We start from the raw sequence: 72,089 nt of genomic DNA, 5'->3' as shown, positions 1-72,089 counted from the left end.
GTACTGTGGCTCATTTTTTGTCAGGCATGTGCTGGTCATACTTGCTGGACGGACTGTGTAAATCAGGGGTCTGCATCCTGTGGCTGATAAGGTGACTTTGAATGGCATGGCCAAAGTCAGCCCTAGGCACAGTCAAGAAGTAGGCGAAGTTTCTCTTTGCCTCCCCAGCTGTTCTGTCAGTGCTTCTTTCTTCTCTCCCAGTACCTTTCACTGAACGCTGTTTCCACCCACCCGCGCCTACTGTCTTTCTTGCTCAACTGTGTATCTACTATGTAACGTGCTAATGATGGTATAAGGTATAATCCATCTCACAAATATTTGCATTTCAAAAAGGAACTCTTTAAGATGGAAAAGCCTTCAAGATCCACAGGAGTGAAGCTATAATGGTGAAGCTATAATTGGTCATTAGCTCCAACAGAGGAAGAGAGAGAGGTAGTAGAGTTGATGTCCTGGCCTCGGGGAGAGACGCACCTCCTCCTAAGGCCAACCTTGGACCTAACCCCTAACCCCTCTCCCAAAAGTCTGTTATTTTTGCCATCGAAGTCCCACCCCACTATGGAGCTTTTTGCCCCCTACTCCCATCCTTATGTCATTAACCCACCCCTTCAGGCATAACGAGTTCATAAAATAATTCCTTTAGTAAACAATAAATTATTCCAGTGGGAATGGGAGGGAAGACCGTGGACCAACCAAGCAATCAGGCAGGCATATCCAATCCCTGATCCCACAAGAGACCCTTCTTACCACCCTCTCAGAGGTGACCAAATGTGTGCATTCTCCTCTGTCCCTTAGCCAAACCTTGTTAAAAAGAACTCTCTTTAAAAGAGATTTTATTTATCAAGGTACCGCATTTAACTATAGACAACTTTTCCTCCAGAGAGCACAGATGTTTAAAGGAGCACAGCTGTTTAATGATGTGGCATACTCAGGTTTGAACTTAGATGGCTAATAAAATACCTTTTATTTTTTTAAAACGAGAACCAAAAATGCATAAAACCAAAATTACCTCAAATATTATAAAACCCTTCATTTTGAATTTAAGATAATTTGTTTTACAAAATGGAAGGTGATAATACTCTTTGGCGGGCTTGGAAATTGGGAAGATTATTGGATTACCCCTGAAACGTCTCTGGAAGCTTCTGTTAACCTAACTTTTTTTTTTTAAGTCGGACAACGGTATATAACTTTTAACTCTCGATAGGAACTAATTCTGAAGCATCAAATGCTTCTGAAACAGAATCTGACCACAGAGACGAACTCAGTGATTGGTCATTAGCTCCAACAGAGGAAGAGAGGGAGAACTTTCTGCGCAGAGGAGACGGGCGGCGGCGCGGAGGCGGAGGAAGAGGACAGGGAGGACGAGGACGTGGAGGAGGCTTCAAAGGTACGGAGGGTTTCCTTTGCTAAAAAATAAAGGCGGATTGTCACAATTGTTCGAAGTTCTGTGAAACATCTTGATGTTTTAATGGCATGTTGCCAAGACCCCATTTCTTCTATTTTGTACTGGTCACCGTAGGAAAGGCTCAGCCTTTCCTTCACATAGTAATTAGTGGAATGTTAAGACAGCCTTCCTTACGGTTCATGTGCAGTATGTGAATAAACATTGATAACTAGTTCAGCTTCTTTGGGGATTCTAAACATCCGATCGTTAGCTCAGATTGACGTGTGACACAGTTGATGCAGAATTGTGATGCCTTTGAAATATTTAATTTCTCGCTAAAAGACTAGATTATTACTCCTTTATGTACCTGGAATCACTAGGTTGTTGATTATATTTTAGATTCTGTGGTTGGTCTAAATAAACAGAGGATATGGGAATAAATAGTTTCCAATAAGCATGTTAGAGTCAGTAACCGTTGACCCTTTTTAAATGTCCTATAGGAAACGATGATCACTCCCGAACAGATAATCGCCCGCGTAATCCGAGAGAGGCTAAAGGAAGAACAGCAGATGGATCCCTCCAGGTAAACTCATGTACCTCTTGTCATCTAAATTCTTTGGGTTATGGTAGTTTGAGATTTGTGAGTTTATTTTACTTCATTTTTAAACATGGTCAAAGATTGCGAGTTTGACATGTGAAATAATTTCCTTTCAACGTTACAGTTGCGGGCAGTCTTAGTCCTTTGTGCAGGTATGCAGAGGTTTCTCTAGAGAGTATTCAATCTAAGTATTTGTGAAGACTTTGAGAGCTACAGTATGGCTTCAATATCTCATTGGTGGTCCCTCTGAATCCCCCAAGAAAAGAATATCTGGGAATGCACTGAGGGAGATCTGCATAAGCCCTGTGGGTCCTTCCTCCCCTGAGTTGCAGGGATAGGTGTCCTTTTTAAGTGGGAAGTAAGGAAAAGGCGGCTTATCTCATGGGTAATAATCTGATACACAAGGCTGATGATACTCAGCCACATCCTGCTGAATCTGTCAGCTGCTTGTTTACAGCCAGCCTCCAATCTGAGATTTCCATCTCAGTCATCTCCTTGGCTGGACTCATTGTTAAATAATTTTAAAATTAGCTTTGAGCTTGTGCAGACACCCTTGCTAAGTGTTTTGTGTGTGTTTTATCTAATTTAATCTTACAGCAGCCCCCTGAGGTAAGTACTTTTATTATTCTGTTTTATAGGTAAGTAAACTGAAATTTAGAAAGATGTGGTCCTTTGCCTGATATTCGAACCCCGATGTCTCATTTCTAGAACCCATCTTCTCCTCTTCTATTGATTCTTAATTCTTAATCCAGCTATTTAGGGTTCCTCCTTGACTGTAGATTAGTTTGGGACCAGCACCCAAGATTAGTGACAGATAACTTTTTAAGAGCAGAAACTCCCACACAGAATTTTATTTAGAATTCATAGCTGTTATAAGTAGGCGTTAACTACTGGTGGGTTCTTCAGGACCAGCATAGACAGGACCTTAGACCTAGATAAAGAGATGGATTAAATATGTACTTACATGTGCCTTACAAAGACGTAAGGCATTTGTATGTACCCGCTTCTCGTAATTCCCTACTTAAACTGACAGTTCGACGAACTTGACAATTTGATCCCATCGGTTAAAAGGATGCATATTTATAATTATATTTATAATTAAAACAGACTACTGGAAGAAAGGTTGTGTGTTCTGTGTAAGTATGAGATTAGATCTAAATCAGAGCATGGAACCGTCGACAACAAAGCATTTAAAATACACACCTAGACCCAACACTTAAACACACTTTGAAATTATAGTGAACCATTTTGGGATATATTTGTAATTGGAGCAGATCAATATTTGTTGTTGTTTTAGGCCCATTGGTCAATATTATCTTTCATATGTACAGCATCTAGAATTCTGTTATCAGTGTTTAAGTGTTCAGTGTTGGCACTGAAAATACTATATAAATCTCAGAATATCGTTTTTTAGATTGCATTCATCTTTACACTCGTCCTGCGGTTCCAGTTCCTCCATACATTAGTGTCTTCAGATTTCCCTGTACCATTCTTGTTATTCAGACAGAGTTCAAGTTCTTTGATCATCTGACTGGCCTTACTGAAATACAAGCTACTAGAAACCAATGCTCATATTCTTTTACTATAAGACAGTGGGAGCCCTCAGTATATAGAAATGTAGTCATACCCATGATATAAAGGTATAAACTGAAGGCTAGTTAATAAGGGAATTAGTTGAGTTACTATCCTGGTAAAATAAAGTCATAATAGGAAGACATTAATTTGTCACTCTTCTCCTGGGTTTCATAATCTTTGGAGAGTAACTCATTCTTTTCAACTCTAGTATTATAGCCAGGTATATCTTATAATCAGTAACAGTAATTCATTTTAACTATTTGTTTCTCACTGTTTTATTCTGCTTAGAAGAAGACACAGTAGACTTGTGAGTTTTAACTAACTTTGGATGCAGTGAGATCACCAGTGTGTTCCGGTTAAAGAAGAAGATTGTTTTAAAATCATAATCCAAATAAAGATCCTACCTGACCTAATTTCTTGCACTTCTATTTTCACTTGCATTTCCCCTTTTAACGTGTGGAATTTACACTTCAGGCTTAAATTTCTTGTCAGGCCAATTACAGATTACAATAGGATATGGTCTTTGTATATAACAACTATGACTTGTTTTAGATCAGAGTTGACTGCAATAATGAAAGGAGTGTCCACACTAAAACATTACAGAATACCTCCAGTGAAGGTAATCGGCTGCGCACGGGTAAAGACCGCAACCAGAAGAAGGAAAAGCCAGACAGCGTGGATGGCCCGCAACCGCTTGTGAACGGAGTACCCTAAACTGCATAATCCTGAAGTTATATTTCCTATACCATTTCCGTAATTCTTATTCCATATTAGAATACTTTGTTAGGCCAAAGACAAATAGTAGGCAAGATGGCACAGGGCATGAAATGAACACAAATTCTGTTTAAGAATTTTTTGTTGTTGTTATTGGCCATAAGCAACAATTTTCAGATTTGCACAAAAAGATATCTTGAAATTTTTGAAACACCGCTTTTAAGTATACTTAGCACTTAAGGACAGGATTTGAGTTTGGTTTATTTTTTAAAGTACTGAAAAGTGACATTCTTTGTTAATTTGGATCATTTTCCTGCATTGGGTGATAACTCACTGGTACATTTCAGTTTTTTCTGAATAAATAGCATTTATGGTAATCATACTAGACTTCTGTTTTCAATCTAATTGAAATACTATGTCATTTCATGTCCTGTGTGAGTTTATGTTTTGGTCCACTTTTCCAGTATTTTAGTGGACCCTGAGATGTGTGTGACGTGACGTTTGTCATTTTCATTAGCAAAAAAAAAAAGTTGTATGATCTGTGCCTTTTTTATATCTTGGCAGGTAGGATTATTATATTTGGATGCAGAGTTCAGGGAAGATGAGTGGGAAACACTAAATGTTAAAGATGTAGCAAACCCTGTCAAACATTAGTACTTTATAGAAGAATATGCATGCTTTCCATATTTTTTTCCTTGCATAAACATCAGGTTAGGCAGTATAAAGAATAGGACTTGTTTTTGTTTATGTTTTGTTGCACTGAAGTTTGACAAATAGTGTTATTGAGAGGGATGTGTAATTTTTCTGTATAGACAGGAGAAGAAATAACTATCTTTTCATTTGAGAGAGGCTAAGATGTTTTCAGCTAGGAACAAATCTTTTTGGTCGAAAGTTAGTAGGATATGCCTGCTCTTTGGCCTGATGACCAGTTTTAACTTAGAGCCTTTTTAATTTTGTCCTCCCCTCGTTTTGTGAACTTTTTCATATTTTAATTTTAGGCTTATTTCGGAGAGATAGGAAGGTCATTTCCATATGTGCATAATCCTGCGAAGTACAGGTATTTTGTCTAAGAAATATTGGAAGCAGGTCAGATGTTTTGTAAACTTGGAAATATTAGATCTAATGTATAAGCAGAATTGGAAAGCATACTAAAATTGATTAACAAATAGAACTTTTTTTTCTTTGATTTGACATGTCGGGTTTTGGTTTTGTTTGAGTTTTTTTTTTTTTTAATGAAATTTACTAAAGAAAAATATGTGAAGGACCTTCACTCTGAGATGTTATATTTTTCATAAAAAATAACTCCAGGTCGGGGTACCACTGAATCTGTACAGAGCCGTACAAACCGAAGTTCTGCCTCTGATATACTTTGTGAGTTTGTTTCTTTGAATTTTCATTTTACGGTTACTTTTCCTTGCATACAAACAAGCATATAAAAATGGCAACCAACTGCACATGATCTCAAGAATCTTTAAAAAAAAAAAAAGTCTTTTAAAAGTATTGCCAAACATTAATGTTGATTTCTAGTTATTTATTCTGGGAATGTATAGTATTTGAAAACAGAAATTGGTACCTTGCACACATCATCTGTAAGCTGTTTGGTTTAAAATACTGTAGATAATTAACCAAGGTAGAATGACCTTGTAATGTAACTGCTCTTGGGCAATATTCTCTGTACATATTAGCGACAACAGATTGGATTTTATGTTGACATTTGTTTGGTTATAGTGCAATATATTTTGTATGCAAGCAGTTTCAATAAAGTTTGATCTTTCTCTGCTAAATTGATGTTGATGCAATCCTTACAAATGATTGCTTTTAAAATTTTAAGATAGGAAAAGAAATCTATAGAAAAGTGTTGTTACAAAATGTAACTGTTACCATTGGTAATTTCATGTCATAGGAAGTTAGCTGTTATCTACCAACTTTCAAGAACTTGATCTTGTTTAATAAGGTGAAAAAAATCAACAAAATGGTACAAAAGCACATTGTGCCATTACAATATGCACTAAGTCTCTTTTTTACAAAGGCTGAATTCAGCAAGGCGCTAACTTGCTTAAATGTGAACTACTAACTTCTAAAACTGTAATTTGATTCACATGTTTTCAAATGGAGTTGGAGTTGACTCATATTACAATATTTGTGTGCTAAACGTGTATGTTTTTCAGTTCAAAGTCATGATGTTTTTAAAATCTTATTAAAGTTTCAAAAATCTGAAGATTGTTTATCTAGATGTAAATTTTTATTAAAAAGTTGCACTTATGAAAAAGCAAAAAATTAGTCTGACAGATGTTTGCTCCTGGTCTTAAATTTCTAAATGTAATGAAAAAATTAACAATATCTAGGGGGAAAGTTATTTATCATGCAAAGCATACATGCCTTGCAAATAATCTTTTATGCACCCTTAAAAGGCAAAAACATTGATATATGAAAATATAATTTTGCATATTCCCAGTTATAAGATTTCAACACAATTACATAGAATACCACTAAACCATATAAAATGCATATTTTTGTCTCTGCACACACAAACAACCCCTGCCGTTTGGAAAACATTAAATGTGTCTATGCGGTTAAAATATAATATTTCAGTAATAAAATAAATGACAGCTTTGTAGGTGGCATGTGCCTGAATTGGCTGCTGTGGTCACTTCGAGAAACTGGCACAGCCTGGAAAAAAGGGGTAGAAATGGATAGGTGGCAGAGTCAGTGTTCTACCTGGCATTAGAGTCCAGAATGATCCAGTGATGCATGATAGTTTCATCTACATTGAATTTTTTTTTTCCTAGAAAAATTTGTCTTTGTTTTCCATTTGTCTAGTTTTTCATTCTGGTATTTTTCTGGTTCTTTTGCTCCCTGTTCTACTTTGGTTTTGGTTCTGATAAGTTATCCTTACTCCAGAGTTGTATACACATTAATAAGGTATTCATGATTTATATGGAGAAAACTACAGAGTAAGTGTTAACGAACCACCCACTTGAGCCACAGTCCTCAAGTAACTTGGTTGGGTGTTCCTGGTGTCACAGTAGTTTTCAGTGCTACACGTGAACAGCCTGTTGGCAGCAGCAGCTTTGAGGTTCAACTTGCCTCACCCAGAGGCATTTCTCTCATCTGGTCATGATCTTAAGAGTTCCTGGTGGCTAGGAATCTAGTGCCTTTTTAGAGTCAATATACTGATTTGATCCCTATTAGCCAGTTTGTTTCATGGCCATAAACAGCGTCTTTCCTCATAATTCTCTGATCCCTCTGTCATAACCTGTTATTCTGAAATAGCCATTATCAGATGCTAGACTTGATTGCTCAAAAGGCTTAACAGGTATCAGCATTTAAATCTTGAGCATCTTTTCCTCTGTATGTTTGTTTAGGAGTGTTTAAATATTTTATTTGGGACTCTTTTAAAAATGTCTTTCCATTCCTGTCAGAACTTTGCATGAAGAAATGGAGAAATTCTTTTTTTTTAATTGTATTAATTTCAAGTATTAATTGTATTAATTTAATTGTATTAATTTCAGTACATTGGTTAGACATATAGTTCACAAAATGATCCCCCTAATTGCTCTTTCTCTCCTCTGGCTCTCTACCTAACCAGTACATTAATGCTAACTGCATTCCCTATGCCATGCTCCCCATCCCTGTGCCCATCTATCAACTACTAATTTGGACTTCTTTAACCCTTCTCGCCTTCCTCCAACCCACCCCGCTCTGGCCATCACCAGATTGTCCTCTATATTTGTGAGTCTGTTTTTGAAAGGAGCTTTATGTTAGTGGGAGAGGCATTTTTAAAAAGTCTTTGCAAGCCACAACTCCTAAATGCTTAAAGACCTCAAAATGGATTGCTTCAAGGTCTTCCCACTGACTTTGGCATGCTATACACTTGGTTACAGGGGTAGGTTGAAAATTGGAAGGAAAATTGTCAACAGAGGATGGTTACACAGAATCCTGGGAATTAGAAGTTATTATCATTATTCAGTATCATACAGAACTCGGATGACTCATGCTGAGAGGAAAAAAATAATTCCGGTGTTATTTCTTCAAATGTAAAGGCTTTTTTGGTTAATACTAAGGCATCTTTGTCAGATTTCCCTGGAGATCTAAACTTGTAAGATACTACATGAACAGAGTACTAGTTCTCAAGAAATACATATCATTAAAAGTTGTAAGTGTAGCATAGATACTACATAATAGGGACATGGAGAGTTACACTGTGATAACTGGATAAGTCATTTCACCTCTCCAGGTTTCAATTTCTTTGTTGGTTAAATAAATGGTTGATAAATTATTCTAACTCCAGAGTTGTATACGCATTAATAAGGTATTCATGTTTTATATGGAGAGAGCTACAGAGTAAGTGTTAACGAACCACCCACTTGATTTCATCTGGTTCTCATTAAATATTCACTGAACATTCACTGAATAGCAGGCATTTCACAAGCTTCTTAGGGATACAAAGATCCTATTTCAGGCCTTCAAGAAGTTCAGTGATGAGTGGGAGAGTGATCAATCAACAGGCAGTTCCAGTATATGGTACAGTACCTGCTAAGATGCTCAAGGTGAGGTGGGAGCGCATAGTAGAAGCACACCCAAGGCAGGGGTGCCGTGGAGTCAGTAAAGGGCTTCTTGGGTGAAGTGAAATTTTACCTATGAGGGACGACAGATTGGAGGAGTTGGCCAGGAGAAAAAGTGCTGGGGACATTGATCCAAGCATGAAAAAGTGTATTCAGGAAGTTTCCAAGAGTTCAGCCTAAGATACAGAATTTGGGGCAGGGAGTGAGAGGTGAGCTGGAGATATGCCAAGGAGGACCTACGGTGCCACATTAGAAAGTAGACTAAGGAGCCTGTGAAGGGTTTGAAGTATGGAGGGACAAGATGGGAACACCCATGTGTCTGGGAGCCCCTGTCAAGTTGCCTGGTGACCAGCTACCAGGAGGGATTGGGCCCAAATCCAACTTCTTCTGGCCTACAGTCCAAATCCAGCTTTCCACAAGGTCGCAGGTGCGAGCAGCCTGTGTTCCCAGACAGCTCCTCTGACAGATGGCACTTAAGCCCTGATTTGGTCCTCTGCACGCAAGGCTGTCATCAGGGTTGCCCTATGGACAGGTAGACTCCCAGAGAAGAAATATCTCTCCTCTGGGATACAGCCCAAAGGTACAGCCAGCAGTGCCCCGGCCTTTGCATGTCTCTGCATGAGAACAGTGGGTGTCCATGTGCCTCTTCTTTCTGACTCACCTTGCTAGTAATTTTCCCTCAATACCTTTTCCTTTTACATGATGGTGTGCTGTTTACCTTCACCCACTGCTTCACAGATGGTGCCCAACATGAGGCAAACTCCACTTATTCCACCTCTGGCCTTTTGGAAACTCCAAAAGGGACTAAGCCATACCAAGGATAGATGACATCCCTCCTAGAGTGGTGGTGGGAAACCTAACCGAGCTGAAATCTGATGCCCATATCATTGCGGTGCTTATTTATGGTGTAAGGCAGGTTGAGACAATTTGATCGCTTGATACTCTTACAAGGCAGCCAATCGTGAACCTTAAGGAAGAAATTGAAAGAAAATAGCCCTTGGTCCCAAGTGCCATTGGAACAGTAGATGCAACCTAACCTCCTAGATTTAGAATCTGTCATGTTTAGTGAACCATCCAGGGGCTTGTGGGGGGAGGGGAGTAGATTTACAACCCTAGAGTCTTCAATACACTAACATGGAATTGGACTCCCAGCAATAGTCACAGGATTCCCTTGAGGCTTGCTTAAACTGCTTATGGAAACTACACCCATGAGAGAAGTGGCACTGAATGGCCGGCATTTGGGGTTTACCACCAGTTTCCCTTTTGCTGAGTGAATTGACTTGTCCAACCATTGGGGAGAAAGCAAATATGCCTGCCCTGTGCTTAAATTGGATGCTCTTGGAAATTGGATTCACATAGCCACAAAGGAGGCTTCTTTAAGACACTAAATGTAACCGGGAATATTCCTCCTGAGGTCACAGCGGCTTTGAGACACTTTGGTATTAAGCATGGTTGGATGAAAATCCCAGGCATCAGGGATGACTCGTGACCATGAACCTAATTCAGAGAATGCTGGAGAAAATGATAGCATCTTACGCAAAGACATTCCTAACTTTGCTCCTTCTGCCAGGGGGTAAGGGATGGGGTAATCATTTAGGGCTGATTTAGGCCCCACCCAAAAGAGGCAGATGAGATAATGGGCCCTATAAGGTGCCCCAGGTCCAGCAGAAGCGAAAAGGCAGGAGAAGAGCACCACTCCAGGCTTCTTTCTGAGGCGCCCTCAGGCAGCACATTTTGTCTCTGGGTCTTGAGCAAAGGGATTGCTAGGTAAGGACATAGGGTTACCATATGACCCAGCAATCTCTCTCCTGGGTACCCCAAAAATTTGAAAGCATTTATTCATGAAGATATATGCACCCCGATGTTCATAGCATTATTCACAGTGGCCAGGACATGGAAGCAACTGAAGTGCCTTCGATAGATGACTGACTGGATAGAGAAGATGTGGTACATATATACAGTGGAATGTTACTCATCTGTAAGAGATGAACTACTGCCATTTGCGACAACATGGATGGATCTTGAAATTATCATGCTAAGTGAAATAAGTCAGAAAAAGTCGAAAAACATGTGGGATATAAATCTAAAAGCAACAAACTAACATGACAGAGACTCATGGACATGGACAATGGATTAGTGGTGATCAGCAGGAAGGGGAAGAGGGGAGGTAGGTAGAGATAAAAGGGATCAAATATTTGGAGATGGAAGGAAATTTAACTTTGGATGGTGAACATATAATGCAATATACAGATGACATTATTGAATTATACACTTGAAACCTATATAATTTCATTAACCACTGTCACCCCAATACATTTTTTAAAAATAGCAGAAAATAAAAAATGACCGATTTTAGAGTGGGCATTAAGGCAACCCTCTACGGAGAGCTGATGGAAGGAGGTCTTGGGTGGAAGGATTCCCCTTGTAGATGGAGGCCTTTAGTTTTCCCCACTGCCTGGCCAGCAAATCTCCAAAGCTTCCTGTGTCCTTGGAGAAAGGCCCAGAGGAGGAAGCTAAGCAGTTAGCCGCATCTTACTGATGCTGAAACGAGACACTCAGACACTCCCCATCCCCACATGCCACCCAAGAGACTGATTTTCTAGTCTGACTGCTAGAGGGCCCTTCAATCCAGATTTGAGTCCATTCAAAAGCAAGCTTGGCCCCAGGGGCCAGTTCTCTGTCTTCTTTCCAGCAGATTGCTGACTTTCTGCCCTAGTTCATGTAGCCTAGAACATAGGTTCGGGAAGGATGTAGCAAACCTGGACCTACCAGTCACTGGAGCCTGAAGAATTCTTCTCAGACCTGAGATATTCACAGTAAATTCATTTTCCTGGCAGGATTTGGGACTGGTTTAACTTACAGCCAAGAGACTTGGCACAATTACTGCAGATGCCATCAGCTCCTTTGATGAGACTGTGCTCATAGTTCCTTTGTCAGACTGCATAATTGGTAAAGACATGCTGTCACGCCTGGTGAGTGCAGAGCCTCTTGTATTTCCGAGCCTTCCAGGATTGTACAGTTGAAACTGTATCACAGACCAGTAGGTGAGAAAGAAAACATACAAGGCTTATTCCACTGCCAGGAGGGAGTGGTAAGCCATGCCATCTTCCAGTTCCCAGCCCTGTTTAGCCAGTGAGGAAATCCAGTGTCCATGACCCCTGATCACAGATTATTGTGACTTTAATAGTGACCACCATGGCACTCAAAGCACCTGATATGCCAACAGGTGACTAAACTGATTGCAGCCATTATTGGCACTCGGTGGCCCCAGAATTGCACTGTCCAGTTAGTTCTTCAGCCACTAGCCACATGTGGGTGATGAGTGCTTGAAACATGGCTGGTCCGAATTGAGACACGCTATAAGTAGAATATACAACAGATTCTGAAGACTTAGTTTGAAAAAAATGAATGAAAAATACCTTACTAATTATTTTTTAATATTTAAATGCTGAAATGTTAATATTTCATATCTATTTGATTAACTAAACTAACTAAAATTAGTTATACCTGTCTTTTTTACCGTTTTTTTAAATAGCAACTACTAAAAAATTTAAAATTGCACACGAAGCTTTCTCTCAGACAGAATTACTCTAGATGTTGCTAATGTTTACCTTTCCAGATTTCTCTAGAGAGAAAAAAAAATTATTTTGTTTTCATCTGGCAGAGCATGAAGTTTGCATTGATTGTCCTGCCTCAGGCATTTTGGACTTCCCCAGCAATACTTAATAACTGCACTGTAATGGGTAGGGCAAACCCATTGTTATATTGATGACATTTTCAAAGCAGCCCTCCCTGAGGGAAGTGTTATCACCGTAATACATGCTCTCTAAGCACAGCTGTCCATAGATGACAGGGCCTTGAATGAGGATAGAGGCCAGGGCCAAGCCACTCAAGTGCACATCTTGGAGGCTATTTGAGCAGCATCCCAAAGAGATATTCCACAGCCTAATAAGGAAAAACTGCTGGTCTTGCAGACACAAACTATACAAAAGAGCCCTTAACACATGTTATGCTTCTTGGGTATTAGAGACATGTTATTTAAGAATCTGTACTAAGTCACCAGACTGGTAACCAGATTTGATTGGGGACTCCTGCGGTAAGAAGCCACAGAGGCAATATAGGCAGCAGTAAAACAATACCTGCCCTTTCCTCCTCAGCTCGTTCTGATCCGTCTCATATCGGATACCTCTGGCGATAAGATTCTGCCAATATTAGGGGTGGGTCATCTCTCCACTACTGAATGGTACATGCTTTTTGAATGACAATTATTGGTGATGGTGGAGACAGATTGTCTCACTGAATGAAAAAATATAGCTCCGAAATCCAGTATTTCCATCCTGCAGTGGGTTGTCCCTAAACCATATTCCATCAGATGCGTGTATCAGTAATGGTCCAGTCGGGAAAACAGAAATCACACTAGTGATTTTAACTGAGAATTTAATACAGGGATAGATTAAACAAATACTAAAAGACTGAAAGGTCCGCAGGAAGCATCTACTATCCTGAGGTCCGGGTGAAGGAAGGGATGGGGCTGGGGTGATAAAAACCTAAAAGCTCAAGGGAGAGGCCCACAGAATAAAAACCCAGACCTCAAGGAAAGGAGAACTTTTGGTCATTACCAGTACCTTAGTAATTCACAGGCAGATCTTTATGGGGCTGGGACTTAGACCACTGAGGAGGGGTGCCAGCCAACGGGCTGATGCCGATGTCTCAGAGGAGACATTATGATGCTGGTTGGGAGCGGGAAGGGCAGAAATTTGGAAATTTGATTCAGCTGTTATTACTGAAGCAAACCACCATTCCTGCCAGAGTAAAGAACCATGGTCTTCCAGTCTCCTTCTAGAGCCTCTTATTGGCAGAACCTGATAGGCAGCACTGACAAAGGAGAAATGTAGAGTCCCAGCCCCACCCTCACAGAGCAGAGTATAGAAGAATGGTGTGAAACTGAGAGATACTAGCTTAAAAACTGACAAAGTGCAGCAAGCCAAAAGACTGAAATGGAAATGGAACATCCAATTGGGGATCAAGCCAACTGCAAGAATAGAGGGCTACCCACCCAGTAGGTACTGAGATGGCCCCATTGTCTGCTTTGCCTGAGCTACTGGCTCAATGGGGGCCTCAAGTTTGAGATTCAGTACCAAACAAGGAAGCCTGTTTCACTGATGGGTGAGCAAGTTCAGTGGAATACTAAGCCATCTGTTATAATAATGGTAAGTGCTGACAACCAGTGGCATTGGCTGCTTTGCACAATGAGTGGAACTTTAAGTGGTGTTTTTGGTAATAAAGCATTCTGCTCCTCAATGCATGAAATATAACTTTACATACACTCATGGGCTGCTGCTACTGGCCCCGCCCTTTAGTTAGGTTGTTAGGCCATCCAGGATGAGACTATTAAAGTCATACCCTGCGGAACAAATGTAACTCATCCACAAGCTCTATTAATATTAGTCACATAGGTATCTCCTAGAAATGACCACATCCTGAGAAAATCAAAACATCAGCAATGAAAAAATCAATTGAACCTGTGAGCCGTGGTGACCTACTTACATCCATGTCTATATCCACCACAGTAACAAAACCATCACGAAGGCCTGTCATTTGACATACAAGGAAACTACTGACTCCCTCAGAGCCTGCACTCCTTTGGCAGCTTCACAAGCTTAGACTTACCACAAAACTGGCTCATACTGGCAGATACAGTCATAGGTCCCCTGTTCTAAACTACATACACTCTCTAATTATGGGGTTGCTGTCAACCTCCCCCAATTAGATAGCACACACAGAGTTAAGGCTCTGATGGACTACCTTTGCCACATGCAAGAGAAGGTCAAGAGAGATTTCAGACCATGATGCAGGTCTGGCATTTATGAAGGAAAAGGAAGGAAAGGAGATTGGACAGGAAGGATCTTAGACTACAGTGCAGGTCTGAGTAAGTTTCAACCAGGCTGATGGGGGTTCTTGAGCCAAAGCCAACTAAAGCCAATTAAAAGGAGTTCTACTCACAAGAATGGATCTGCGTTAGTTCCCCCTCTGTGCTCAATTATAGGCTAGAAGTAGTCTACAGGAAACATGACCTTTACACTAATACAGTGGTGCAGCCAGAAGGGCAACTGGGGCTGTCAGGTCATTATACTGTCCACAACAGATTGGAGTGGACACACTTGTGTTGCCACCACATTCCATAATAATAATCCCCCTCCTTTTTTGTACCTGCACTGACCCTGTGAGTATCTGGGACGTTTTTACTGCATGGATCATAGAAATGTGGATGAACACAAATTTGAAATGGCATCTGGTGTCCTTTCCTACTGAGCAGAAAACTCTGATACTGGGTTTGCCACACACATCCTCTGCAAGTTGGGGACATTCCCATGGTTCTTATGTTCATGCAATAAATCAGCTTTGCACTGTACTCACCTTTCTCAGTCCCAAGAGGTTGCCTTTGGTGAAGGAATTGTTAACATGGGTTTCTGTAAAGCTTTTCATTCCCAGTTATAAAATAAGGCCTGGTTCATTCTTGAGCGGGGCTCATGGACCCCAACTGGCTGGGCTGGATAGATCCATCCCTGGGAAGCAAGTAGAGGATAAAGGAGCACATAACTTCTCTGTTTTTCTCATCCAGATATGGACAGACTATACCTGTTTGAGGCAGTGACAATAGTGCCAGCTCTCACAAAGCTAGGTATATCACCCTCGACTTGATTTCACTATCCCACTATCAAGCAATGCCTTAGGTATCACTTCTACCAGTAGTGGCCTCAGCCACTATTTACTTTGACCTTCTGCACTTATGTGTTCATCTTCTGTGATGTCCAGATTAAATGGATGTAGAAGATCTCCCTGGACCCCACTCAGAGCAGCATTTGTGTGCTTCCTGTCTATTTATAGGACTACTTTTTCTGTATGGTAATACAGCCCCCCTTACCTTTCTTGCTTCCCCTTTGGACACAGGGTTACCCACTTCCTGAGAGTAACTATACAACTCTTTGGTAATCAAGCTCCAGTGGCCATAAGCTATATATACCCAGCCTCTGGTGCCATCAGCAGGATCTCCCTGGGGACATTAGGAACACAGTTTATCACTATTTTACATGGGTTTTCTCCTCATCAAGAGGTGTTTCTAAGGCTCACCTGGGGAGATTACCAATGAGATAGCTGGGAGTTTCATTACTAAAGACATTCTTGACTTTTACCTCTGATTGTGTTGGATATCAGCATAGCTTTGGGTTACTTACTGACTAGGCAATAGACACTGTGGCCAATGGCTCTTGCTGTTTCTTGCTGAATACCTCACTACAAGTGGAGCTATCCAACAACAACTATTGGTGCTAACCACATGGCTCTGAATCACCTCCATCTAAGCCCTGGGATCTTTTTCTCATGACTTGGCCTGGAGTCTATGACTAGTTTCAGAGAACTCTACAGCTTTTGTGATGAACTTTGTACTCTTCCTCAGGATGCTTCTCATTTCAAAATGTCTTATTTGCCATTGTCACCAATTCCAGAAACCCTGTTGAAAAATCCAATTAATTTCTGTTCCCAATGGGAAGGCAGGTCTCACTGTGAGATAATGACAGAACATGAGACTGTGTGCCTCATCTTACTAACACTTGGGCTTGTAAGTTAACCCCAATTAAACCTATTCTTGTGTCTATTCTACATTATATGGTGGTGTTTTCTTTTATTCATCTTTCAAAGATAGAATAAAGGGACCAAGATGAGACCGAGAGGCCAAGTTATTGGAACAATGATCCTATGCAGTGACAGCGAAAATGGAGAAGAAATATGGGATTGCTATGATATTTAGGAGATGGAATCAGTGAGACTTGGTGATTATTAGGTGTGAGGAAAGGGAGAGGGAAGAAACAAGGGTTATGATTTACAGATTTTTGGCTTGAGTGATAGTTTTCTTTTAGAGGAACAGAGATTTATTCATTCAACTAATGTTTATTAAGCATATACCATGACTCGGGCAGTGTATTTGATACTGGAGATGCAGAAGGAAGAGACACTGGGAGACAGAAAAATTAGCATAAAATAAAAGATAATGACAAGACAAATAGATATCACGTGCCTCCTCATATGATGCACTGAGAAGGGCATAACACACTTCTGTAGTGTTCCTGCTAAAAAAATTAATAAGCTGAATCTAATCATGTGGAAACTTCAGACCAGCTCAAATTGATGGACACCATACAAAATAAATAGCTTGTACTCTCCACAATTTTTGGGGTCATGAAAGACAAAGAAATATTGAAGAACTGTTTCTGATCAAAGGATACTAAAAAGACATGACAGTTAAATATAACATGTGATTCTGGATTGGATTCTGGACCAGAAAAATATTGTTGTCTTTTGTTGTAAAGGACATTATTGGGAAAATTGGCTATGAATAAAGTCTATAGGTTACACAATAAGGCAATGCTAATTATTTTCCAGTTTTGATAATTGTGCTGTGATTACATAAGAGAATGTTCTTGTTTTTAGGAAATACACAAAATATTTAGAAGCAAAGGCCTGAGATTCATAACTAGAGGACTGAGCGAAGGACTGAGATTCAAAACTAGAAGTTTTGGACAGTAGCATAGTGGCACAGCACGCTTAGGCTCTGGGGTTAGAGTGCCTGAGTTATAACCTCGACACAGCTATTTACTACCTATGAGAATTTGAGCAAGTTATTTAAACATTCTACAGATTAAATTTCCTCTTCAGTAAAATGTATGATGTTAATAATAGCACCTACCTCGTAGAGATAGTATGACAGTGAAATTAGTGAGCACATGTAAAGGACTTAGACCTGTGTCTGACATGTATGTTTAATCAACGTTGGCTGTATTTAAGTTATTCGGCCTCTGTCCTGTGAATACAGAGAGAAACAAGACATGGCCCCCTTGTTCAAGGAGCCACAGTCTAGTGAAAGAAATAAAAAGGTTAACAGATAATAAAAACCATGTGATGAGTGCCCTGTGAGGGATTTGAGCTGAGTATAGCTGAGATTGAGACACTGAATTCTGCAGGAAGAAGTCAAGAGAAGTTTCACAGAGGGCTTATAGTTTGAATTGGATCACGAGGGGTGAAGAAGAGTTTGCCAAAAATGTACTCTTCACACTTTTGCCAGGCCAAGGGCATTGTAGTGCAAAAGCACAGGTTTCTGCAAAGGGCATCGGGTACTATAGCGTAGTGTAGATGATGCAGCTTTGGTTGGCAGAAGTGCCAGACACACCAGCCAGGTGTGTGTGGGGAGAGTGGCAGCATTGGCTGCTAGTTGACTCAGGTTCCAATCACAGTTTAAATGACACTTAAAGCATCAAGCAAGTCACACAATCTTTCTGAACCCCAGTTTGCCCCCCAAATGGAGATATTAACACTTACCTCAGGCCTGTTAGGAGAATTAATGTAATGTACTTACCACCGTGCCAAGCACACAGCTCATCTTCAATAAAGGATAGCCGTTAGACATTTTCTGGTTCTCCTTTACTTCCAGGCACAGGCCTCCCTCAAGTGAAGCATGACTCTGTAACTCTGGCCAATGAGGTGGAAGCAGAAAGGATACATGTCCTTTTAGGGCCAATGTATTGAAGGGCCAGAGTGGTATATTTCCCCACTCTTTTCCTCTGATACAGCAATTTGGAAGCTCAAGTTGAGATGGCAGCAGGTCCCATGCCAATTCTAGATAGAGGAGAGCAGGTATTATTCACTCTCCCACCTTGTTGTAATAAAATTGGATGCAAAGTTTATAAGCATGGTTGTTTAACAGGAATTTCAACTCAATGGAAAGAAAATGCAAAGAAAAGCCATCGGGAAGATGGTAGCTACTTCGAGCCATCTTGTCTTGTAAAAGCTCCCAAACATGAGTGGAGGAAGTGGTTAACATTCAGCATGCCTTTCTTTTTCTCTTTGACTTAACTGTGAATTTTATTTTTTCACGTTCAAGCACCATAGGATTAACAGTATTATAGTTTAACTTTATGGAAAAGCATAAGAAGGGGTTCTAACCTGGCCTAGGGGGTCAGGAAAGGTCTCCTGAAGAACATTTACGCTGAAGCCTGAAGGAAGAGGAAGAGGAGTTAGCTAACGGGAAGGGAAAAAAAAATCATGTGAAAGGCAGGAGAGAGTGTTGCAAGCCTAGGGAAGATGGGCATGGACATAACATATGACCGAAGGAAAGATGCAAGAATTAAAGCCGGGACGGTAACCAAGGCACAGAGCAGATGAGCTCTCATTAACCCTGAACTTGTAGGGAAAGGAATTTGGGTTGTTAGGGCAAATACCAGCTGTTTAAAGGTATTAAGCAGGAAAACGACATGATCATATTTACACCTTTACAAGTATGCAGTGATCACGGTGTGGTGAATGGATTAGAGTGGGCCAGAGATAATGAGGGAGAGGCAGTGGAAATAGCAATGGATGAAATAAAGACACCATGTGTCAGTTGGGGTTCTCTAGAAAAAGAAAACCTATAGGATATATAAAACAGATTTGGATTTATTTTAAGAAATTGACTTATGTGAGTGTGTGGCCCAGTAAGTTCAAAAGTCATAGGGAAGGCTGGCAGGCTGAAAATTCAGATTGAAGTTGATAGTGTCATCTCAAGGCAGTGTTTCTTCTCCAGGGAAACCTCAGTTTTGCTCTTAAGAGCTTTCAACTGATTAAGTAAGGCTTTCCCAGATTATTGAGGCTAATGTCCTTTATTTAAAATCAACTGATTGTAGATATTAAACACAGCTATAAAATACCTTCGCAGCGACTCCTAGATTAGTGTTTTCTTGAATGACTAGACTCTAGGGCCTGGCCAAATTGACACATAAAACTAACCATCATACAGAGTTTCAGAGGGAGAAGAGAGAGTTTGTGTTGATTCAATGAATGAGGATTGAAGAATACGGAGGAATCAAGGAAGACTCTCAGATTTCTCACATGAGCAACGGGATAAAACATAGTACCACTGATTGCAATAGAGAAGAGTAGAGAAAGTGCAGGTTTGTGGAGGATAATCACCAATTTTGGATGTGAGCAGTTTAAAGTGCTTGTGAATTATCCAAGCAGAGATGCTTAAGTGAGATTCAGAAGAGAGAGGTAAACTGTAATTTTGTAAATAATCAGGTTGTAATTGCAAGTCAGCTGCAGGAGTGCACATGATCATTTGCAGAGATAGTGTCATGTGTGAGAAAGGAAAGAGAAGATCCAGAAGAAGGCCCTGAGAAGGGCCTGGAAGAGGAGGATCCAGGAGAGTAAATAAAAAACAGCAGTGACACATGTAGGAAACCAGGGGGTGGAGATCTAAAAGCACCAAAGACAGAGACTGCTTAACAAAAGTGGGAGCAGATTTAGTCCCATCGTTTATACTATGGACTCTAGGCAGCCGACAGAGATATTTAAGCAGGAAGAATCATTTGACTGCAGTGAGTAGGGTGGATTAGAACTGTGAGAACCAATTGAGATCGCTTAGGAAACTGTCTGGTCAAGGAAAGAACTAATGAGGGTCTAAGTTAGGACTGTTGAACTAGGAATAGAAGGGAAGAATGGGACTGTGAAGTATTTTAAAGTAAAATCAACGAGCATGTGATTGGATATGAGGGATAAAGACTCCAAGATGACCCAGAGGTCTTATATTGAAAGGGTCAGGAGTAGAATCAGGACATACATAGGAAAAGGGAAGTCAAGTGGAGGTATTGGTTTGGGAGGAAAAGATCCGACTTTTAGATGTGGTAGAATATTTATTTCTGGTTCACAAACATACTGTATCTATCATATCTTTTCATTCCTCCAAGTCTCTATTTGGCCTCCTCCATGAAAAATACCTTTTGCATCTTGTTTGCCTGGACATTTTCTATTTAATCTTCAAAGCCCAAATTAAATGTCACTTCTCAGTAGCTTTCACTGACAAGTTTAGGCTGAATTATTTGCCCTTTCCTCTGTGTTCCTACAGCTCTGCATTCATACCTTTCTTTTTAAGAGCATTTATCACATTGTGTTATAATTGTATTTTACATGCCTGTTTCCCATACTAGCCTGAAGCTCCCAGAGCCCAGGGCTTCTGATGTAGGAGCAAGAACAAATTGAACTCCTTGGTTGATCTTCAGCTTGGAGCACAGGACAGGGATGAGGCTAGATAGTTAAATAGGAAAGCTTCATTGACAGCGGTGATCTCTGAAGAAATGGAAGTAAACATCACGCAGGAAAAAAAAAAACTAGAGAGCACAAAAAATAGGTAGCAGTTGGCTAAATCTTGGGGAAATGCCTACATTTAGCTAATGCGATGAGGCTTACAAGGACATGAAAACTGTGCTTTGTCATAGCAATTATCCAATAAAATATATTTATTCAGTGGATACTGTGTACGACTCTGTTTAGGTATTAAAATTAGATCAATAAACAAGACAAACAAGATCTCTGCTCTCATAGAGCTTATAGTCCAGTAGAGACACATAGCTTTCCTCAGGAAAAGAGGGAGTTTAATAGTTTCATGTGTTGTAAAGAGTTTGAGGAGGATAAATACTTCAGTGATCTTTGGATATGAAAATCGGAAGGGTAGGGGGAGGGGAGAGGTAGACGGGGTAAAAGGGGTCACTATGTGGTGACAGAAAGAAATCTTACTAGGGGAGGTGAACACACAGTATAAATATATATATATATGCCTTACTGTAAACTAATAGGATTTCGTTAACCATTGTCATCATAAAAAATAATAAATAAATTTAAATTAAAAATAAAAGTAAATAAGTTAGTAAGTAAATAAATAAATAATACTTCTCATCAAGCACAAAAAACAAAAAGTAAGAAAATTGGAAGGTGAAAGAACCATGCAGCCGGTTTCATTCTAAGGATAATGGCCAAGAATTGTGATAGAAGGGAAGTCAGAGATTCAGATGCTCAAATATGAAGGTAGAAGAGAGAATTTCTTCGAAGTTAGTAGGCCCTTGAAATGAAACAGAAAATGAAGCAGGTAGTATAATCGGATAATGTAAACTCAAAAAGAGAGGAGATTGATCATAAGCATTGAAAACAGGGTCTGGGGTAGCAAAGTGGTCTAAGGAGTTAACCGACTCCTTCTGTTCACCCAGAAGTGGAAGGAGAGTTTCCAGGGTAGTGATGAATCCAGGGAGGGTTAATCCGTAAGAAGCCAAATTTCAGGTAATTACCAATGTATAAATCAGAAAGTGCTCAGTCACGATCTTAGGGATTTTGTCTCCCCTAGTTCTTGTTAGTGATTTGGGTTTCTAGCAGCATGATGTGGATTGCTCAGGAATATTGCACTGTTGTTGAACTGCCATGTCTTACCTGTTTACAACAAATCCAAATGCTACAGTCAAGTATGAGTCATAGCAAGTCAGAGCTGGAAGGAATCTTCACAATCAGGCTGTCCAGAGCCCATAATTTGCAGAAGGGCTCAGAGAGCACAACCCATGAGGTGGTTGAGAGCTGAGTTTCCAACCTGTGTCCTCTAGCCTAATCTCCCGTGACCTCAGGGCAGCTGCATGGTGCCTGGTCATACAATCATTTTGCATGTGTGTTACAACATGAACAAAGTTGCTGTTGGGTGGCAATTGTTCACGGGTCTCTTGAGTTTCTGCATGTCTTGGGAGAGCTTCTGTCCTTTGTCTTTGATCCAGTAGTCTTGCATCCTCTGCCAGCATCTATGAAACTGCAGCAGGCCACCTTATAACTCAGAGGTAGAGTAAAATCTCAGATGCTTCACAGTTCCTCACAGTTCTAAGTAGTAGTTTCAGAAGCTATTAATAGTGTTTTGTGAGACAGACATCTTCTGGTCAGTTTGGGAAAAACTGAGGCAAAAAATACATTAAAAGAAAGAAAACTGGATTCTTTTCTTGTCTGATCCTTTAATAAACTAAAGAGCATTATGAATTGCTCCTGGATGTGAGGTTGGGGTGGGGTGGGGTGGAGTGTACTACATTTCAAGAATTCTTTGCATAGGAAACCTTCCTTCCTTCTCCCTGTGGAGTGCCTACTAACATTAGAAAGAACAATACAATAAAATTAGTAGAAAGCCATTTGGAAAGCCAGAGTAAGACGAAGTAAAAATAAGGACGGAAATGCAGTTGAATGGCGTTAGTTTTGACATCCCTTGAAAACTAGAATGAGGTAGGCTAACAAGTATGCCAGTATCATCTACTTGGTCCTCGTGCAGGCTTGCCCAGACCAAACAAGTTAATGAGATTTCGTTCAAGGGTCAGATTTTAGAGCAAGAAGGGGCCTTAGAGACAATGCTAATGCTCTCATTTTACACATGCAGCAGGAGGGACCAGCAGGAAGAAGGCGCTTAGGATCAGTCAGTTCATTGGTGGCAAATGATGGGAATAAATCTAAGTGTTCTGAGTCACTCTTTGGTGTTCCTCACACATTTTATTCTCATGTTTCCTATTGTTTCATTTATTTGTAACTTATCTTTAAGGTCTCTGGAGGCAAATACCATTTTGTCTCACTTAAAAGCTCCTACTAGAGTGTAATCTACCATATTCGCTATAGTCACTGTGCGCATCCAACGCTGTCCATTACAACTTTCTGCTGTGATGGAAATGCTCCGTATTTGCACTGTCCAAAGTGACAGAGAGAGAGAGAGAGAGAGAGAGAGAGGTGTCAAGGCTGCAAGGCAAGGCACAGCAAGGCTGGGTGAAGATGGCAAGACACGCCAAGGAAGCACCGACCAGCGCACTCTGTTATGTGGGTGCTGGGACTGAGGAATTAATTTCTTAAGACCGTATACTTTTAATTAATTAAAATTGACATTTAAATAGCCCCATTTGGCTAGTGGCTACTGTAGCAAGCAAACGTAGGTGACCGTAGACGCTACAGTGTCTGTCATAGGACCGAATCTGAGGAGGAATTAATAGCCAAGGCTGGAGCCTGAATGCCAGTGAGGCCATTTTGTTGCTCTGTGACAGGTAGACATGTTCCTGGCTGCAGGCCTCGGGCCCCATTCATTCACTCATTCAACAATTAACAAGCGCTAGAAGAGCCAGGCCTTGAGTGGGGGAGGATGCACAAGACTCCCTAACAGCCGTTAAAAGGGGGCGGGGCTTGGGGACGAGGGCTACCACTTGCCAGAGGAATACCACGCATGCGTCAGTTCTCAAGGGCTGGCACGTGCCGCTGAGGGGTGCCACGCATGCGCTAGATCCTCAGGGAGGGCGGTCACGTGCCTCTGAGGGTTACTACGCATGCGCCAGCGCACGAGGTCTTCTTCGTCCCTGGCCGCCGGCAGTAAAGCATCTTTTCGGCTAGTCGGAGTATGAGTCATGCCTTCCGAAGGGAGGTTGCTGAGAGGGAGGACCAGGTCGAAGACCAGGGCGTTGCGTGCGGCGCGCTCAAAGCCGAAGATTTCTGAAGCTGAGGCGAAAATCGGTGAGGAGACCTCCGCGGTGGAATCGCATAAGCGGGGAAAGAGCTCGAAGAAGCAGGCCATCATGGCTGCCACGCCTCAGCCCAGCCGTAAGGAGTTCCTGAGCGGCCTGAAGCGCCGAACTCAGATGTGGTCCCAGAATCGCTTCAGGGTGGTCCTTCTCACCCTCTTCGTCCTGATGGGGCTGTGCTACTACATGAGTCCTGGTGAGTGTTTTTTCCTCGGCCGGGAGGCAGGCTACCGGGATAGCCATCCGAGAGCCTGCCCTCGGCCCACCCCTCCACCCCTCCACCCCACAGGCCTCCCTCTCTCCCCTTCTCCCTTCATAATCGTGGACCTCATTCGGCTTTCCTCAGAAAGCAATCTGGCCCAGACTTTTCCTCATCGATCACTGACCTCCCTCACCTCCCCGCCTTTTTAGAAAAATAGAGGCGAAATTCACGGAACGTAAAATTATTTTACAGTGGACAGTGCATTTTAGTATATTTAAACGTTGCACAGCCACCACTTCTATTTCCAGAATATTTTCATCACTCCAAATGAAAACCCATAATACCGCGGTTCCTCCCCATTTCCCAGCCCCTGGCCACCCCCAATCTTCTTTCTCTCTTTACGGATTGGCCTAGTTTAGACATTTTGTGGAAATGGTAACATATACTATTTATCCTCTTGTGTTTGGCTTATTTTACTCGACATAATGTTTTTGAGATTTATCCGTGTGGTGTGTATCAGGTCTTCATTCCTTTTTTATGGCCAAATAATATTTCGTTGTGTGGCTGCATTGAATTTTGTTTATCCATTTATCGCTTGATGAACATTTGGGTTATTTTCAGTTGTTGGCTATTATGAATAATATTGCTGTTCATGTTCAAGTTGTTGTGTCAACATGTTTTCAGGTGTTTTGGACATAGACCTAGGAGCGCAGTTGCTGGATTATATGGGAATTGACTGTTGAACTTTCTGAGGAAGTCCCAGACTGTTTCACAAAGTGGCTGTGCCATTTTACATTGTCACTATCAATGTACGAGGGTCCTAATTTCATCATTTGTTACCATCTCCACTTTTTTTTTCATTTTTATCATTCTAGCAGGTGTAAATTGGTTTCTTATTATGGTTTTCATTAGTATTTCCATATTGTCTAACGATGTTGAGCATCTTTTTATGTGCTTTTGGATATTTGTATATCTTCTTTGGCGAAATGTCTATTCAAGTCCTTTGACCATTTTTAAAAAATCATATAACATTCTATTTTTAATTTTAATTTTTATTAAATTTGTTACAGTAAAATTGGTTAATCACATTATATAAATTTTAGGTGTACAGCATTATAATACAGTGTCTATATACTCAATTGTGTGCTCACCATCGGAGGTCTGGTTTCCTTTCGTTACTATATATTTACCCCTTTACCCTCGCCTTTGACCATTTTTAAATGGATTGTTTGTGGTTTTGTTATTGAGTTGTAAGAGTTTTTTATATATACTAGATATATGATTTATAAATATTTTCTCCATTCTGTAGGTTATCTTTTCACTTTCTTAATAATGTTTTATTTTGATGCACAAAAATTTTTAATTTTGAGAAAGTCCAATTTATCTATTTTTAAATTTTGTATCTTGTGCCTTTGGGGTCATATCTAAGAAGCCATGAAATCATGAAGATTAATTTCTGTGTTTTGTTTGAAGAGTTTTATGGTTTTAGTCCTTATATTTAAGTTGTTGATCCATTTTGAGTTAATTTTTGTATATGGTGTGTTAAGGGTCCAACTTCATTTTTCTGCATGTGGATATCCAGTTGTCTCGGCACCATTTGTTGAAGAGACATTCTTCATTCCCTGCTGAATGATCTTGGCACCCTTGTTGAAAACAAGTTGACTATACATTTATGGGTTTATTTCTGGACTCTTAAGTTCTGTTCTGTAGGTCTGTGTGTCTATCCCTCTGTCAGCACTATACTCTTTTGATTACTGTAGCTTTGTAGTAAGTTGACAAATCAGCACATGTAAGTCCTCCAACTTTGTTTTTTATTCATATTGTTTTGAGTATTTAAGAGCCTTTGCAATTCTGTATAAATTCGAGGATCAGATTTTCCATTTATGCAAAAAGTCCATTGGAGTTTTGATAAGGATTGCGTTGAATCTGCAGATCACTTTGGGCAGTATTGCCATCTTAACAATATTAAGTCTTTCAATCTGGAACATTTGGATGTCTTTACATTTATTTATGTCTTCTTTAATTTATTTCAGCAATGTTTGGAAGTTTTCAAAAGTCTTTATCCTCCTTAGTTAAATTTGTTCCTTGATATTTTGTTTGTTTGGATGCTATTGTAAATGGAATAATTTTCTTAACTTCCTCTTCAGATTGTTCATGCCTGGTATATAGAAGCACAACTGATTTTTGCATGTTGATCTTGTACTCTGCAACTTTACTGAATTTGTTTATTAGCTCTAGTAGGTTTCATTGTGGACTTTTAAAAAAATATTCAATATGTAGAATTATGTTATCTGTGAATGGAGAGTTATACTTCTTCCTTTACATTTGGGATGCCTTTTATTTCATTACAGTCTTAATTGCTTTGGCTAGAACTACCAGTACAATGTTGAATAGCACTGGAAAAAGAGGGCATCCTTGTCTTGTTCCTGATCTCAGGAGGAAAGCTTTCAGCCTTTATTATTGATTATGATGTTTTCTCAAATGCTTTTTCTGCATCAATTGAGATGATCATGTGAATATTTGTCCTTCATTCTATTAATGTGGTATATTACATTGATTTTCTATGTTGAACCACACTTGTATTTTTGGGATAAATCAGACTTAGCCATTGTGTATACTCTTTTCAATATGCTTTACTTTTGGTTTGTTAGTATTTTGTTGAGGCATTTTGTATTTATAATCATATGTGATATTGGTTTGTAGCTTTCTTTTCTTGTGTGTTTGGCTTTGGTACTGGGTTAATAATGGCATCATAGAATGAGTTGAGAAGTATTTCCTTTTATATTTGGAAGAGTATGAGAAGGATTGGTATTAATTCTTTAAATATTTGGTGGCAATCATCAGTGAAGCCATCTGCTCCTGGACTTTTCTTTAAGAGGGTTGCTTTTTTTTCTGCTTAGCAATATAAGGTTTTTCTTTTTTTAATTTTTTATTTTTCAATTAGAATTGCCATTCAACGCTATTTTATATTAGTTTCAGGTGTACAGCATAGTGGTTAGACATTTATATATTATATAATTTATAAAGTGATCCCCTGGTTAGTCTAGTACCCATCTGGCACTATGCATAATTGTTAAAATATTATTGGCTATATTCCTCTGCTGTACTTCACATCTCTGTGGCTATTTTGTGACTACCAATTTGTACTTCTTAATTCCTTCACCATTTTCACCCAGCTCCCCAACCCCACTCCAGTCTGGCAGTCGCCCAGTTTGTTCTCTGTATCTATGAATCTATTTTTACCTTGTTTGTTTATTTTGCTACTTAGATTCCACATATAAGTGAAATGGTATTTGTCTTTCTCTGTCTGACTTATAATACCCAGGTTCATCCATGTCGTTGCAAAAAAAAAAATTTTTTTTTCATTTTTTATGGCTGAGTAATATTCTATTGTATGTATGTACCACAACTTTTTTATCTAATCGTCTTTTGGTAGACACTTAGGTTGCTTCCATATCTTGGCTATTGGAAATAATGCTGCAGTGAACATAAAGGTGCATATATCTTTTCAAATGGATGTTTTGGATTTCTTTGGATAAATAACCCAGAAGTGGAATTGCTGGGTCATAAAGTAGTTCTATTTTTAATTTTTTGATGAACCTCTATACTGTTTTCCATAGTGGCTGTACCAGTTTGCAGTCCCACCAACAGTGCACGAGGGTTACCTTTTCCCACATCCTCACCAACACTTGTTTGTTGATTTATGGATGATAGCCATTCGGATCAGTATGAGGTGGCGTCTCATTGTGGTTTTAATTTGCGTTTCTCTGATGATTAGTGATGTTGAGCATCTTTTCATATGTCTATCAGTTATCTGTATGTCCTCTTTGGAGAAATACCTATTTAGGTCCTCTGCCCATTTTTTAATTGGATTGTTTGTTTTTGTTTTTTTGGTGTTGTATGAATTCTTTATAAGTTTTGAATATTAACCCTTTATCTGATATATCATTGGCAAATATTTTCTCTCATTCATTAGATTGTCTTTTCCTTTTGTTGATTGTTTCCTTTGTTGTGCAAAAACTTTTTAGTTTGATGTAGTCCCTGTTAGGAAGTTTTGATAAGTGTTTCAATTCCTTTAGTTGTTACAGGTCTTCCCTGAAAATCTTCCTTCCCTAACCTTCTTTCACAAACTACTAAATCCTCTCACTAACTCTTATAAATGCCTTTCTTTCCTTCACGAATAGCTTCTCTTCCTCATTTCTCCTAAAGGCTTCTTTTCATTACCTCCCATCATATACTAACCTCCCTCATCTCACCACTCAAAGTACTAACCTCTATCACCTCCTCTCTTAAAGCTCTTCTGCCTCTAAGTTCACCTTACTAACTCACCTTACCTCACCTGTCAAATTCCTTTCTTTATCACCTCCCTTAACAGAGATCTTTCCTTGCTCACCTACCCTCACAAAAGCCTTCCCTTCTTTCATGGTTACCTTCCCATTCTCCTCTGACCTCACAATTGATTTCACTCTTTCACTCTTCCCTCCTAGGCCTCCTTCTCTCAAGTACTTGACTTACTTACCTCCTTGCTCAAAGTACTAGCCTCTTTTATTTTTACTAATAAAGGCCTTCTCTTTGTCACCTCATTTCACAAATATCTTCCCTCTCTTACCCTCTCAAATGCCTTCCCTCCCTCATCACCACTCCAAAAGTTCTTCCTAATCTTCAGTCAAGGTCATTTCATTCTTCACCTTCCCACAGTGACTTTCTTTTGCTCACCTTACGGGCCTTGTCACCCCTTACTCAAAAGCCTTTCTTCCTTACCTCACAAAGCCCTTTACTCCCCTCATTCAAAAGTCTTCATTCTCTCACTTCCCTTTTAAAATGCCTTCATTCTCTTACTTCACATTGTCTTTCTCTCTTTGATTTACCTTTTTCACAAAGGCCTTCCCCCATCAGTCAAAACCCTTCCCTTCCTTATTTACCCTCATCTAGGCTTTCATTCAATGCCCCCCTCAGATGTCTCTTTCAGTCCTTCAAGGACTCCCCTTCTTCCCCCCACAGGTTTTTCCTCCTTTACCACCCAAAGTACTCTTTCTTTTCTCCCCAAAGTCTTCTTTTCTTCCTACTAAGCGGTCTTGCTCCCTCAGTTGTTTCACTCAGTCTTTCCCAAATCCTCTTCCAACTCTTTCTTGCCCTGCTTCCACTCAAATACTTTTCCATTCTCTGTGGCCTGTTCTCCTTAGCTTCAAAATGACATTCTCTAAAGGGTCGTCTCTACCTTACCTCCCATGGTCTACTCTTCCTCCCAAACCCCTCACAGTGACATTCTATTTCCTCATCTGCAAAAGGCATTGACTTTATTAAAGTCTTCCTCCATCCCTCGAGTTCCAGCCTAAAGCCCAAAGGTCTTCCACTATCCCCACCTGTAATCTCAATGATTTCTCTCACCCTGTCCTCCCCAGAGACCTTCCATCCCCTAACCAAGGTCCTCTAACAGTCAAAGAAGGAGTCATAAATTGGGCAGAGGCATTGTAAGTAAAAGGAACAGAGATCTCTATCTGTTGTGTCACAACTGTATGGGTTTATAACTTTTTGTGAGTGGTGAAATTCAAAGTTAAATAAAATATATGCTATGCGTTCTTTTATCAAATATTTTAAATAAGTTAGAAAAGTATTATTTCTGCTCCTTAAAAATATTTTAAGATGCTTTTTAATTATGGTTTACAAACCATATTACTTCATATTATTCAGATTAATTTTTTTCTGCTCTTCATCTAAAATACCAAAATATTTCTGAATTACTTTTACTGTATTTTATATGTTAGTTACAAATACAAGAGCCTTACAAACTGAGAGCTTTCTCATTCTCTGAAAAAGTAAGTTAAAAAAACTATACATTTTGTTATTTTTTTCTTAGTCCCGTGAATTCTTCATTTCTCTATTTTTATTTTAAGTAGAACTCTTACAAAAAAAGAATTTTGCTATTCAGTGTGATTTATTTCCACAAGGACCTTTAACAATATAGATTTAACATATTTTTCCTAAAATAGCCCATAGTTCATTCTTTATATTGTCAGATTTCCCAGATTCCCAGGAGGTAATATGTGACTGGATAGATTAAATTTCATTTTTTCATTTAAAAAGATATAATTTAATATAACTAAATACACTGTGTTATGGGTTGAATTATGTCCCTCCTCTACACAAAAAATGTTGACATTTTAACCCCAGTACCTCAAAATGTGACCTTATTTGGAGATAAGGTCTTTATAGAGGTAACTAAGTTAAAATAAAGTGGGCTCTTATGATTGTTGTCCTTATAAAAAAGGGACATTTGGACACAGAAGTAGAGATTTATAGAGGAAAGACTATATGAATAGACACAGGGATAAGACAGCCATCTACAAGCCAAGGAGAGAGGCTAACCAACCCTGTTGACATCCTAATTTTGGACTTCTAGCCTCTAGAATCGTAAAACAATAAATTTCCATTGTTTTGAGCCACCTAGTTTATGGTGCTTTGTTACAATGAACTTAGCAAACTCATATATACTGAGAAATAAGATAATTTGGCCATGGCCCTGGAATATCATGGTGAAAGCATGGACCTGGTCCTAGAGCTAAAATCCCCTTTCTCCTTCCTAGACAGACCCTTCTGAGTTCTCTTAGATTTAATGCCACCAAGGGTAATTGAGGTTGAGGGACCTGAGGTAACTCTGAAATATCTCCACTTTATATTGTCATTTGGACTCCCAAGCCACATTGTTTTTCAGGTTATATTTATGTAGAAGATGTATAGACTAGTGGCACACAGGATGAGGAAACTAGCAGACTGGAGACTGGGAGTTTGATCCCACCTTCTCCACCGGTTCTCTGTAACCAGTTGGGTTAGTCCTTATTGCATATCCTTTTCAGGGAGATAAAAAAGGAGAAATAAAGATTGAATAGGTAATATTTTCAGAAGGCTTTATCTCCATGAACAAAACCAGGCGACTAATTTCTGTATCATTATATTAGAATACTTCATTTCTCTGCTATCCTTGAGGAGAGGATGAGGCAGTACATATAGATAGAAGGTCTGACTGCCTGCCATGTACCTCATTAAGCACCCAGCTTGCTCTTGCTTTAACCATTTGTGCATGTGGTGTAGTTGAAGGAGTTAGGAGACCGGAGTTGTCTTAATTCTACCACTGACTCGATGTGTGACCTTTGATGGGTCACTTTAGAGAGCTAGGCTTCAGCGACCTTGTCTAAATAATTGAGATATCACTAGATGGGTCTTTCTCCTGCCTCAGTCATTCGTATATCACCTTCGCAACTCTTAGTTATCTTAATGCTACCAGTTATTCATATTTTTCTTTAAACTGCCTCGCTTTTTTACAAAAATATTTATTTTTAAAGGAAACTGCAGCATAGCTATAAATGAAAAATTGGTCATATTTGCTATCAAGAGAATTATTTATAAAAATAAATATCCTGAAAACAAAGTAATGTTATTAAATTTAAAATTATAAGCAATGTCTACAGCCATGCCACCCTGAACATGCCCGATCTTGTCTGATCTCGGAAGCTAAGCAGGGTTGGGCCTGGTTAGTACCTGGATGTGAGACCACCTAGGAATACCAGGTGCTGTAGGTGTTAAATAAAATAAAATTATAAACAATGAGAGACATATGAGAAAATATTTACTTCTTTTCCATTGTACTAAGTACTTCATGTATGGCTTAATTTAATCCTTACAGTCCTCCAAAATACATATTATGACCATTTTGCAGATGAGTAAACTGAGGCAAAGAGAAGTTTATTGACTTTCTCAAGTTTACCAACTAGGAAGTGGCAGAGCCAGGATGCAAATTCAGGTCTATTTGAGGCCAAAGCCCAGAAAGATGATAGTCTAGGTAGACCTTCAACTTACTAAAGCCCAAGCAGAATCTTTTCCAAGCTGATACCATAAGCTACTGCTCCCATTCAGTCAACTCATCTAAGAGACCTTGCTGCAAAGCAAGGCTGCAACATAATTTGCAAAACAAAAATGCAGGGCTTCTGGTTCAAAATTTATTATGAATTTCAGGAACATTGAAGCAAAATTGGGGCCCTTCTAAGAACCAGACTCTGCAGATTGCACAGGTCACATGCACATGAAGTCTGCAGCTTTGAGTCTGTTTTCTTCTCTTTGAAAAATAGTTAGATTTTTAGTATTTTTTTCTAACAGGGAATTTTAAAAAAATAAAGATTCTTTGTGACAAGCAAATATAATTGGCTCTTTACCTTTTCTTGCTGCCATTTAAGAAATTTGGCTCCTAATATTTTGTTTGCTGAGGATGTTAATGACTTTACACATGCAAATTAGAGGCTTAGAGAACGGAATTATTCTGCACAAGAAAAGTGATGGGGAAGGGAAAAGAGGTTAGAGCCTAATAGGGTGGAAAGGAAGATCTGAGAAGACCTGGGTGCTGGTGGAGAGAGGAGAGGAGGACAATTGCTCCCAGGGACGAAGTAACAGGGATATTGTTTGATGACATGGTAGTTTTGATATACTAGTGGTATACATATTTTTGTACACTTTTAAAAATACATAAGGAACAAAGGTTAAATACATCTATAGATATTCAACTATGTTCCACCCACATTCAACTCATGTGATGCTGATGGTACTCATATCACACTTAGGGAAATACTGCTTAAGTTAATTTGTAAATAATTTTCTTTGTAGGGAAGAAACTAGGGGTAGAGGACAGGTTAAACATGTTGGAGACTTTTGGTTCAGGCCTCCACTGATGGTGCCTATCTGAGCAAATATTTAATTGCCTCCTCCATTTCAAATACCCATTGAAATGACCAAAAGTTCTATAATGGTTGAAAACCCAGAGAACCAAGAAGGATGCCATCTGCCATCAATATGCCATAAGTTTGGAAAGCTTTCTGAAAGATAGAAAGAAGGCCAGGCCAGACACTACTGAGAGAATTTGTAGCAACCTGTGTTTTACCTCAGGTTAAAGCCAACCCTATTAGACAAGGGCTGGAGCCTAAGGTACTCGAAATTGGGGATCAGTCTCTATCCTGGAGGGACCCCAGAGAGCACACCATTGCGGAAGATAGCCTAGAGCGGAGGTCCCCAAACCCCAGAGCCTCAGACTATATGTGGCCTATTAGGAACCGGGCTGCATAACAAGAAGTGAGCGGCTAAAACTTCATCTGTATTTGCAGCCGCTCCCCAGCGCTGGCATCACCACCTCAGCTCCACCTCAGATCCACCTTAGATCATCGGGCATTAGATTCTCACAGGAGCACCTGTCCTTGGTGCCAAAAAGGTTGGGGACCATTGGCCTAGAGTGAAGACTCAGGCTGCCGTGTGCTACTACCAGTCAACATTTCCTTTAGATGGTGTGCTGACAAGGGCATTGGGAAAGGTAGGCACTGAGTGAACAAATGTCTATGCAAAACATAGGTCCAGTTGAGGTTGCTTTCAACTGTAGCTCCTATCCTGTATGGCATAGGGCAGTAAGCCCTCTAATCTGGCAAAGTGTGCCTGGCAATATTTCTTTTCCCCTGTGCTGGAAATACTCTTCTCAGCCCTTTGTGTGCCAGGCTACTTCGAATCCTTTTTTTCCCTTAATTTAAATAACATCTCAGAGAGGCCAGCCCATATTTAAAGTAGATCCCCTACCTTATACTCTATTGGAATCCACTTCTTTCGTAGCACTTACTACAATTTGTAATTATTTAATTTGTTACTGTACTTCATTTTTTGTCTATTTTATCCACTCTATTGTAAGCTCACGAGGACAGGGATCTTATCTGATTTATTCACTGATATATCCCCAAAACCTATAATACAGTAAGCAATAAATACATATTTAATTGGATGAGCAGGAGTTAGTAAAAAAACAAACAGGACAAAATGCGTTATTTTTAATATTATCAAGATATGTAATATACAGTGAAGACAAAACTGTAATGAATGAACATTTATGCATAGGGTGGAAATATATAAAAGAAATGGTTTTAAAAATTTTAGAAATGGACAAAATTGCAGTCATGGTGGGAGACTAATACATATCTTTTAGTCCTTGACAGAAAACATAAAGATATTGAGCATTCGAATAATACAATTTAGTTTGATCTAACATGTATAATAAAGTTCATATTCAAATAATAAAATTCATATCACAATAAAGTACCCTACAGGCTGAGAATACACATTCAAATGGATGTGTATGGAAGTTGGCCTCATCAAAATTTGAAAATGGACATTTTCATTGATATAAAGGACATTGAAAAATTATAAGTGAATAGTCTCATGATTTAATCCGAATAATTTTTTTAATTGAAGAAATGATTTAAATTTTTCCCCCTGTCTACCTCTCCTTCCCCTCTCCCTGCTCCACTCAGGTAACCACTAGTCCATTGTCCATGTCCATGAGTCTCTGTTTGTTTGCCCTGCTCATTTGTTGTTTTTAAGTTTATATCCCACATATAAGTAATATCATGTGATTTTCAACTTTTTTTGTCTGACTTATTTCGCTTAGGATGATTATTTCAAGGTCCATCCATGTTGTCGCAAATGGCAGTATTTCATCTCTTCTTATGGCTGAGTAATATTCCATTGTATATATGTGCCACAGCTTCTTTAGCCAATCATCTGTCGTAGGACACTTTGGTTGCTTCCATGTTCTGGCCACCGTGAATAATGCTGCTATGAACATTGGTGTGAAAATATCTTTTTGGAGTGTTTGGGGTAAATACCCAGGAGAGAGATTGCTGGATCATATGGTAGATAAATTCTTAGTTTTTTGAGGAACCTCCATACTGTTTTCCATAGTGGCCGTACCAAGTTGCAGTCCCACCAGTAGTGTATGAGGGTTCTTATTTCTCCACATCCTCTCCAACATTTGTTATTACTTGTCCTGTTGATCATAGCTATTCTTACAGGTATGAGATGGTATCTCATTGTGGTTTTGATTTGCATTTCCCTAATAGCTAATGATGTTGAGCATCTTTTCATATATTTGTTGGCCATTTGTATGTCCTCTAGGGAGAAATGTCTGTTCAGGTCCTCTGCCCATTTTCTGATTGGATCGTTTGTTTTTGTTGTTGTTGTTGTTGTTATTGAGTCGTACGAGTTCTTTGTATATTTTGGATATTAGGCCCTTATCGGAGGTGTTGCTTGCAAATATATTTTCTCATTTGGATCAAATAATTTTTATATGTGAATGATTTTCTAGGAAAATTAAAACTAAAATTGATTCATGAGCACGAAGGAGTGAAAAGTTGCTAAGGAACTACCCCCTCCACAGAATGTAGACTCAGGTTATTTATAGATGACTTTTCCCAAACTTTTAATAGATTATTATATTTCCTATTCTGTTTAAGCTGTTTCAGTATGGAAAAAAAGATGGGAAACTTCCAAGATTATTTCATGAAGCAGCTATCATCCTCATGCCAAAACCTACAGAGATAGCACGCAAAAGAAACCTAAAGCATTAACACTTGTGGGCTTATTTCAGGAATGCAAGAATAGTTTAATATGGGGAAATATATTGATATTTAACAATTAATATGCAGAGGGAAATATGATCATGGCAGTAAATATTAAAAGCATTTGATAAAATCCCACTTCCATTTTTGATTAAAATGAAACAAAACAGCAACAGAAAATTTGTAGTTAACTAGGACTAAAGGACTAGATCCTTAATTTAATAAAAATAAAATCTAAAATCTATCTTTAGCCAGCAGCCAAAGTTACACTTAATGATGAAAAAACAGTGCATTTCTATTAAAGTCAGAATTGACTTGAGAATGCCCATTGTCATAGCTATTATTCACCTTAGTTTCAGAAGTTCTAGGCAATGTAATGAGAGAAGAAAAATAAATGAGCTGTTAATATTGGAAAGAAGGGAGACAAAACCATCTATATTTAGTGATAATATGATTGTATGGTTCTGGAATGAAACCGAAGAACAGTGAGAGCTAACAAGTGTCAGGTAGTAAATTAGAAAATACACAAACCAAAATCAGTAGCTTTTTTATATATCATTAGTATTCATGTAGAAAGTGTGGTAAAATAGATCATATTCACACAACAATAAAATATATATGATATATAGGAATAATCATAGTTAGAAAGGTATAGGACTTGTATGAATGCAACTATAAACCTCACTCAGGGAGATAAAAAGAGACTTGAATGAGTAACAAACTTATTCTTGGGTGAGAAAATATTGTTCAGGTATCAGTTCTCTCCAAATGAGTCTACATTTGACTGAATTCATGTCTAGCACAAGAGACACACAATAAATGTGTTTTGAATGAATGTTAAATAAGTGAACATAATTACAATAAAAATATTATTTTTTTTGATTTGACAAAATGATTCATCAGTTGAGAATAAAATTTTGATAATGAAGACTAATGAAATGATTGCCAGATGAGTTATTAAAACATAACCATAGAAGATAAATTATGACAGTGGTATTGGTTTGGTGTATGAACAGATAGATTCATGGAACAGAATAGTAAGTCAAGAAACAGAATTTGGTGGTGATGTCATAAATAGGAAAGGATTTATTTAATAAGTGGTGTTAGGACAACTGGAACATAATATATCCCTACTTCATAAAGTACTTCAAAATATATTTTAGGTGGATTAAAATTTTAAATTTAAAATTGAAACTATAAAAATGTTAGAAGGAAATGTCAGTATATAAAATGTCTTTCTTAAACATAACCTGAAAGGCCGAAATAGTAAAGGAAGAGACTGATATATTTTATTACACAAAACATTTTAAACTTTTACACTTCTCAAAACACCATTAAAAAATATGATAGCTGGCTATCTTGCAAAATATGGAACATATGTGCCAGATTAAGGGTTAAATTCTCTACTCTGCAATTCTTGTATGAAAGATGTAAGCTGATAACTAAAGATACAAATTAAAACAGAAGAGATACCAGTATTCTGGCCATCAAACTGGAAATAAGGGAAAAGGTGAAAGTGCAAGAAAACCAGCACATGTCCCACTATTGATGTACCTTGGTTAAGGTCAGGAGCCATTCACTAAGAATTTTTCTTAAGAGATTTTTGTGTATATCTGAAAATACATACCTCCAGTGATAATCGTTGTATGTTCTTTATTTAATTTCTAATTGAGGTATAATTGACATATAACATATTACTTTCAGGTGTACAACGTAATTCGATTCAATATTTATATATGTTGTGAAGTGATCACCATGGTAAATCTAGTTAACATCCTTTACTATACGTAGTTACATATTTTTTTCTTGTGATGAGAACTTTTAAGATTTATATTTTTAGCAATTTTCAAATATGCAATTCAGTAATGTTAACAGTAGTCACCATGCTGTACATTATATTCCCATGGTTTATTTATTTTATAACCATAGGTTTGTACCTTTTGATCCCCTTCACCAATTTCTTCCACCCTTACCGCCCCACCTCTGGCAACCAACAATCTGTTCTCTTTATTTATGAGTTCTATGCCATGTTCTGTATACCAATAAATTGTAAACAACTCAAATGTCTTTCTTTGGAGGAATTATTTGCTCAGTTATAATAGAGCCATATAATGAAATACCGTGAAGTTATTAAAGATAGTGTTGGAAAATATTTAACGATACGGACAAATTCATCTTATGGTAACAAAGATGGATATCGTTTCCTCTTACATAGGAGGGAATCATGCAAATGAAACTAAAAGCAGGTTGTTTGAAGTAGTGAGGAAGAAGGATAAGGAAAGACTTACCGTGTCTCCTAAGGCCTTGGTTTTTATCAGTAAATAAAAAAGCCAACATTTTTTCCAGGAGTTTCCATGACAGAGTCTGATTTAGTTGGAATATTTACTGATTCCAAGTTGTTAATTGGTTGAGCCTCTCAGTGTTAGCACTGCTTGTCAGAGGCAGGTTCACTATTATAAATCAGTTTACAGTGCAACAATGGGATGTGTCGGCCTATAATCTAAGCTTTTTGACATTCTGATTATTAATGGTACCTACGTTGTTATGTGATGTAAGTACAATATCTGTTAGCTCTTAGACTTTCCACAATCAATTGAAGCAAAGATAATTACTATAGAGAGTTATAAATGCCTTCTATGTTGGGATTAATAATTTCGCTTTTCCTTAAGGATTCTTGAATTCTGTGTTGCCAAACGAATATCTGTGGAGCAATGAAGGTCCTAGAGGAGAATCTCTGGAAGAAACTTCTACATGGGTGTCTATGTTACATTTCTTCTTTCCAATAAGTAAGTTCTTGTTTGATTTTTTTCCCTCCCAATGAATGCCCTTGTTTTGAAAATAATAGTTAAATGTTTGGTAGGCAGTGTGGTCTCCTGGCATTGGAGTGGGATAGGCCTGACTTTGCCCTTTGCCTTAGGCAAGATTATCTCTCTGAACCTCACTGTCCTCAGCTTTAAAATAAAAATATTTACCACAAAGAACTGCAAGGATGAACTGAAACAGTATTTGTAAGGCATTTCGTAAATGTTTGTTACTCCTTCTCAAATATCTAAACCTTTCACAATTTACCTTAATGGCATTGCCTGAAATTCAGTCACTGACCCAGTTTTGTGAAATCAATATCTCTGTGGCATTAATCAGGGTGCTCTGTGGCTCTGATGTACGGAATATACCAGATGCCTTCCCATCTGTTTTAATGATAAAAAGTTCAGGTTTCAAGTCACATTGTCTTTTGTGATTCTGTATATAATGTGTTTATCAAGCACATGATGACCCCTGAGAATTATTAACTACAAATAAACACGTTTCGTTTTGTACAACATGCGGTATGCTTTCAAGGAGAAGCTTCAAATAAATTGACATGTGAATTATTAAAACCATACAGAATTTATTCTAATAAAATTTATTGTGCATATATAAACACAAAATTATATCCATTGTTTAATTCCAGACTCTAGCACTGAATTCTTCTTTAACCTTGCATAAATCTCTTTGTGTTTCTCTATACTGGTTTCATCAAGTATAAAACAAACATTTTAACACCTAGTACCAATGAGAATAACAAAATACACTAACTCTTTAAATAAATTAAAAATGCTGCCATGGCCAAATTGAGTAGAGAAAAAGAAATCTGAGAATATGTTGTAAAGCTAAAAATAGTGGTTTATTGAGTATCAAAGTTGGCCATAACGACAAATGATGATTTAAGCATTAGAGCTCATGAAGATAGCAGATGTAAACTGTTCCATAGTTATCTGTAACTACATTATACCAACACTAAATCAGCCTTTAAAAGGTCTAAATGAGATAATTATCTGCATGTCCAAAACGCTCCTCCAACCTGGAACAGTAAATTGAGTCAAAATCAATTGTATGAGATGTTTTTGCCCAATGAAATCAAACTGTTCCATTTTAAAAGAACATCTGACCTAGATTAATTCAAATCTTTCAAAACAGTGATTACATATTGATAAAATATATATGCTGTCTTCTTTGAGAAGAATCACTACAAGTTCATTAAATGTGAAATACTTTTAACCAATTTATTTCCTCCCTTGTATAATTGAAAATGAATACTCTTCCCACTTAAGCACAAAAAAAAAAAAAAAAAAAAAAATCTGTCGTTTGTTATTAGGCTGTTATTGTCGTTTGTAAAAGATTCATCTCTTGGAGATTAAAATGATAACCTTGAGACATACTGGCATGGAAACTTGATTCTTATCCCTCTGAACAAAATTACATACTTAAACCTGATAAAAATTGTTCTACCCTTTTGATTCTTCAAAATTACAAGTGTTTCTTAGTAATTTGAATCTGGAAGTTAATTTTAGTATCTGACATAAAGTCCATCAGATGCAATTTAAGTATAAAATGACAGAAGCTCAATATTAGAAGAGACCTGAGAGATCATTTAGTCCAGTCTCTTACATGATTTAAAATCTCTTCTATTATTTTCGTTCTTTGTTCAAAGTGCTCTTTGAACAATGCCAGTAGTGACAAACCCAGCCTACAGGAACTCCATCCCATCTCTGACTTGGCCCTGACTGTTGTTACCCTTTTTTTGTGTGCTGCCCAACCTGAATGTGGTATTTCAGATGCCAACCTGAGGAGGAGAGTCTCTCTTGGCCTGGTAGAACTGAGGAACGGATTGCCTAGAGTATATAACAGCAAAGTAGACTAAACTCTCGTGTGTCTAAAATGTTTGGGAAAAGAATATCCAGGCCAACTGGTAATGAATTAAATCTGTGACCTTGCACAAGTTACTTTGATCCTTTACGTGTTTATTTTTCAACTGGAGGCTGTAAAACTCATTTTGAGTTTGTAGTGAAGATTAGAAGTAATGTGAATAAAGCAAGATACCTAGCCCAAATAGGTGGCCTAGTGAATGGTAGCTATTATTATTTTTACCTTAGCTTCAGGAATTGCCAGTCTTTAAAGAGAAATATAGTAAAATATAACAAAAGGTAAAAATATGCTTATAGCCACTATATTGTTCTTTGCTGATGTTGAAGTGCTTTAGAGTGATCATAAAACATCAGTTATTACTTTTCTCAGGCTGTAGTTGTTGATCGTATTGGAGGTGGAACCACATCTCTGCTAGCTTTAAGCCATGCTGTAGAGGTTTTCTTATAGAATAATAGTCTGATATCTGCCTTTTTAGTTGTCATTTGTTTGTCTTATAAAGCAGGATGTTAAAAAAAATCAGCTGCTTGAACTTGTGATTATAGATTTTAATATGTATGAATTTATTGCAGTTGCATGAATCTTGGCCATAAATCTTTGCCTGTTCAAAAGTATAGAGTCATAACTTAAGTCCAAAAGGAAGAATCTTAAAACCTTTGCTAGTGCCAATATGATGTGTTCACAGAAAGTAGATCAATACCAGTAGTATTATTTACCTTTCTAGCAGTAAACTGTGTGAATTTTACTTAAATTCATTCTCATTGATGCATTAGAGTTTCTGTACCTTAGGAAAATTGAGTGAGAGGATGGCTGTGGTATTATTTTAACAAGGTGTTAGTTTTATGGGCATTTGGCCTATTCTTGTTATTTGGCTCCTTCTGTGTTATATTTGTAGCACCACTACCCAGCTTATGATTCATAGCACTTCTAACTAACTGCCTTACCAATGATTTGTTAATTTGTTTTTCTGCAGTTCATGTAGAATTAAAAATGTGATATTAAATAATTGTTGTAATTTTTAGTTTAGCTCTTTTCGGCATTCATCGCTATTTGTATATGTTATTCAATCTTTTCTTTAAATGTACTAATTAAATATTTGTTTCTTTGACTTTAAGTAATTATTTAATTAGGGAAAGTGCTTATTAATCATGCTGAATTTTGTTTCCAAAAGCATGTATTCCAAAGGAAAATCAGGAGTTGAAGGCTTGCAATGATCGGCGAGATCTTAAGGAGAGTGAATGTTTGGAATACAAATGCTGTTATTCATCATTAAGAACCAGTAACTTCAGCTGTTTTGCCCCATTAAAAGATAGTATGTTCATCCTCTTACATTTATCATATTTCTATTTTTAAAAATTGAATAAACATGTCACAATGGTGTAAATCTAAATTTGGATCTCTCAGTTTAACACATAAAGGGGGCTTGCAGCCCTAGAGCAGTACTGCCTATAGAATGTCCTGAGGTCGTTAGGCCTCTCTGTTCATGAGCAGTTTCTGCTTAGCCCTCAGATGTGACTGGCAATTTGAAATCAGTCTCATCTTTTCTTTTGCTTTAGTCACTGTCTATCTTGTCCCAGAGATTCCAGTCTCTGTGAGACGTAACTTTCAATGCTTGGGAGAAGATAGCAATCAACATGCCTTAGTTTGCTTTTCTCTTCCCACTTCAGTCAACTTCTTCCCGTTTATCTTGTCTTCAGCATCTCAGTATATGACAGTAGACCTAAACGTTTCTTGTTAGGGTCTGTTTATTAGTTTCTCTTTGTTTCATCATTTTTGAATTAGGTTCATCTCTTAAGATTTTTTTTACAAAGTTTTCAGACTTAGACCATTTGTTTTTGCTTCATTTGGGTAGTGGGGACGTATTACCAGTGAGTGCCGTGATGGACACATTTGATATGATTAAACGCTGACAAATACCACAGAACGAATGTATGCAAAGCAATGTCTTAGGTTAATATAGTCCCTATTCAATTTACAGCTCTTTGTTAAACATCTAGTATTAATCATGGAAACCGAAACCTGATCATGAATATAGTATTCCAATTTTAACACTGTCACATGGTGTTTATATTTCATTCATCAGTTTAGTCTTCGTATTATGTGTGAAGAGACATTTGGTTCTTGTAGAGGGAAAAATTGAACCACGACTTAAAGTTCCCCAATCATATTAGAATGCATTTCTGAATGAATATAAGAATAAAATATGCCGATCATCTGATTTGATTTCTTGTTTAATTTAATGTTTTACAATTTGGAAGTAAACATTTAAGAAGTCATTCTTTCATCAAGTTAACTGTTCACAGATAAATTCACTCTTCGAGTGCTCTAGGATGCATAACATATGGCCAAGGAAAAAACACACTTAAGCCATAGGAAGAAATAGAGAGTGTGGATCGTAATATTGTCAACAAAAACAGTAGGATCATTTTGTTAAGGCTTCCATTGGGAGGCGCATATTTAAAAGTGTAGTCTTTGGTTGTGTTTCAAGAACATTTCATAAACTCCTGCTACGTATAGTGTAGCAAGGATATTACCTGTCGTATAAGAATACCTCCTTATTTTACTTTATTAACTGATAGATGTTTTTATAAACACTTTATGAAAGCGCTCAGATTTGCTTCTCTTGCTTAAGTCATAAAAGTAACAGGATATAATTAAACCAACAGGGCCTCTGCAGATGTTCCGGATTCTTGGATTTGGTGTGATCAGCATGATGATCTTGGCATGTCTGCCCTTTTTTTGCTTCTCTCTTTGCCAGAGGAGGTAGGCAGACATAAACTTTTACTCTCTGATTGCTGTGTACTTGGATATTTCTATGTAGACACATTTATTCATATGCTCCAGAAACACAGGGATTATGTTTGGGTCTCCTTTGTTTAAAAAACAAAAAAGGTATCTTGGGAAAAAAACTTAAAAGTAGAATTACCATATTTTTTGAAATGCATGTTATTTTACTTTTTTCTAAAATTTTCAGACATCTTTTTGCATAGTCTATTCAGTCCTTCATCAAATAAAATCCCAATTGGAAAGACAAGTAAGTGAGCAGGAGGTGTGTGATGTGGAGATGGTTATTAACTGCAATTCAGAAATATCCCCAGAAGTGTTAGCCTCCAACTACCATTGGGTCTTAGAGCCTTGATTGGGCTTAAAGCCAATTTGTAGTAGATTTTCTCTTAGCATTTTATACAAAATCCCAGTGGGCTACTGGCATGGTGCTTCTAGGTTTTTTTAAATAGCTCCCCTCTGCTTGGATGGAGTGGATGTGGAGGTAGAGAGCAGGGCCAAGACTAGAGTGAGGTGAATGAGGCACTTGGAGGACAAAATTTAAGGAGGCACTCACTCTCAGGTTTGTGTAAGTGCAGGATTGGCACTAGCATGACCCTGAGAGTAATTACGTCCTTAAATTTTCTGGTAAAGAAAAGGTGCCTGTTGAAGATTAAACATCTTTGATATTTTTATTTAAGTTAATGCGAAAGTGATATTTGAGTTACAAAAAAATTATTTAAATTTCGGTGGAAGGTTTAGACTATATACATGTTATCTTATTTTCCACAAATATCATTGTCTTTCTTTTTCCTTTCCTTTACCTTTTCCCTTGAGTCCAATTAATGTGTCATATTCATCATTGTATTTTCAGTTTCCAGCAAGGTGCTTCATATACTGTGGAAACTTAATATATTTTTGTTGAATAAATGAGTGGTTGAACAAATAAAGAAATACAGTGGATGGGGTTGGCTAGCCTGGAAGGCAGTCCTATAGTAATTTAAACTTTCTCATTGCTTATATGACTTCCTCAGTCCATTTTGAAGACACTGTTGGGTCATATAGCCTTTCAGGTCTTCCAGTTTGCATATGACTATTGATTCCTTTCTGAGTTTCACTGGGTTTCTTATACTGATTGGGTAATCTCTATTCCTAGGCTTCTCTCATTTTCTTTCTCTTCTCAAGTGATTGGGAATAGGAGTGAAATTTTTGACTTTGTCCTTCTTCCCTCCAAAGCTTGAATTCATATAAAAAATGACTCATGAATAAAAATGAAATCATACTTGCTAGAAACTGGTGGCTAGAATAATGCTATGCAATTTAGAGTGTCTTGTATAATAGGACTAGTATAATAATTTCATCATGGCCCCTCTTTTGTGCTTCTGCCAAGGAGTTTTATGGGGATGTTCAGGTACACTGGGTTTTTCTCCAAAATGAATTTCAAATGAATATATTTCCTTCTATATAATATGAACTGCTTAAGATATTGGAACAGTGTGAATAATATATATACTGAACATCACAAATTTTGGTTTACTATGATTTTTTTGTTTATTTGTTTATTTATTTATGTTACTGTTTTATGTAAGAGTGGTATGTACCTTCGATCATCCTGAGCTGCTTGTTGTAGCCCCAGAGCAGGTGTCAGTTTTGTCTTGCTCCTTAGCTGAATTTCTAGGAACAATGGGTGGTTAAGGGTTGGAAGGGGCACTATTAGCTTTTCCTGGTAAGTCGATTTTAGGGGCAAGGGGAATAATTGTGTTGGAACAAAGATCCTATCCTCGATACCAAACAAGGAGCTTAAATGGCGTCCAAAGCCTGTTAAACTCCATTTTGAGGGGGGCAGCATCTCTCTTTAGAACTATCCCCTTAACTCACTTCCTGTTCATTTCCAAGAATAAACAGATAAAGTGTTACAGTAGGTACAATAAATGACCCCATAAAAGGGAAATAGATGTAGCAGTAAAATCAATATGTTAGCAGTTTAAAAAAGAAAAGTCAAACACAGTTGCCTGTCTAAAACAGAAAGGGCAAAAGCCAAATGCAGATCTGCAGTAACATGATCTGGCCCTTTTTGTCGGAAGAAGCCTTGAGCCATTGGAAAATACTCTTAAGCTCCTCCTGTTGGGTCCTGTCCTATACATCAGATATACATTCCTTCAGGAGAAAAAGCTGTTGGCCTTCAGTGATGGGCCAAAACAAATGATATTTTGACATTCCCCAGCTCCTGCAACTTGGACAGTGCCTTTTATTTATAGATCACCTAAGGAGCTAACAACTAACAGGAGATAGAGGGATGAAAAATGAGAATATGAGCAGGTAGGAGAAATGAAAGCAATTTGGATGAAGAGGATAATCACTTTCCAGAGCCAAATGTATTTCATTCTTTTGATGCCTAATTCATGCTTTCCACAATTGACCATATTCAGTCAGTGTTTGTGCTAGATATTATGGAGGATACAGAACTGCCTGAGACATAGGCCCTTCTTATAACGAGCTTAAATCTACCTTAAAATAAATCCGAAGCATGACATGTTAAATAGTAATGTAAGGTGGAATATAATTAAGAACTAAAATCAGTGATGACAATAACTCTTAAAAGTTACAAGGCAGTGTAAGCATAGGTAAAATTTCAGGATAGTTGTGGGAGGAGAGGGTAGGATGAGGGAGGGGGCCATGGGGGCTACCTGTAGGACTAGTCAAGTTCTCTCTCTCAAGTTGAACTATGGACATCTGTGTACATATTACTACTATTTTTATATTCTTAATATAAGTTACAAGATTGTAAATGTATTTAATGTTAATTGAAGGTATATTAAAACCCATATTCACTGTTTACAGTTAGGTACAAAATGTGTCTACCTAATAAAGATGGTAAGGAAGTACGTATACAGGTAACAGTGGCTGTTAGGGAATGAAATTATGAATGGTTTGTTTTTCTATTTTCTCTCATTTCCAAATTTTCAATTATGTGCTTACATTGCATTTTTTGAAAAACAAAGGAAAGAAAGGAATATTAAAGACAACTGTGACTGTAGAATAATTTAAGTGTCCAGTGGAGGGAGTGTATTTGCTTTAGAGGGTGATAGACTTCATCACAGAGGCAGAAGGGGAGATGGATTTAAAATGTAAAAGTAATGTGTTTGGAGAAGTAGATCAGTCCAAAAAAAATTTTATAGTCCCGAAGCAGTGAAGATCCGGATGAATAGGAGAGGGCAGGGTGGGCTCCATGGTGAAAGTGCTATTTGAGCTTTTCGAAGGAAGGACAAGATTTGGGTTCAGTGGGGAGGAGCCTTCCCACAGAATTCATTACATCCAAATAGAGTGTCTTCTCTATAGATACTCTTGTCATACCCTTAACTGCTTGTCATTTCTAAGCAGAGGGCTGAACTTTGCCCTGGAATGATCTATAACCAACTTTCTAGTTCATTTCTACTTGAGTTCAGGTGTGATATCACCCAGGTACACAGAGAACTCATACCAGCTTGAACTGGTTGTATATTATAAAAAAGAGAGCAGAGAGTATTAGTGAAAAGCTTTCTCAGAATTTGCTACTAATAGCTTTATTAAACTCACATATAAGATGCGTTTTGAAATTCATTACATCCTCAAGGTTATTTAAGATCTATTTTTATTCTCATTAAGAAGGATCAGAAGCCTCATTAGGTTTAACTGTCAGCTGGTAGGCTTAAGACTTTTGTAGTTATGAAGGAAGGAAAAGATCAGGTGAGTGGGGACAAAAGGAAGCAGGGGAGAGGGGTCTTTAGGGGGAGAGAGGAGATGGGAGGTGGCTGAATTGTTCCCATTAATAGAGTGCCCATAACAGTGCCAAATTCAGTTTCTAATCTTTATTTGTTTTTAAAGTTTAATCTGTATTCATATATTACTTAAGCATCTATGTATGATAAACAGATATGATAGTTGAGTGTGTACATAGCTTTGGTAAGGTGGAAAATTCAAACATGCCTATTAAACTCAGATTAAGTGCATTTTTATATTCTTTTTCTTCCTATCAGATTAAATTTGTAACTTCGAATTAAGAAAAAATTCAGCACTCAGTCTGAAAATGACAAAAATGTTTTCTTTCAATGAATAAAAGAGGCATGTTTTTCTTTAAGGTTATAGATCATCTGATACACAGATGATGTAAATTAGCACATCCCCCATACAATTTCAGTGTTGCTACTTGCCAGATGGCCGTTACTGAAAATTTCTACATTTAGACAAATCCTGCTGCGTGATTCTCTGTATTATAATGTGGTTTTCATTATGCAGATAGTCTTAATACCACTTACTTTTTTAGAATAGGAGGTAAAGAATTGGGAGTAAGTGTGTCAAAAATTGCCTAAAAATCATCACCCATTGAATTTTAAAAACAGGCATTTACATTTTCAAATCCTCATGTTTGTGTATTTCACTATACTGTACACTATAATTAGTAATGTTAGTTTGAAAAGCTTTATGCAGTAATTAGCCAACTGCTGAAAGGTTTGAAGTTCTTAGGATTATTTACATATGAATTCAGAGAAAATAAATAAAGCCTATAAATTTGAAAAGTATGGCTAAGCTCTAAGAACTGTGATAAAATATGATCGGATGAGAATGTAAGCAAATTGGAACCCTGCTCTAACATGAGTCACTACGGATTTGAAATTTGCAGAAAGCCAGCTCTTCTTGGACCCTGTTCAAGGTAGCTTAGTTACTGAAATAATAAGAGAACCTCATTGTATGTGGATTATATGTCTGAGGTGTTCCTGTTGCAAGGACTCCAAGGGCAGCATTTGAGAATTCTGGAATAGTAGGTACTATTAAAAAGAACAGTTTATTAACAGGTAACTAATAACCTCATTGCCAAATGTAGTGGCCTTTTCTCAATTCCCATCCAACTTGACCTTTTTATGTCACTGTTGAGTTCCTTCTCGAAACTTTCCTTCCTTGGATTTCATTGTTTCCTGTACCATTCTGATCCATCTTAATTTGCTTTTCTTTGTTTTCCCAATTGTGGTTGTTTCTCAAAGCCTTATCTCATATACCAGAGAATATTACAAGTATCTAGCAGAAAGAATATTTACAAAGATCTGTGTTATATAGTTCTGCCTTTACTACCAGTTTTATGGAGAACTTAACTTCTTTTGGTATTGGTTTTCTCATAAGATTAGAGACTTGAGTTAGGTGATTTCTAAGGTCTTTTCTGGCCATAATATTCTGTGCTTCTCTGGGTGAATGACTCAAATATGAATTCTGGAGTTTCCACCTCTATCTGGTCCATATTGCCACCTACCCTCATGAATTAGATGTTCTGTTAGCTCTTTAAATGCAACATGTGCAAAGCTGAACTTATCTTCCAGATCATCTCCCCTTTCTGTCAGTGATTTCTTTAGTCTCACAGGCTTGAAACCTTGGAGTCATCTTTGACTATTTACTTTCTTTTATCCTTAATATATAATCTATTCTTTTAGTCTCCCTGTCATTTTTTGCGGGGGAGGTTTCCTTTGGAATGAGTCTGGGATTTGCCTCTTATCCCATTTTATTTTAACAGCCTAGTCCAGACCTTGTATACTTTCAGCTATCCTGGCTAAGTGGTTTCAGGAGAGGAGCAAAAGAGAACCAAGATTTATTAGTCTTCTAGGGCTGCTATAATAAAATACCACAGACTGGGTGACTTAAACAAAAGACATTTATTTTCTCACTGTCCTGTAGCTAGAACTCCATGATCAAGATGCCAGCTGATTTGGTTTTTGGTGAGGGCTCTCTTCCTGGCTTGTAGATGTCTACCTACTTGCTGTGTGCTCATATGACCTTTCCTTGATACATGCAAGAGGAGGAAGAGAGAGAAAGAACAAGCTCTCAGTTTTTAATAAAAAAAATAATTTTTATAATGATACCAGTTTTACCAATTGAGGTCCCAACCTATTACCTCATTTAACCTTAATTACTTCTTTGGAGGCCCCATCTGCAAAGACAACCACACTGAGAGTTAGGGCTTCAACATATGAATTTTAGGGGCTCAGGCAATTAGTCCATAAAACAAGGCTAGCTAGCATCCAAGGGAAAAGGCATGATTGGGAACCAAGGAACACATCAGAGATGTCCAATCCAAAGAGTTCATACAAGAGGGCAATAACTGGGATGAGGCTGCAAGTGGTGTTTGGGAAGTGGCTAAGAGTTGGGTCTTGGAGCAGTTTCCTGGTGCTTCAATAGGAATGTATGGCTGAGCCCTTAGGAAGGAGGGAATGAGTAAGGATGCTCGCCAGCCTGGTTTGGACACGAACTTGAACTCCTCATCTACTCTCCTTCCAATCCATCATGTAAAGTCCTGCCAGATGTATCTTTCTAAAATAGCATTATTTCATTTCTGTATATCATTTAATAACTAATGCATTCAAGAATATCTGGATTCCAGGCCTTCTGTTAGGACAAAGGTGAAGGACGAAAGGTGAATTAGATCATACTCTGTGCTCTCAAAGGACACAGTCTAATAAGGTATATATAATCTTCAAAGTAGAAAGTCATACTGCATGAAAAAATGTATAGAAAAAAACAATTAGCATGTTTGTTTTGGCCTTTTCTAGTTTATGTAAAGTTTTCCCATACATTGCCTTATGTGACCTTCAAAACAGGTGCAGGTAGATTGGTCCTCTTGCTCAAGATTACATAGTGATAGAGCGAGGATTTCATTCTGTCCTCTGAGTTCCTTGATTTTTTACTATAGAAAATAGGAAGAAAAGTAGATAAAAACACAATGCCATCTGATTGCTTCAGGTCTACTCAAAGGGCTGTGGCTTTCAGAGTTATCTATATTGGACTCATTCTATAACTTCAACAATATTTCTTGGAATACTCCATTAATCTTTTGCTCCAGCCGGGGAGCTATCTTTCCTTTGTTGGCATTCCCCAGGCTTTATCCTTGCCTCTGCTCCTTGCTTTGCCCATGTTGCTTCCAGATCTTGGTGTGATTATTCTTCATCACTTTCACTCATTGAAATCTTTTTGACCTTCAGATCAAAGCTACCCCAATTCTTCCATGTAATGTTCTGCAACTGATCCAGGTCCTAGTGTTTTCTCTTTTCTTGGAACCTTTTTCTGCACTTGTATTCTTATCCGCATAATCTAACATAATTATTCTTTGTTTCTCGTTAACAGTTTTCTTTCTCTGGCTAAATTGGAATTTCTATGAGGCTAAGGTGCCAAGATTCATACTTCTTTGAGTCTAGAATTGTGGTTCCCCAAATGGGGTCCCTGTACCAGTATCATCATCGTCCCCTGGCAACATGTAAGAAATGCATATTCTCAGGTCCCACCCCACGCCTACAGAATTAGACACTCTGGGTTTAAAGCCCAGCAATTTGTGTCTTAACAAGTCCAACAAGTTATTTTCATGTACATCCAGGTTTGAGAACCACTGGTCTCTAGACTAAGTGGTAGGCAGCTCAGTAAATAACGACTGGAATAATCTAATTAGTTGTTTCTGTTGCTCTTCTCTCTTTGTGACATGGCAAATGATAAGTTAAACTTGTAAAATTTCCTACCTATAAAATTGATGTTATGTTTTTAACTATCTTAAAGAATATATATTTATGTAATAAGTTAGAGTTTGTTAGGAAGCATGGGAAAATCAACCCACCAGTGTTTCTCAAACTCTGGTCTGTAGATGGCTTCTATCGAAGTAACCTTGGGAATATTTAATAATACAGATTCCCAGGCTGTACCCAAGAGATTCTGATTTAGTAGATCTGTGGTTTGGTCCTGAAATTTGTATTTTTTAAAGCACTCCAGTTTAACCATTTATTCTTTCTGCAGATATTTATTGCACGCCTCCTTTGGTCTAGGCACTTTCTAAGTGTTGTGTTCTACATTTGCTCGTCTTCTTGGGCAGCCTTGCTGTCCATGTTATGAGCCATCTAAGCTCATAGTCCCAGAGTTCTCTAAAGTACTCAGTTCAAGGAATCTCTCCTGTACTCTGCACTGGCCACCCATTTTTCATGCCCGTATCCTGAACCTTGACATTCACTAAAAATGCAGCCTCTGGGTCTCTGAAATCAAACTTCAAAATCCTACTCTCTTTAACCAAAGATGCCTTGTCCTCTAGGTTTTTCCTGTCTTTCCTCTTGCTTATACCTGTTCTCTTTGAGACCTCCAGGCTCTTTAACTCTCTGTTTTTCCTTGGTCTTCTAGCTTATTCTTTCTTTTTTTTCCAGCTTTATTGATGTATAATAGACAATTAATTGCTTCTATTTAAATTATACAATTCAATGAGGTTTTTTTTTTCCAATTATAGTTGGCATACAATAATATACCAGTCTCAGTTGTACGGCCTAGTGATCAGAGATCCATATAACTCGGAAAGCAATCACATCTAGTCCTCCTGTTCCCCCTTACATATTTATTACAACATTATTAACCATCTTCCCCATGTTCTAGTCTTCTAGCTTTTTAATGTCATCTGATTTTTTTTTTATCCAGCCTGAATCCTATTGCCTGATACATTATTTTTATATATACTGCATAATGAAAGGCCTACTTTGAATTCAGTATATTTTTATTTTATTTTTTTGAGTGAAAATCACTTTTATTTTATTTTTCTTCCAAGCATCATATATATAAGATGCCTTATATATATAATGCCTTATATATATATGATGCCATATATATATACATTTTATTTTTTTATTTTTCTCCTCCTTTGCCCTCCCGTCTGGTAACCACTAGTCCATTGTCCATGTCCATGAGTCTCTGTTTGTTTGTCCTACTCATTTGTTACTTTTAGGTTTATATCCCACATATAAGTAATATCATGTGATTTTTCAACTTTTTCTGTCTGGCTTATTTCACTTAGTATGATTATTTCAAGGTCCATCCATGTTGTTGCAAATGGTAGTATTTCATCTCTTCTTATGGCTGAGTAATATTTCATTGTATATATGTACCATAGCTTCTTTAGTCAATCATCTATTGTAGGACACTTTGGTTGCTTCCACATCTTGGCCAACGTGAATAATGCTGCTATGAACATCGATGTGCAAATATCTTTTCGGATATGAGTTTTCAAGTCTTTGGGGTAAATAACCAGTAGAAGGATTGCTGGATCATAGGGTAGATCAATTCTTAGTTTTTTGAGGAACCTCCATACTGTTTTCCATAGTGGTTGTACCAAGTTGCAGTCCCACCAGCAGTGTATGAGGGTTCCTGTTTCTCCACATCCTCTCCAACATTTGTTATTACTTGTCCTGTTGATTATAGCTATTCTCATAGGTGTGAGATGGTATCTCATTGTGGTTTTGATTTGCATTTCCCTAATAGCTAGTGATGTTGAGCATCTTTTCATATATTTGTTGGCCATTTGTATGTCCTCTAGGGAGAAATGTCTGTTCAGGTCCTCTGCCCATTTTCTGATTGGATCGTTTGTTTTTTTTGTTGTTATTGAGTCGTATGAGTTCTTTGTATATTTTGGATATTAGGCCCTTATCGGAGGTGTTGCTTGCAAATATATTTTCCCATTGGATGCTCGTCTCTTTACCTTGTTGATGGTTTCTTTTGCTGAGCAGAAGCTTTTTAGTTTGATGTCCCATTCGTTTATTTTTACTTTTACTTCCCTTGCCTTTGAGGTCAAATTCATAAAATCCTCTTTTAAGTCCAAGGTCCTTGAGTTTAGTTCCAGTGATTTTTCCTATTCATTTTATTGTTTCAGGTCTTATATTCAGGTCCTTAATCCATTTTGAGTTAATTTTAGTGTGTGGTGATAGACAACAGTCTAGTTTCATTCTTTTGCAGGTGGTTTTCCAGTTTTCCCAGCACCATTTATTGAAGAGGCTTTCCTTTCTCCACTATATGTTGGCTTTTTGGTCAAAAATTATATGCCCATATAAATATGAGTTTACTTCTGGAATCTTGATTCTGTTCCACTGGTGTGTGTGTCTGTTTTTCTGCCAATACCATGCCGTTTTGATTACCGTTGCTTTGTAGTATAATTTGAAGTCGGGCAGAGTGATGCCTCCAGCCTCATTCTTTTTCCTCAGAATGGCTTTGGCAATTTCGGGTCTTTTGTGCTTCCATACAAATCTGATGATTTTTTGTTCTATTTCTTTAAAAAATGCTAGCGGGATTTTGATGGGGATTGCATTAAATCTGTATAATGCTTTAGGTAATATGGTCATTTTAACTATATTGATTCTTCCAATCGAAGAACATGGAATATCTTTCCATTTCTTTGCATCCTCTTTGATTTATTTTAATAACGTCTTATAGTTTTCATTATATAGGTCCTTTACATGTTTCATTAGTTTTTCTTCCTAGGTATTTTATTCTTTTTGTTGCAATTGCAAAAGGAATTATTTTTTCTACTTCTTTTTCTGACACTTTGTTATTAGAGTATTTGAACATTGGTTTTGTATCCAGAAACTTTATTGTATTTGCTTATTGTTTCTAGTAGTGTTCCTGTGGAGTCTTTAGGGTTTTTTATATAGAGAATCATGTCATCCGCAAATAGTGACAGTTTGACTTCTTCATTTCCTATTTGGATGCCTTTTATATCTTTCTCTCGTCTGATTGCACTCTCTAGGACCTCCAATGTTATACTGAATAACAGTGGTGATAGTGGACAGCCTTGCCTTGTTCCTGATCTTAGAGGGAAGGTTTTTAGTTTTTCACCATTAAGTATAATGTTGGCTGAGTGTTTGTCATAGATGACCTTTATTATGTTAAGGTACTTTTCTTCTATAGCAATTTTGTTAAGTGTTTTGATCATAAATGGGTGCTGTATCTTGTCGAAGGCTTTTTCTACACCTATTGATATGATCATAGGATTCTTATTTTTTAATTTGTTTATGTGGTATATCACATTAATTGTTTGTGTTTGTTGAACCATCCCTGTGCCTCTGGGATAAAGCCCACTTGATCATGGTGTATAATCTTTTTAATACGTTGCTGTATTCAGTTCGCTAGTATCTTATTTAGGATTTTTACATCTGTGTTTATGAGAGTTATTGGTCTGTAGTTTTCTTTTTTTGTGTTATCTTTACCAGGTTTTGGTTTCAGAGTAATATTAGCCTCATAAAATGAGTTCGGAAGTATTGCCTTCTCTTTGATTTTTTTGGAAGAATTTGAGGAGAATAGCTATTAAATCTTCTTTGTATGTTTGGTGGAGTTCACTGGTGAAGCCATCTTGTCCTGGACTTTTACTTTTTTGTAGGTGTTGGATGATTGTTTCAATTTCCATACTGCTGATCAGTCTATTTAGATTTTCCAGTTCTTCTTGATTCAGTGTAAGAAGGTTGTATCTTTCTAAGTACTGGTCCATTTCTTCTAGGTTATTAATTTTGATGTTACATACTTTTTCATTGTATTTTTGTATGATCCTTTGTATTTCTGTGGTGTCTGTCATAATTTCCCCTTTTTCATCCCTGATTTTGTTGTGTCCTTTATTTTCTTTAGTGAGTCTAGCCAGGGGCTTGTCAATTTTATTAACTTTTTCAAAGAACCAGCTTTTTGTTGCATTTATTTTTCTGATACATTAATTAATTCATTTGTTCTAGATCCTTTGTTTCTTTGAAACTGAATCCACATCACTTCTTTGCTCCTAGATCTAGGTTCCTAGGAATTCCTAGAGAAAAGAATTCTCATAACTGTATAGATCGGTCTCACCAGAAATTCCCAGGGGGGGCACTTAGTGTTTCCAGCCACACTACTCTACTTCATGTTTACAAATGGTGTGCTGACTCGCCACTCTGAGCTTTTCACACAGTGTACTTACCCACTGATAGAAATACTCTTACACATCTCCCCATCTCCACTCTCCTTTATGTGGCTCACCCCAGACAGGATGCAGACCTCAGCTTATATGTCACCTCTAGGAAGCTTACCCAAACCTCCCGCCCAGACTATGTCAGGCTTCTTCTCATTTGTCTCCTACCAATCTACTTACCTCTCCTTGGATTATCTCAATGTGATATAGTTATCATCCTACATATCTGTCTTCCCTTCTAAATTTTAAGCTCCTCGAAGGCAGGTCCCACACCCTATTCATCTTTATGTCTATAGTACTTATAATAGTGTTTATTTCATAAATGAGCAAATGTGTCAGTGAGTGAGTGAATATGGAATAAGTTGATCTGTACATTTCAAGTGTGAGTATGCTGGCCAGGATATATGACATTTTATATGAAAAGAAGAAAATCACCTCTAGGACATTGAACAAATCATGTTACCCCTACTTTTCGCCTTTGGCATTCTCATTAGATATTGGGTAGACTATCTAACTTTGGATCTCAGTAATGAATATTAGAAAGCTGAACCTAAAACCAAGTCTTTTGCCCCTAGACCAGTGTGGTGGGCTTTGAAATAATAAGGCTTTGTTACATTTTTCTTTGTTAATTAAGGTGAAATGTGTACCATTAAACTTAAAGTAAAATCTATGAATAAAGAAAGCATAGTTATTTTAATCATATGAAGTAACATATTGAAGTTACATCTTTGGAAAAAAGATAGGTCCCCAATTTCTTATTGAAAATTCTGAAATTCTGAATTCTAAATTTTAAAAATCTAAATTTTGAAATTCTAAAAATTCTGCAAACCTGAAGCTCTTTTCCTAAGTCATTTGGCAGCAAAACCTGATCTGACCTGACCTGAGATACTTTCTTGTTGTTACGTAATGCTTAGAGTGAATATTCATATATTTTGTTATAGAAATATAACTGTGTTTGATCATGAGATGCTGCCCCAGACCCCATGGGAATATCATGTAATATTCAGCACATCATGTCATATTACCACTATAAAATCCAAAATATTCTGCATTCTGAAACACGTCTGGCCCTAGGGGACTGAGAACTATGTAGTTGTTTCAGTTATTATTTTTTGAGACTGTAGTTAACAGTACTGCAACATAAAGAGGCCATAGGTAAATCATATAAATATATTTTTGGCCTTCTCCCAGTATTTCATTTATGCTTGGAGACTTTTTTTTATGATTAATTGAGAAAAAGCTATTTATTTGCTCCATATCTGTCTTACCTAGTGTAGCTAGGTGACAGCCCAGTAATGCAGTTTTAGGGGAGAAAAGTGAGTATTACCTTCAAAGTCATCATTTTAAAGGCAGGCTTATCTATCTCTGGGCCCCACATGCTCAGAACCTGGGTGTTCTGTGTAGCTAAGTAGCACCATCAGGGACCATGCGCCTTATTCTGTACACCTAGCATTGAGCTGAGGGTAAGAATATGTATTTGTCATTGCCTCTTCATGATATTACACACAAATGTTTATTTTTTGAATTTCCATTCTTACCTTTGCTTTGAGTATTCCTGTTTTTCCTCCTTGGCTTGGGTTTAGGTCTTTAGAAAGTGAAAGCTCTATAAAAATAAAAATCAACTAATATGTCCTGAGCCCTCATTGGTTACTAGGTTCTACGAGGTATAAACAGTTACAAGGTAAGGCCATAGCCTGAAGTTATTTCCAGATTCCAGTGAGGCAAAAGGGACAGGTTAGCATAGTAGGTGGGAGATTGTGCTTTAAATTTAGACAGGCCTGGCTTTGAATCCTGGCTCTACTACTGAGTAGTCTGGTGACCATGAGCAAGTTGCTTTCCTTCTTGATGCCTCAGTTTCTCCATCTGAAAAATGGCAATGATGGAAATGGTACCTGCCTCATTAAGTCATGAAAATTAAATAAGATAGTGCACATGAAGTGTTTATACACAGGCCTTGATGTGTAGGAAGTCTTTCATACTGTTATTACTAATCATTATTCGCTAATGCTACAGTGTGGTCTAATTGAAAGAGTCAGACAGACCTGAATTCAAATGCTCACATCTCTGTTCACTAGCCGTATATGACCTTGGGTGAGTTATCTTATACTTCTCTGTGCCCCAGTTTAATTATTTGCAAAATAGAAAACATAATATCCACCTTATAGGATTGTTATAAGGTGTAAATGAGATAAGTTATGTAAAGCACCTAGCCAAGTTCCTAGCCTGTGATAGGCTCTCAAGTATTCCCTTTTACCCACTGTCCACACAAATGCAAGGAAGTACAGAATTGAATACCAAATGGTAGCATTAGTGGGCGAAAGTGCAAAATTATAAAATTGTACATGATAATGTATTGTGAACTATTACTATTTAGTTTTGAAGTTCATAGGAGGGAGGAATCCCCATAGGATAGGAGCGAAAGGGAAGGCTTTTTAGATAAATAATAGATAAGCTGAGTCTTGAAGGGTGGGTGACATTGATGTCAGCAGAGGGAAGTAAGATAGCATTCCTGTTGTGGAGGATCAAATGATCAAAATGATGCTGTATAGAGTAATAATAATGGTTATATATAATGATAAATATGTGGGGGCCAAGCATAATACTTTCTATCGGATTTGTTAAATTGATGAGTTAAACAATCACGTTGGAATGTGTAAACAGTTACGTGAGCAGATAGCCTTTTCATTATAACCTACCAGTGTTATTGTTCTGTCACTGTGGAGAAATAAGATTTCACGTTGAACTTCTATATTATAGCAAATGGGCCAATCCTTTACGAAGAAAAGCTAATCGAATGTTAAAGGGGTTGAAGAAACAAAAAAACAAACTAAAGAAAGATCCCCCACTGTTAGAGGCAGCAGTGGAAGATGAGGAAGAACTGAGTGATAAAAAGAAGCAGGAGACCAAAGGTAATTGACAATAGGATATAAAGTTGAAGTAATTAATATTTGATACTTGTTACTATCATCTTGGTTGGATTGATGCTTATTTTTTACTCCACAAATGCTTGGACCATAGGAGTATTGGCCTTTGAAATGATGTTACCGCTAGGGACATTTTGATGTTAGGAAGGTGGGCAAGAAATGTACCAAGTGGTTTGGGTGCCACATTATTTGTTATACATAGTTCAGTCCTTCAGGGAAAACGAACAGATGGAATCTGCCCCCTCTGACTCTGAGGCTCCACAATAGACACTCTTACTGAAAAATGGCCGCAGTTCACTGTGGGTGTTGACTACACCATATCTCCATGGGGAAGGAGCATAGCCTCAGGAGTCTGACAAATCTGGGATCGAATCCTTGATACAAGCTGTTAGTTTCAGCTACTTGTTCCCCAAACTTACACAATGCAGTATTAGAAGTGGTTAAGAGAAAGGATCCCAGAATCATATACCAGGGACTACCTGGGCCTCACTTGCACAGGTTTACATATTTCCTAGCCTTGGCCTGTATCTCCTCCTACTATGATAATTATGAAGGGCCAAGTAAGAATAAAATGGTTGGTGAGAAAAGAGGTATACTTCAGGGAATAGAGTACTGGACTGGGAGTCGGGAGACCCGGGCCATTAACTTGTGGCATTTCTGTAGGCAAGTAACTTAACCTTTCAGCTCCTTAATACAATCAGCTGAGGTTTCTGTGCACCTTAAACAAGGTAATGTATGTGCAGATGCTTTGAAAATTGCAATGTGTTACTCAAATTTAAGGTGTCCGTTTCTAGCCTCAGTTACAAAGAAGCAGAGGAATGGAATAACAGACCACTGAATTTAGTGTCAGGAGACTCTGACTCTAGCCCCAGTTGTGCCATTATTTAAAGTGGGAGCTTGGGCAAGTCCCTTAACTTTCCTGGGCCACAGTTTATGAAGCTGTAAAATGAGAGGTTTGGACTAGATGAGTAGGAAAAGTGACTTATCTTAGAAGAAACAAAAGAAAATCCTTATACAAGGTATTATATATATATATGTCTATGGTATTATTCATGTAAGGTAATGTAAGTATGTATAATAATCATACATGTATATTATTACACATACATATATAGTACTTTTTATAAGTTTAATGCAATGCAGTACATACATACACGTGTATGCACACATGCAGACACATATTTGACATCATAACTAGATTAACAAAAGTTGATTTCTGTAGGCCAAGCATAGATGTTAACTTTGTTACTCAGAAATTGTCATTGTAATGGTATTTGCTATAGGGTATTTTGTCTGTGTGCCTCACAGTAATATAAAATGATACAGTGGTAAAGTGGAAAAAGATAAGTTAATCATAAGGTTCAATATATAGAGTTTGAGAAATTTGTTGCAGTCATTTCCTTTTATAAGAAAGTATGATATATATACATACATATATATACTAGTCCTTTCAAGTTGTTTAACTCTCCTTCATTTTTTTTCCTGTAGCATTGCTGCCCCGTTAAGAAGAATGCAAAGCATTCAGTACACAGGAGACTGTCTCACTCATCTAAACCTGATGGAGCATATTAGAAGGATAAAAATTAGTTCATATTGTTGTCATGTTTACTTCCAAATATAAAATAAATAGTTCTGTTTTTCTGCATCAAACCAGAATCCAAATTCTTTTTTGTTAAAAATAGTTTCTATAGAGTTTTAGTATACGACTATGCCACTATGAACGTGCCCAATCTCATCTGATCTCGGAAGCTAAACAGGGTTGGGCCTGGTTAGTATTTGGATGGGGGATCACCTAGGAATACCAGGTGTTGTAAGTGGGAAAAAATTAGTTTCTGTAGAGTTTTAAAAACACATGAAAAGCACTAGTGGGATTTGAGGTCCTAGAGAGTGATGTGCTTTTTGCAATTTGAGTTGTATTATCAGTATATACTTCTGTTGGTGTTAAATAAGGCAGAGATTTCTTGTTGTTATTTACCTTTCAGCAAAGTGAGTAAGAACCAGTGATCACATTTCATTGTATATGATACTGTTTGTTTTGGGGAAAAGAGGTAAAAATATTTTATAGTAGGGTTCTTCTTTTTTATGATTTATAACAGTTTTTCACCATAAAAGTAGGATACACTCATTGTAGAAAATTTGGTAAATAAGGTCTATATAGAAGAAAGAAAAAAAAATCAACCATAACCCACTATCCAGAGCCAAACACTGTTGTTATCTTCTGTTTACTTTTAAAAGACAACAGCTGTTTTCCATGACATACACAAATTGATTTTTTTTAAAAAAACATGTATATCTATTTTTATGATTAGCTTTGCCCTTTTGAAATGTGTGGGGTTTAAGTTTACCTGGATTTGTTGCTCATTTATTCAACAAACATCGATTGAGCCCCTGAGCAAGGCAGACTTGGCCTTTCCTTCATAGAGCCCTACAGTCCAGGTGGGGAGGAAGCCAACTAAAGAGGTAGTGACAGGGTTGTGATAGGAGGAGCACCAAGTCCTCTGGGAGTGCATAGCAGGGACACATAGCTCAGACTTCAGGAACAGACATAAAATGAAAAGAAGGATCAGTAGGTTTTTGCCATGTAGCCACTGTATGGTGGGAATAATGATTCAGGGACAAAAGCCTAAGTGTATGAAATATTTGGAGCACTGCAAGTCATTCAGGATGATGGCAATTTCGACTTAGATGTTAGATCAGAATACAAGCCATATTACAGAGTTGGGTTTTATCCTTTGAGCAGGAGGAACCAATGAAGTGTTTTAAGTGAAGGCACGATATGCTTAGATCTGTATCCTTAGAGGTCACTCTGACTATTCTGCGGAGAATTGGAAGTGAGCAACCTTCTGGTCAAGGGAACCAGTTGCGAGGCTGCTGTATTAACATGGATGAGAAAATATGGTATGCTGGACTCCGGTAGTGGTACTATGGAGAGAAGTAAGTAGATTCAAAAGTTGTTTAGCATGTAGCGTCACTAGGACTTGGCAATTAATGTATGTATGGGGATAAATGAGAGAGTTTAAAGGGGAGCATGAATTTCGAGTTTACAGTGATGGGCCAACTGGAAAGAAATGGGATAATGAAAAGGAGGGCAAGTTTGGCAGGGGAAGATGAATCATTTTTGGATAGGCTTGAAGTGCTTAGGGGCCATCTAGGTGGAGATGTCAAGTAGGCAGTTAAATATATGTTTCTGGAGCTCAGGAAAAAAGGTCTGTTTTGATATAAAAGTTGAGAAATCATCAATATATAGATGATAATTGAAGTCACAGTGAATGGTTTAAACTGGAAGAATAAGTAAAAAAGAAGTTAGTGGAATAGAGTGCACAGGAACACAAGCGTTTAAAGGATGGTCAGAAGTGTTGTAGCTGTTAGTGGAGACTCAGGGAAATATGAGGATAAGCAGGAGAGAGCAGTGTAATGAAGTCCAAGAGAATGGCAGGAGGGAGTAATCGACAGTATCAAATGTTGATTCATTTCCATTGAATTTGGTAACATTGGCATCTTTGGCAATAGCAGGTTCAGTGAAAAGGCAGGAGCAGAAACTAGAGTTGCAGAGACTGAAAGGTAAGAAAGTAAGAGTGTAGACAACTTGTTGAAGAAGTCTGGCTTGAAGGGAATCAGAGAAATATTGGTACAGTGATTGGTAGTATAGGATGACGAGAAGAAATTTTTATGGTCGGAGAGGCGAGGAACCTTGAATATAAAGGTTGGGGATGTAGGGAAATTTCAGTCTGCCCTCCTGATCCCCACCTTACTATGCTTTGTTTTTTTCCATAGTGTTTTTCACCTTTGAACATACTCTATAATTTATTTATTATGCTTATTGTTTATTGTTTGCCTCCCCTACTGAATATAAGCTCTCCTGGGGCAAGACTTTTTGTGTGTTTTGGTCGGTAATGCATCCCAAGTGCCTAGGACAGTGTCCAGCATATATAGTAGGGGCTCAATAAATAAAATACCTATTGGACAATTATGTTAGAAACAAATATTTTTGTGGGGTTCTCCACTTTTGCTGCAATGAACGGGCATTCCAAAGTGAACTGAAATCTTAGAAAAAAAGTCAAATCATAGAACAAGTGATCACGAGAGTTCAGTAAACAAGTGGTTGCTTTTAAAGCTAATCCCTAATAATCTGGTATTGCTGCTCTAAATTAGGGAAAACTAAATGAAAAAGAACAACCAAAACAGTTCTTTGGGTAGAAATAAGTAAAACAACTACATAAGGAAACAAATACTTGAGAATATAAGATTGAAATTTTAGCAAAGCAGCTGCAATGTATAAAGAAGATAAACATAGTCTGAAGCAGTACTTTGAAAGCAATGAAGAGCTTCTGCAGCGGTCCTCCATCTAAGAGATTAGAAGCTAGGTCACAGGGTTTACTCAGGGGAGACAATGTGAGTTTAGAATGGCAATTGAACAATTAGAGATGCAGCATAAACGCTGGACCAGACATGAAAAGTTGAAGCAATTGCGGGTGGTTATCACTAAAGATTAAAAGCCAAAGAGACCCTCACATGTGCGGGAAGGAAAAAAGGCTGTTCAGAGTGCTGTCTCCAACACTAGTGCCTAATGCACTAGTAAATCATGGCTGCAAGAGATAGGTGGGTAGATCAGAATCCCGTCACTAACATGCAAACCTTAAGAATCACAATGATTTCCCTGAAGCTATCACCATATCTGTTCCAAATGAAAAGACACTAGATGAGAAGGACCTCTGATGCAGAGCTCGAACTTAAACTGATCAGAGTGACTGCTCATTCTTCCCAACTCCATCACCAAATGGTCAAAACCACCAAATGGTCAAAACCAGAGATCTTTCCACCTTAGCCCCTGGCCACTCAGACACTGGTAGAGAATCTGGATAAACGTCAGGTTCAGTGGCTACGAAAATGAGGACGTGACCACTTTTGGATATCAGCAGCACAGACGACGGAGAGTCTCCTTAATATAAAGACTTTTCCTTTGTATAATAAAGACACATTTTATTCAGTACGGTATTTTATGAATTCATATGTTTTTATTATTATTATTATTATTATTATTATTATTATTTTATGGTGACATTGGTTAATGAAATCCAGTAACTTTCAGGTGTACAATTTAACAGTAAGGCATAAATATATTGCATTGCATGTTCACCTCCCATAGTTAGATTTCTGTCACCACAGGGCCAGAAGATGACAGGGCCTTGAGGGCCACGGGGAGGTCTTGGCCTCTCACTCTGGGTGGCATGGGAGCCGGTGAGGAGTTTTGAGCAGAGGTGGGATGGGACCTGGCTTGTGTTGTAATAGAAGCACTTAGGCTGTTGTGTTGACAATAGACTGTAGAATGAATGGCAAGAGGCGAAGTGAGGACACCAGTGATGAGCCTGTTTCAGCCATGTAGGTAGCTCAAACGAGAGTGAAAGCAGGTGAGAAGTGGTGTCGAGGGAGTCTAGGGTTATTTTGAGGGAAGTATCAATAGGACTTCCTGACAGATTGAATGCGAGGTGTAAGAACTGGAGGGGCGGAATTGCTTTCGCTACTGACCTGGGGAAGGCCGCGGTAGAGGCAGATGCAAGGGGACAATCAGGAAGTTGTCATGTTGAATCTGAGATGATTATTAGATATTCAAGTGGAGATGTCGAGTAGGTTGCTGGATATATGAGTTGGGAGTTTATAGCTGCATATAAAACTTTGGGAATTGTCAGCCTGTAGATGGTATTGAAAGCCACAGGGTAGAATGAATAAGATAATTAAAGAAGAGGACCAAGGCCTATTGCCTGGGACATGCTAAGATTGAGGTAGGGAGAAAAGGGACAACTAGCAAAGGAGACTTGGGGTGTCAGGTGTGGTAGGAGGGAAACCCAAAGTGTATGATGTTCTGGAAGTCAGGGAGGAAAGGAGAAAGGTGTGATCCATGATGAAATACTGCCGAAAGGTCAATAAGATGAGAGCTTAGCCTTGAAGGCTTATTAATATGTAGGTCATTGCAGACCTTGAAGAGTGGTGTGATGGATGGAAGGAGTGAAAGCCTGCCTCAAATGAGTTTAAGAAAGACAGACGAATTCGAGACAGCAGACAGAGGCAATTCTTGAGAGAGATTTTGTTTCTGAGAGGAACAAAGAAATCAAGCAGTAGTTCTAGGTAGAGGGAGTGAGACTGAGGATCATTGTGGTTTTTTTTTTAAGGTTATGAATCTGAGGAAAAACGAAGATAATTTTCCCATTTCAGAGGTTTATTGACGAATGCAAGATTAATGCAGATCGTGTTGAATGAAAATGTGACATGTCACATGGAAAAAGAGGGTGTAGAGCAGCAACTTTCCAAGTGAGGTCCCTGGAACAACATTACCATCACTTGGGGATATCTTAGAAATGCAAATGTTAGGGCCCCAACCTGACCTACTGATCCAGAAACTTGTGCTTTAACAAGCCCTTCAGGTGAATCTGCTGAGCACTAAAATTTGAGAGCCCCTGGTGTAGCTTATCGTTATCAGGTGAGTTTACTTCGAAATCATCAACTGAGAATGTCTCCATTTCTTTATTAAGTGGAGAAGGTATGTTTTTCCCCCTCTCCTTTCTCATCTCTATGTTGTTTAAGTGTCCCCACCCTAAAGGAAGGCTCTGTTGGGAGAAATAACTGTATTTGTATCCTGATGGGAACGATTCTGGTAGAAAAAACGATGATATAGGAGAGAGGGTATAAAATTATTGGAATATGTGCTTCAGTAGATGAGAATGGAAGGATCTAATGTGGAATTGGCATGAGATAGGAACAAAGAACTCATCTGTGGTAATAGGCAAGAAGGCAGACAGCATGGGCATAGAGGCTGTGGCAGTGGAAGCCTGTGGAAGGATCTTACTGATTCAATTTTCTCAGTGATGTAGGAAGCAAAATCATCAGCTGTGAGTGAGGATGCAGGAGTTTTGGCATGCTTGGCAACACATCCTGTGGCCAATACTCTATGAAAACGGTCACTCTCAAACATTGCTCGTGGCAGTGTGGAATTAAAATGACCCCTAGGGAGATACCAATATTTCTATTCTTTGAAACAGCAATATCACTTCTAGTAATTTAGCCTGAAGACGCCCCTCCAGAAATATGAAACAACACACGTGCAAGGTTGTTTATTGCGCCATTATTTGTAATAGCAAAATATTCTAAATAACCTAAGTGACCATGCATAGGGGACTAGTTGATGGAATATTCTGCAATGGTAGAAATACTACAGAAGGTCTCCACAAGCTGACATAGAGTGATTTTCTGGCTACATTATTAAGTGAAAAATGCAAGGTACAGGAGAGTTTATGTAGTATGCTGTCTTTTGTGTAAGAAAGCAAAGGGAATGGGAATATATACATATTTTTATAAAAAGACAATGATAAACCAGAAACTAAGAAAAATGGTTACACATAGGAGGTAGGTAGAAATTGGGTAAAGGGAACAAGGATGGGGATAAGACTTCTCTGAGTATCTTTTAGTATACTACTTCTAAATAGTCTTATTGAAATATAATTCAATACATAAAGTTCACCCTTTTAAAGTATACAATTAAATGGTTTTTAGTATATTCGAAGTTTTGCCTCAATGACCACCCTCTCATTCTAGAATATTTTCATCAATCCCAGAAGAAACTCCATACCTATTAGTCATCCCACTTGCCCTACTTCTCCCAGCATTTGGCAACCACTAGTATACTTTCTGTCTCTATGAATTTGCCTATTCTGAATACTTCATATAAATGGATTCATATGATATGTGATCTTTTGTGTCTGGCTTCTTTCACTTAGCATAATGTATTCAAGGTTCATCTAGGTTGTAGCATGTATCAGTACTTTTAATAGCTCAATAATATTCCATTGTATGGATAAAGCCTTTTGTTTACCCATTCATTAATTTCATGGACATTTGGGTTGCTTCCAGTTTGGGGCTATTATGAATAATACTGCTATGAACACTCATGTACAAGTTTTTGTGTGGACGTATGTTTTTATACCTTGTGAGTATATACGTAGTATATACCTGGAATTTCCAGGTCATATGGTACTAATATGTTTAACAAATTGAAGAACTGTGAAACTAGCAATGTATGAAGTTTCTAATTTCTCCAATTCCTTGCCGGCATTTGTTATTTTCTGTCTTTTTGACTGTAGCCATTCCAATATCCATAAAGAGGTATTACATTGTGGTTTTGATTTCTTTACATTTCCCTGATGATTGTTGAGGTTGAGCATTTTCTTGAGTGTTTATTGTTCAAACCCTTTGCCAAGCTTTAATTTTTTTATCTTTTCATTATTCACTTCTAAGTGTTCTTTACATATTCTGAATTAGTCTCGTATATGCTTGCAAATATTTTCCCCTATTCTATGAGTTTCCTTTTCACTATCTTGATAGCGTCTTTTGAGCCACAAAAGTTTTTCATTGTAACGAGGTTCAATTTCTCAATTTTCATTCAGTTGCTTATGCTTTTGGTGTCATATTTAAGAATCCATTGCCTAACCTAATGTCGTGAAGGCTTACTCCTAAGTATTCTAAGATTTTCATACTTTTACTCTTTATATATTTGTATGATTCATTTTGAGTTTATTTTTATATATGGTATGAGGCAAGTGTTGAAATCCATTCTTTTGCATGTTGGGAATGCAGTCGTCCCAGCACCATTCGTAACTGTCTTATCACTCTTGTTGAAAATCAGTTCACCATAAATGTAAAGCTTTATTTCTAGACTCAATTCTATTCCATTAATCTTTATTTCTATCCTCACCTGTACTACACTGCTTTTATATTATTAAAATTATTGGGGTGACATTGGTTAATAAAGTCAAATAGGTTTCAAGTGTACAGTTCAATAATACGTTATATGTATGTTTCATTGTGTGTTTACCACCCAAGATTAATTTCCTTCCGTCACCATATAGTTGACTTCCTTTACGCTATGATCTCTCCGCTCCCCGCTTTCCTTCTGGCTGTACCACACTGTCTTGATTAATCTTGCTCATAGTGAGTTTTGAAATCAGGAAGTGTGAGTCTTCCAACTTTGTCCTTTTTCAAATTGTTTTGGCTTTTCTAGGCCCCTTGTATTTCCATATGAGTTGTAGGATTTGCTTAATAATTTCTGAAAAAAACAGTAGCTGGGATTTGGGGAACAATTTCATTGACTCTGTAGATCGTTTTGGGGAGAGTACTGCCATACTAAAATATTGTCTTTGAATTCGCAAGCAGGATGTCTTCTCGTTTATTCAGGTGTTTAATATCTTTCAATGATATTTTCTTTTGAGCTTTCAGTGAACAAGTTTTGCACCTCCTTGTTTAGATTTAGTCCTGAGGATTTTATTTTATGATGCTGTTGTAAATGGAATTGTTTTCTTAATTTCATTTTTTTTAACTTATTTTTTTAATTTTTTTATTGCTAGCATACAGGAGTACATTATTCATATATCGATCTTATATCCCGATAATTGTTTGGTGAGTTGCTTAGGGTTCTATATATAAAAGATGACACCTTTTATATACAGGTAGAGCTAGAAAATATAATTTTACTTCTTTCTTTGTAATCTGGGTTCCTTTTATTTTATTTTATTTTTCGCTTAATTGCCCTTTCTAGAACTTCCAGTACAATGCTGAATAGAAGTGGTAAGAGTGGACAGCCTTGTTGTTCCTGATGTTTTGGAGAAGCATCCAGTCTTTCACCATTAACTATGCCGTCAGCTGTTAGGGCATCCATAGATGCCCTTTCTCAGATTAAGATTCCTTTTATTCCTAATTTGTTGTTGTTGACAGGCTATTCGATTTTGTCTAATGCTTTTTTTCTGTGTTTATTGAGGGATCTTATCTTGGGAACTGCATACTGGAATATTTTGTGGTGAAATGTCATGATGAATATAGCCTACTTTTCTGTGATTTGGAATAGAGAAGTGTGGGTGTGGGTGTGTTATGAGATGGACTGCGTATAGCACGGTGGTAAGAGTTGGCGAATGTAGGTGAGGGGTATATGGGTTTTGAAAATTAGAAGGAAAAACCCTGGATATCCTTTTACTAGTTTTTCATCAAAAGCTCCACAAGATGGCAGTAGAAGAACATTCTTAGCCTGTGTTTCTTTGCAGCCTTTTTATAAGGTGATTTTCTGATTTGAGAATCAGGTTGTAAGATCCAACAAAGAATTGTGTTTGCTTCGTGAATACATTTATATGGTAAGTTATACAAAAGAATGCACACGAAATGCCGTTTGGCTGTATTACTCTATGGATTATTTTTATTGAAATAAATACCATTTTGTAAAATTTGGTCCACAAAACTCCTAAAGTGTATCTAAAATGCTGTCTGTATAAGCAGTTTTCTGAGACTTTCACCATGTCTCAAAGTGGTCAGTTATCACCCCAAAATTGAGAATCTTGAGGGGTTCAGGAAAGTAGCACCAGCTTAGTGCTTTAACTGCATTAGTGTTGGTAGTAGTTTAAGTCATTCCCTTTAATAACTTCTCTGAAAAGTGCTTGAGTTTAGTGAAGCTCCCTGGCAATGAGTGTATGTTAAATGGATTGATGTAGGAACAAATAGATGTGGGTGAATGGGAGTCACACCTAGATGTGAATATGACACTTATGTGTCCCTTCTCCTTATCCCACACCCCAAATCCACACACCAAGATAAAATGTATTTAGCAAAATATTTATGGTCACATAAAGTAAGTCCCTACCAAACAGGATCAGTCATTTGCCTCTGTTTATTTATTTACTTTTTACTCCCTATACAAAAATGGTTTATCAGTCAGAGATGCTAGCCTTATAACACTTTCTCTTTATAAATATTTATCCAAAGAGGTCATTTTTTAGGATAACATGAGCCAAGCTTCTAGTCTCCTGTGAGTGTCACCTGTACCTCTTGCTTTTTTCCAAGAGTTCCCGGTTCATTCTAGGACTAGGTTTCTACAGATCGCCATGTGAGCAGTTTGCAGTGTGAGAGCCAAGTCACAACCGTCTTCTCCTTTTCATGCCTTAATCAAAGAGTGGGCTTTATTTTCTGTGGGATTGAAAACAACTTGGCTGGTAGCTGCCTTAAAATTTTGTATAGTAGCTGGATTTTAAAAGAAAATCCTTGTTAAGTGGCTTGATCTGGCATTCTTGGTGGTACGGAGTTTTTGAAAAGGATCATGGATTAGAATCAACCAAGGGAAAATAAAGTGCACATATAAGATGTGTTGGCAGTGCGCAGTTGTTTTAAAGTATCAGTTACTGCGTTCTTACCATTTTGTACCCTCCCAACTTCATTAGTGTTACAGAATTCCTTCCTGACAGACTGTGAGCTACTAGTAGTTAGAACTGGGACCGGAAGTCAGAGACCATAGTAAAATGGTCATGTCTTTCAAAAGGAACTTTCAACTTCTCTCTCCCTGCATTCTCAATGGAAACACCATGTCATGCTACGTTGTTGGCTAAAAGAGCTTACATTTAATAAAGAACCAGTAAAATAAATTATGACATCCATAGAATAGGTTGTATGTAGCTGTTGAAAATTATGACATAGATTTATAAATATTGACATGGAAAGATATTCAAACTGAATTGTAAGAGAAACAGAATGAATTACAGAACACTATATAAAGTATGATCCTAATTTGAAATATATATTTGCTATTTTATGTTTAGAAAATAAGATCTGAGAGACCGTAAACTAATTTGCTTAAAGTGGTTAATTTTTGTTGTGACGGAGGGGGGAGTATTGCAGTACAAGGGGACTTATATTTTTGACTTTTTATATTTTTCTGTTGTCTGGATTTTTTAATGAGAATGTAATCTGAATAAATAATGATATAAAGAGAGCATATGTTGGCACAATCCTCTGAGACCTTCACATGCTGAATATAATTGTTGCTCAGTATAATCAATTCTGTCATTCATCTCGAACAGACTAAAGGCAAATAAAGCTAATTAATTAACTTATATCTTTTCTACATTTTAAACTGTTTACAATATTAAAAGACCTGAAATGGAACAATAAAAATAGATGTATAAACTAAAAATCACAAATCGTTTAGAAGAAATGAGGTAATCATTTAGAAGGAATGAAATAATTACACCAGGAATATGGAATGACTACAATCCTGAATAGACTGTAGAGTTTAGCTCTGAGATTTCTGGTTCCCAAGCAAAAAAAGCAAATAGCTTTTTGGCTCCATTGTTTGTATTTATGTTTATATTTATACTAAAGGAAGTGTATTACCAGAAATATAGTGTATGGCATCTTCTATAAGCAACATTGAGTGACGTATTGGGCAATGTTTTTATTATGTTTAAAAAAGACACAGAAACCTTTGACTGAATATTTCTCTATAGAAACACAACCAAAATATGAAATGACAATTCAATTACTGAAAAAAATCTCTTTAGATAAACTGAAGGAATATAGTCTAGGTATATGTATTCCTGATGATCCAAACAAATCATTTTCAAATCTGGCTACACACTAGAATCAACTGGGGGCCTTTTAGAAATTCAAATTCCGTGGTCCACCATGCATCTTCAGAGATTCTCATTCCAAAGGTCTAGCATTGGACTTGAGAACCTATAACTATTGTTGCTCTGTGCATATTGTGATGCAAATCATGGTTTGGGAACCACTGATCTGCTATGCACAACAAGCACAGCACGTTTTCCTCTAGGAAATGTTTTATTTGAAGGTAAATAAATTAAGGACACATTTTACTAAAAGCAATTATGAATTATGAAGCATTAATTTCTAAAATAAAATATGAGCCTCAGACATTTAATGCATGCAAGGGCTCATTTGGGGCTATATTTCCAGACCCTAAGGAGGCAGAGTTCATGCCTCACTACTGTTAATGTATTTTTGATGGGAAATTTTTTACAGTACAAGAAAATCGTATTGGGGTTCAGTGCTTTAACGATACTTGGAAGGACTAGAAGATTGGGATCGGGAGGTCACCACTCCTGTTGCCTTGACTACCTCTCTCCCCACAGAGCTCAGGGATTACCAGTGACACTCAACCAACAGTGACAGCAGCAGCAGGAAGACAACCTTTGCCTTACTCCCACTTGCAAAATCTGTGTAGTGCATCTCATTGGCCAGATGGAGTTCACATCCAGAATTCTAGCTGCAAAAGAGCCTGGGAAATAAAGTTGTTAGTTTTTCCATCTTCATAGTGTATAGGCAGGTACATGGAAGAGGGCAGGAATAGATACTGAGTGTCAAGGACAGTCATGAATTACAAGTGCTGAGCAGCTGGATCTAACTGGATAGGGCAGGCCTGAGACACAAAATGTGGAGATATTGACATCCTTGTAAAGTTGAGTGACATATTGTTTCCAGATAGGCTAAAATGGAAATTAATATTTTCCCTTTTATAGGAGGCACTGACATCTGAGCCAAATATCTTCAATTGAGAATTTGTTAATAACATTTTTCCCAAACAATAAGTTGTTTATGAAAAATATTTTAAGTATGTATGTGACTGAATCTGAGTAATATGTGAACTATATCTTATTGTTTTGCTTGGGCGTGTGGGTGTGTGTGTGTGTGAAGCCTTCTTTACAGAGCTAAGAGATAGATGGGACATTCCCCTGATTGTCAGACATTGGTTAACATTGATTATTCAAGGTTAACTTCAGCCTGCTTGTGGTTGTGTTGGCTTAGCGTCAGAGGAAGCACTTTTCTGAGAGGATGACAGTAATGATAGATATTTATTGGGTACTTTTTCTCTGCCTAACATTGTGGTAAGTCCTTTACATATATTATTTCTCAAATCCTTATGATAACTCTTTGAGATATTTGTTACTACGCTCATTTTACAGATAAGAAACAGGCTCAAAGAGATTAGATAACTTTAAGATGACAGAGATAGTATGTGGTGGGGTCAAAACTTGAACCCAGGTGTCTGATGCCAAAACTTCCACTCCTTTACATGACATTGAGGAGAACCTCAGAAATTACTTATTTTATTCTCATAATCTCCTTAGTCCCTCTGTTTTGGCCAAATGTATGACCAGATTCAGGAGCTGCAATATTGAGGGTAATAGTGTGTGTAAGAGGGGAAGGGATTATTTTTAGTACAGGCTAAGATACCCACTAAAGGACACAGACAGACCAAAAGTCCCGGTGAGGATTTGGAGAAGAGAGAACCCTTGCACACTGTTGGTGGGATTGCAAAGTGGTATAGCCACTAT

The 72,089-nt window shown here is 37.7% G+C and overlaps 2 protein-coding genes and 2 pseudogenes across 18 annotated transcripts in view; all 4 read left to right on the top strand.

Annotated features, from left to right (window-relative positions):
* FMR1 (fragile X messenger ribonucleoprotein 1) overlaps nucleotides 1–6,486 on the top strand; it is a 20,426-nt gene extending 13,940 nt beyond the window's left edge. For 3 of the 17 annotated variants that reach the window (XM_039870582.1, XM_039870580.1, XM_039870575.1), the window contains 3 exons: nucleotides 1,277–1,384; nucleotides 1,882–1,964; nucleotides 4,107–6,486. In XM_039870582.1, coding sequence (XP_039726516.1) covers nucleotides 1,277–1,384; nucleotides 1,882–1,964; nucleotides 4,107–4,268 — 353 coding nt within the window. In that variant the 3' untranslated portion in view covers nucleotides 4,269–6,486. The other 14 variants (XM_039870579.1, XM_039870577.1, XM_039870572.1 and 11 more) reach the window with 9 other exon arrangements.
* Nucleotides 6,487–24,258: 17,772 nt separating this feature from the next.
* Nucleotides 24,259–59,494, top strand: FMR1NB (FMR1 neighbor). The gene is made up of 6 exons (XM_039870591.1): nucleotides 24,259–24,400; nucleotides 38,493–38,609; nucleotides 41,678–41,818; nucleotides 43,173–43,269; nucleotides 57,767–57,918; nucleotides 59,422–59,494. Exons 1-6 carry the CDS (start codon nucleotides 24,259–24,261, stop codon nucleotides 59,436–59,438), a joined length of 666 nt encoding a protein of 221 aa, XP_039726525.1. The 3' UTR covers nucleotides 59,439–59,494.
* Nucleotides 31,865–31,983, top strand: LOC120608698 (uncharacterized; annotated as a pseudogene).
* Nucleotides 59,495–59,631: 137 nt separating the features above from the next.
* LOC120608691 (uncharacterized) lies at nucleotides 59,632–59,750 on the top strand (annotated as a pseudogene).
* The last annotated feature ends 12,339 nt before the right edge of the window (nucleotides 59,751–72,089 follow it).

Source organism: Pteropus medius, unplaced genomic scaffold, assembly GCF_902729225.1.
Source record: "Pteropus medius unplaced genomic scaffold, Ma_sr-lr_union100, whole genome shotgun sequence".
Classification (NCBI taxonomy): Eukaryota; Metazoa; Chordata; class Mammalia; order Chiroptera; family Pteropodidae; genus Pteropus; species Pteropus medius.
Note: the sequence above shows the minus strand (reverse complement) of the source record. Positions and strands in the feature narration are given on the sequence as shown.

Excerpts from the sequence above, each read along its gene's own strand:
- FMR1NB (XM_039870591.1), top strand. The coding sequence starts at position 24,259 with ATGGCTGCCACGCCTCAGCCCAGCCGTAAGGAGTTCCTGAGCGGCCTG. Across the intron at positions 24,401-38,492 it reads GTGCTACTACATGAGTCCTG|GATTCTTGAATTCTGTGTTG; the intron begins GTGAGTGTTTTT and ends CTTTTCCTTAAG. Across the intron at positions 43,270-57,766 it reads TTCTCTCTTTGCCAGAGGAG|CAAATGGGCCAATCCTTTAC; the intron begins GTAGGCAGACAT and ends TCTATATTATAG.